The sequence below is a fragment of the Micropterus salmoides genome, unplaced genomic scaffold, assembly GCF_014851395.1.
Source record: "Micropterus salmoides isolate LMB-PRFRI ecotype aquatic unplaced genomic scaffold, ASM1485139v1 Ms_hic_scaffold_9, whole genome shotgun sequence".
Taxonomy (NCBI): domain Eukaryota; kingdom Metazoa; phylum Chordata; class Actinopteri; order Centrarchiformes; family Centrarchidae; genus Micropterus; species Micropterus salmoides.
The window spans coordinates 20,410,761-20,463,279 of record NW_024044681.1 but is presented as its reverse complement, the minus strand read 5'-3'; the positions used below and the strand labels follow the sequence as shown (position 1 = coordinate 20,463,279).

At 39.5% G+C, this 52,519-nt stretch overlaps 6 protein-coding genes and 2 non-coding genes across 11 annotated transcripts; 1 reads left to right on the top strand and 7 right to left on the bottom strand.

Moving 5' to 3' along the window:
• Window positions 1-4,717: 4,717 nt before the first annotated feature.
• On the top strand, window positions 4,718-14,725 carry abhd11 (abhydrolase domain containing 11). Its single transcript, XM_038708624.1, has 6 exons — window positions 4,718-5,007; window positions 6,695-6,830; window positions 7,223-7,396; window positions 7,628-7,798; window positions 8,554-8,735; window positions 12,617-14,725. The coding sequence occupies exons 1-6, from the start codon at window positions 4,724-4,726 to the stop codon at window positions 12,750-12,752; spliced, it is 1,083 nt and encodes a 360-aa protein (XP_038564552.1). The 5' UTR covers window positions 4,718-4,723; the 3' UTR covers window positions 12,753-14,725.
• Window positions 14,726-14,857: 132 nt separating this feature from the next.
• bicdl2l (bicaudal-D-related protein 2-like) lies at window positions 14,858-20,037 on the bottom strand. Its single transcript, XM_038708623.1, has 6 exons — window positions 19,290-20,037; window positions 18,578-18,697; window positions 18,328-18,486; window positions 17,845-17,921; window positions 17,584-17,704; window positions 14,858-15,709 (listed from the first exon to the last, which is right to left on the bottom strand). The coding sequence occupies exons 1-6, from the start codon at window positions 19,845-19,847 to the stop codon at window positions 15,359-15,361; spliced, it is 1,386 nt and encodes a 461-aa protein (XP_038564551.1). The 5' UTR covers window positions 19,848-20,037; the 3' UTR covers window positions 14,858-15,358.
• A 2,419-nt stretch (window positions 20,038-22,456) lies between these two features.
• sumf2 (sulfatase modifying factor 2) lies at window positions 22,457-28,627 on the bottom strand. 2 transcript variants are annotated; one of them, XM_038708620.1, is made up of 9 exons: window positions 28,440-28,627; window positions 28,209-28,356; window positions 28,004-28,118; window positions 27,559-27,603; window positions 27,176-27,326; window positions 25,340-25,395; window positions 23,307-23,391; window positions 22,915-23,056; window positions 22,457-22,819 (listed from the first exon to the last, which is right to left on the bottom strand). In XM_038708620.1, exons 1-9 carry the CDS (start codon window positions 28,507-28,509, stop codon window positions 22,717-22,719), a joined length of 915 nt encoding a protein of 304 aa, XP_038564548.1. In that variant the 5' UTR covers window positions 28,510-28,627; the 3' UTR covers window positions 22,457-22,716. The 2 variants fall into 2 exon arrangements, with proteins under 2 accessions (XP_038564548.1, XP_038564549.1); XM_038708621.1 differs by having other exon boundaries at window positions 22,703-22,819; window positions 28,209-28,353.
• A 2,483-nt stretch (window positions 28,628-31,110) lies between these two features.
• cct6a (chaperonin containing TCP1, subunit 6A (zeta 1)) lies at window positions 31,111-38,825 on the bottom strand. The gene is made up of 13 exons (XM_038708615.1): window positions 38,590-38,825; window positions 37,851-37,914; window positions 37,047-37,181; window positions 36,691-36,864; window positions 35,996-36,099; window positions 35,626-35,896; window positions 35,228-35,310; window positions 33,535-33,631; window positions 33,230-33,377; window positions 32,452-32,585; window positions 32,144-32,246; window positions 31,593-31,665; window positions 31,111-31,487 (listed from the first exon to the last, which is right to left on the bottom strand). Exons 1-13 carry the CDS (start codon window positions 38,724-38,726, stop codon window positions 31,415-31,417), a joined length of 1,596 nt encoding a protein of 531 aa, XP_038564543.1. The 5' UTR covers window positions 38,727-38,825; the 3' UTR covers window positions 31,111-31,414.
• Window positions 32,710-32,846, bottom strand: LOC119896232. The gene has a single exon (XR_005443192.1). It is a non-coding gene; the product is annotated as a small nucleolar RNA SNORA22 (small nucleolar RNA).
• LOC119896231 lies at window positions 35,400-35,536 on the bottom strand. The gene has a single exon (XR_005443191.1). It is a non-coding gene; the product is annotated as a small nucleolar RNA SNORA22 (small nucleolar RNA).
• A 1,479-nt stretch (window positions 38,826-40,304) lies between the features above and the next one.
• Window positions 40,305-49,715, bottom strand: LOC119895467 (protein NipSnap homolog 2-like). 3 transcript variants are annotated; one of them, XM_038708617.1, is made up of 10 exons: window positions 49,560-49,715; window positions 47,772-47,899; window positions 47,567-47,612; window positions 47,388-47,482; window positions 45,957-46,027; window positions 44,684-44,824; window positions 44,557-44,588; window positions 43,942-44,036; window positions 43,710-43,793; window positions 40,305-41,804 (listed from the first exon to the last, which is right to left on the bottom strand). In XM_038708617.1, exons 1-10 carry the CDS (start codon window positions 49,649-49,651, stop codon window positions 41,740-41,742), a joined length of 849 nt encoding a protein of 282 aa, XP_038564545.1. In that variant the 5' UTR covers window positions 49,652-49,715; the 3' UTR covers window positions 40,305-41,739. The 3 variants fall into 3 exon arrangements, with proteins under 3 accessions (XP_038564545.1, XP_038564546.1, XP_038564544.1); XM_038708618.1 differs by lacking the exon at window positions 40,305-41,804 and adding an exon at window positions 41,924-42,057 and having other exon boundaries at window positions 49,565-49,693; XM_038708616.1 differs by lacking the exon at window positions 40,305-41,804 and adding an exon at window positions 41,927-42,057.
• A 542-nt stretch (window positions 49,716-50,257) lies between these two features.
• On the bottom strand, window positions 50,258-52,269 carry mrps17 (mitochondrial ribosomal protein S17). Its single transcript, XM_038708619.1, has 3 exons — window positions 52,151-52,269; window positions 51,506-51,649; window positions 50,258-50,794 (listed from the first exon to the last, which is right to left on the bottom strand). The coding sequence occupies exons 2-3, from the start codon at window positions 51,626-51,628 to the stop codon at window positions 50,471-50,473; spliced, it is 447 nt and encodes a 148-aa protein (XP_038564547.1). The 5' UTR covers window positions 51,629-51,649; window positions 52,151-52,269; the 3' UTR covers window positions 50,258-50,470.
• Between the last annotated feature and the right edge of the window lie 250 nt (window positions 52,270-52,519).

Here is a 52,519-nt window from a genome sequence, read left to right as displayed (position 1 = left end):
AAAGCTACATTACAGACATTTTATTATTTATTACAAAGCTTAAAGGACTCAGAAGAGACTTGATTAGGCAGTACTCCCACACAAGGGACCTTAAATAAATACAAATTTAGTATATATATATATATATATATATATATATATATATATATATATATATATATATGTATAGGATAGCTATTCAGCACCTGAAGCCCAAAATCTACAAATACACAGCAGGTTAAATTATTTTATCTATTAGAGATTATTTTGCTTTCTTGATGAAAATACTTCTCCACCCTCTATTTTGTGTATGCATTTGTAATATATCTTTGCAGTAAATCTTGCACTTTGACATGAGGATACCGCTCCCACTCTGGTCATTTGGAAGGACCATGTTGGCTCATGCTGTTGTCTATCAGAGTCAATCTTTTCCCGCCTCCTAGCACCTGAGACAAAACAAGAACATGATCTGAGCTTCCACAGATAAAGGTTTTAGAAAGCAATATAAAAAAGACAGCACAACGATCTGAGTTTTGACCATGCCCTCCTCTGCAGAGGTCTCCTGTGATTGTTTTGGCGGTGGTATAGACAAATGACATCAGCACGTAGCTCCTTGATGTTGACACCAGGACTGTAGTATATGTACTGTATGTAGTGTGAACGGTCAGAGGGTGGTTGTTGTGCCATGACTTCTGTTTTCTGACTTCTGATACTGTCCCTTTTACGTCTGTTTCCTGTTTGTTATAAATATCAAAACATTTCTCTTCATCATACATTTCCAATATACCTCTAAATAAAGTATAATAATGTAACGGTGAAAGCAGAAGTTAATGTCTCTTGTATCGTAAATCAGCAGACATTTGATTAACAGGGCCGAAACCATGCGAGCACATTCGGCATGAAAATTAAAATTACGCTCCAAGTGGCACATGATAGTATAACAAACCTGACATGCACATTTTCTTGTGTGACAGCAGACAATATCTCTGTAGGCCAATAACACTTTGGTTTATGTGACTTATCTTAACAGAGGGTCTTCAGCTGAAACACAATTTATGATTATATAGTGTAGCTCAGTGGTTCATAAAGTATACTTTGTGTACTTTTGTATAAGTTAAGCTCTTTTGTTTTTGCTAAATAATGATGCACTGGGACATGATCCTACTACTCCTTTTCTTTTTGTAGTTTAAAACCCAGTATGTGTTATATGGTGGCATTATTTATTGGTAAGTCTGTGTAATCTTGTGCGTTGTAGGTATTTTATAATTTCTCCTATTTTTATGGTGCCTTTTTAATATCTGACAACAGACGAAAAGAAGCCTTCTCTTTTCATTTATAGTTTGTTTTGATTAAACAAACTCTCAAATAAACTATTAAAATAAAAATGCATCACACATGTGGGAAAATTTAAACAAGTCAGCTATAAAAGCATCGATGCTTTATTTAATCACTCTGTATAAGAATAATGGTTCAAGTTTTCTGCCGACAGCTCAATCCAAAAACGGATCAAATGCTTCATCTTTACAGATGTTTCTCTTATAGTTAAAAAAAAACTAGAAAAACAAATGTACATGTGCAGGCACTTTGAAAAGAGCAGGTTGAGAACAAAGACTGTGTTCTGTGTGGCATGAAGAAGAGCTGGCGTTAACTTCATTACACAGTAACTCACTCACAGTACTCAGGGATGCAAGGTGTACTTAATTTGTCCATTTTCTAGTTAAACGAAAGAACAAACTTTACTTTAAAACTCAAAGATCAAAAACAAGCCATCACACACTGAAATGACTTTGCTATATTTAATATGAACAACAGGTTTCACCTCTGGCTACTTCAGGTTCACAAAGTGAAATTGCAAAAACACTCACAGGTGTGTTAAATCTGCACTGTGTAGGTCACATGACCAGCAATCCCACTGTCTATTTTTTTCTTTTACATTTTTTGTGTTTTTTCATTTTAATTCATTTAAAATTCTTGTTTTAACTTTAAAGCTGTCTGTCTTGATGATGAGTTGGTTTTCAGTCTTTAATTCTTGTTTGTTTTGTCTCATTTGACCAGTGTTTAGTGAATCTCAGCTTATTGTTTTTGTATAACACTTGGCCTCCGTCCTCTCTTGCATGTATCTATTTATTTTAAAATGGATAAATTGTAGTTTTAAATGTACATTGATATATTGTATGTATTTTACTGTGATATTTCTAATTGTGTGTCTGCCATTGTGGTGCAATTTTCCAACTTGCTGCCATACAGTATCACTTGATATCATTTGAATTGTTTGGAATAAATGCAGTATTTCGAAAAGGTTCATAGCTTAAAAAGGTGACCGTTGAAGAATATTGTTGGGGAAAGTACATTAGCATCAGAAATATCATGCTGGCAGTTTTTATATGCTGTTTAAGGTGATACAATGCACACTCATCTGCCAGTTCTCTTTTCTTTTCTCAGTTGGATTTGAACCATGTCCTCCCCTGGGCTTCTGTCTGCCGTCACTATGGTGACAGCTCACAGCATGCTTTATCCCAGCAGACCCGTCTCCCATAGCAATGAATGTTTGGAGACACAGCAAAGGAGGCCAGATTCTCCAGGCCTTTAGACAGATAGTTTGACTGATATTCCAGTATATGACAGGAGCCACAGATATAAGGACACAAATAAACTGCACTGATCACAAACCAAAGCAGAGTGTTGGTGAGAAAGCAGGACAGGATAGAGAGAGGGATGAAACAGGACATCAAACAGACATATAGTTTACAGCACTGATGTGTACAGTGCGGGATGAAGAGCACCTATAAATACGTTTCCTTGTACCTTAATACCTTGCTTGACCCCTACAGGCGTGTCTGTCTTCTACAAATGTTCCTACAACACAATGAATGACATGATCGTTTACTGTAAGCTCTCATGGGGAGGTGCTGTGGGGAAATGATCTTGTTAGGGGTGAGAAGGTGCATCCTACATTGTGACAGTGTGGCGACACCTAATGGCTCAAAAATACAATGTGTATATTTTTACTTCAGGTTGATGCTTTTTCGCCCTCTTTTGTTGACAAAACTGCAAAGAGCATACACTTAAGACTATGTTTCAGTCACTACAATCATGTTCAACAGGACAGTGAGACAAAAAAATATATTTCAATCCACATGTAAAAAAGAAAGTAGAGAGAAAAGTAAACACAAGTAGTCGTTTTTGATCAACATAAATTACACAAAGAAGAGTATGGGCTTTTTAACCTTTATAGATACTTTGCATGGGAATTCAGCTCATTGTTCTTCCGGTTAATTGATATATAGGCCTATATATAAAACACCCCTCTCACCCCATGTAGGGTGGTACGTGTCATCCTTAAGCTCTGGTCTCCCACCAGAGGCCTTGGAGTTTGAGGGTTCTGCACAGTATCTTAGCTGTTCCTAGGACTGAACTCTTCTGGACAGAGACCTCTGATGTTGTACCTGGAATCTGCTGAAGCCACTTACCCAGTGTGGGGGTCATGGACCCCAGTACTCCGATTGTACTGGCACCACTGTTGCTTTTACTCTCGACATCTTTTCTAGCTCCTCTTTCAGCCCATGGTATTTTTCAAGCTTTTTGAGTTCCTTCTTCTTGATGTTGCTGTGGCTTGGGATTGCCACATCTATCACTGCAGCCTTCTTCTGCTGTTTATCAATCAATACAATGTCTGGTTGGTTAGCAATCACCAGTTTGTCAGTCTGGATCTTGAAGTCCCACAGGATCTTAGCTCGATCATTCTCAACTGCCTTAGGAGGTGTTTTCCATTTTGACCTTGGGACTTCCAGCCCATACTCATGGCAGATGTTCCTGTATACTATGCCAGCTACCTGGTTATGGCGTTCCATGTACGCTGTCCCTGCCTGCATTTTACACCCCGGCGTTGCACAGTCTGCACCTGGGGTCGTGTATAGTGTGGAAGTCCCCAGCCTCTGTTGATCTTGTGCAGAGTGCCTGTTCTTGTGCTTCCATGATAAGTGATTCTGTGCTGTTCTTTAGTCCAGCCTTTTCTAGCCACTGGCTAGTTGTGATATTAGCCACTTCTTCTATTTGTCGGTGGTACATGCCATGCAGCGGCTTGCCTCTCCATGAAGGTTCCTCATCTTCCTTGTCGTCACCCTCAGGTTTCTGCTGCCTGATTTATTCACTAAGCCCTTCATCTTTGGGGTCAGTCTTCCTGATGTACTCCTGGATCTTTGTTGCTTCATCCTGGACAGTGGTCTTGACACTCACTAGCCCTCAGCCTCATTCGCTCCGCTTAGTGTAGTGCTACAGTCTCAGGGTGCTGGATTTGGGGTGAAACCCTCCATGCATTGTGAGGAGATTTTTTGTCTTGGTATCAGTGGCCTCTATCTCCTCCTTTGGCAAGTTTATTATACCAGCAGGCAGGGCTATATGTTGATGGCTCGGATCTTGTTCTTCCAATTCTGCTGACTTTTCAGGACCTGCCTTACTCTTAAAATATGTTATTTACCAATATATTACTTATACTATTTAATTTCTTGAATACATCAGCTTCGACAGATATTTAATTAAATGGGTGGAAATGTGTTCCTGTAGCCTGAGGACAGCTATGTAGGGTCAAATCAAAATATTCATACTAAATGAAATAAATAAGTAGAAGTAGAAATAAATATGTGTTCAATATGTTCATGTTGTTCTTCACGATTAACATTTTTTACGGAACCTGCGAGGCCAAACTCGGGGAACTAACCGCCACTTCTAATGTGCGTCCTACGTCATGACGCACCATCAGCTGTTGACAGACTGTGGCTCCCTTCAATCGCGACCTCCGGAGCTGCTGCTGGTTTATGCACACTCGCTGAATCTACTACTGTCAATGTGGCAGTTTTTAAAAGCACATGCTGTTTGTACACCGCTCGGTAACGGAGCATATGCTGCCATGAGTGCTTTTTGTCGCCTGATCCAGAGAGGGCTGCTGAGCGGCCGGCCATCGTCCCGTTTTTTCCTCGGACAGCAGGACGTGTGCGGGGTGGCTCCCATCCAGACAGCCAGCTCATCCAGGTATCCCTGCTAGCTCCCCGGCTAACTGATGCCCTCTGTCTGCCTGGGCTGGAGTGTGGTGCGCTGGTGCCTGGTGGACATAACAGCCCATTGTTTTTCTTTTAAATCAGCCAGTTATCTCAGCCGTGTGAATTTGTCACCGTGTCGCGTCTTAGCATCTTTATTAACCGTTAACTTTTACACCGTTTACATTTTGAATGACATTCAAATGTCTGGTTAGCAAGAGGGTTAACCTGGCAGTTGAGCTACTATCACTGGTACAAAGAGGATTTTAGAGATGGACTCTCTGTCTTGCTTTATTTTATTCTGTTATATAACGTAACTTTAGCTAACGTTAAATAAAACGGCAGGATCGTGTATAACGTTAAATGACATAAGGTATGCTAACGTTATGCTATATGTATGCTTAGGTTACCGGTTTATTAGGTAACGTTAAGCCCATAGACTGTAAATAAAAAGCCTAGCTAGATAAAAATAATGCTATCTAATACAACACCGCTGTGATAAATATGAATGTTACACTACTCAGTTTTTTGTTTAAACTGGTGTAGAGAAGAATTATTTCGGCTGAATGGATATCATATCGTGTGTTATATTGAGAGGTGTCTAATATTTTGTCCACCACATTTTTATCGAGGGTAGACACATTATTATAAGTATGAAGGTTGGATTTACTAGACTGCATTAGATTAAGCTAGGTGTACCTAGTCAATAAGCAACTGGATTTATATGTATATATGTAACTGTGTGTGCTGAGGAAAAGCTAATGTAACCCAATATATTGTAAAACTAGTTCTCTATCTGTGAAGAGTACAGTGTTCAATTTATCTAGAGATAAGGGACTATTAGATTAGACACCTGTAATGCAGTACAATGCACCACAAACCAAAGGGTGCTTTAAAATCATCATAGACTTTAGTTCTGAAACCATGAATTGATTTATCAGTTGATTGATTGATCATTTAAGTCATATATCAAGCAAATATGCTAAATGTATGCATATTTTGCTGGTTAGTGCTTTTAAAATGTGAGCATTTTGTTTGTTTCTCTGTTTTATATAATTGGAAATTGGTGATCTCTGTGTTTTGGAGTCCTAACTAAGTAATTTGAAGATGCATTTTTTTGTCACATTGTATAAACTGAATAAATAACGGAATAACCAAAATCAAATGAAAAAAGCTTCACAAAGACCCTCTATATCAGTGGTCAGTTAAAATTGTGTCTTCTTCCTGTATACTGTTACATTATACTGTTACATTAACATCTGCTGTGTCAAAGAGCTCAAACATTGTTTTTCTTTTCTTTTAGGCTACAATTTACACACTCACATGACAATAAATGGCAAGTGAAATGTTGTTTGTATAGAAAAAATTACTTAAACTTATAAAAGCAAACATATCCGTATTGTTATCTAATGTTTTACCAGTAGGTGGAAGCAAAACAGTTCTACCGAATTAAGTCACATATCACTGAGGTTCTTCTCTTTGAATAATATCCCCTGATATCCAGTTTGTCTGGGACAGAGGTCAAATTGGAAAAGCAAGTTGAACAAACTGAATCATCATTTCCACTCCCTGAAAGTTTCAACAGATTGCAGAGTTTCATCACTTAGATTTATCACTGCTCCTGTCTCTGTCGTAACGGGGAGATTCTAACTAATCAGCATGGATGTTTTTGTACCCCCCAGCCCAGTCAACTTGACCTACGATGTTTTCGATGGGAAAGGAGAGAGCACTCCCCTTGTGTTCCTCCATGGCCTTTTTGGCAGCAAATCTAACTTCCACTCAATAGCGAAGTCCTTGGTGCAGCGCACAGGCCGAAAGGTAATGCAGCGATGAAGATATCACACCACTATTGTTACATCAAAAACAATTCTTCTTCATGTGTTTGAGTTTGTTCTCAGTAGTCTGACACTGACCCTCTTATAAAAGCAGGCATGGGAACGTACAATCAACCAGTGTGCTGCCAGTCATTTGATACAACCCCTTTAACAATCTGTACCTTTTGTAATAAACAGTTAGATTATCTGCTCTTTGGCTTGCTTAAAGAAACTTTTCACTTCGTGTGCACAATACAGCATTTGTTTGTGCTAACACTCCCCTGACTTGGATCCCCCCCCCAAAAAAAGGAAACGGCTGACAAATCTTTTTTTGGTTTCTGCTCCGTTGCCTCTTTCCCCCGTTCCAAGAGTCCTAACTGTCCTTTGTCCAGTTAGGTGCTGACTGTAGATGCCCGTAACCATGGCAACAGCCCTCACAATTCGGTGTTGACCTATGAAGCGATGACCGGGGATTTGAAACACCTCCTCGCCCAGCTGCACATTGAGAAGTGCGTCCTCATCGGCCACAGCATGGGAGGAAAAACGGCCATGATGACCGCCCTGACGCAGGTTAGCAGTGGAGAAATGTCACCATGAGTTTATCGTGAAGCTACAGTGTCCTCGCTGGATGCCATCTGACCTTTCTCACTGTACCTTCCTATTCTCTGAATAATCCTCCTATTGTGTTCATGCCGCACCTTACTGCCCTGTTTCCATTCTGTCATTGTTTTTTTCCCCAATATCTTTTTGTTTCTCACTTTTCCTTCCTGTTGACCTGAGTCTATCTGTCTCTGTTTGTAGTCTGGTTTAGTGGAGAGGTTGGTGGTAGTGGATATCAGTCCTGCCCAGACCACCACACGCACCAACTTCCGCTATTACATCCAAGCCATGCAGGAGGTGAAGATCTCCAGCGACATCCCACGTTCCACCGCCCGGCGAATGGCTGAGGATCAGCTGCGCCGTTTGGTCAAGGTCAAGAATCCTTTTTAATGTTACACTATTCAGTGTTTTAAAATAGGTTTATGTTTGCTGTTCTTAAATCATTTAAACTTGCGATGTTAGTTTGTCAGCAGTGCACTTTATCTTTCTTGTCAAGTAGATTCCTGTATCTGCTATTAAAACCTGCAATAACTGAAACAAGTTGTGACCACAGCGCATACATATTAGCACTTATTAAAGTTGATATGGCAAATGTGTTAGCAACCAGCTGCCTGTTTACTCACCCAGGGGATACAGAATAATATTTTCATTTATGAGGAGTCGTGTTTTTGGCCATGTGATTAATGTAAGTACGATGTTCACGCTCTTTTAGCTCTTTTTTTGGTCTCTACCAACTCCTGAGGGAAATAGTTTGCTCTTTAGATGGTAAATGCTGAATTATGTTCAATAGCTAGTAGTTAACTTTGTCTGTCTGGAGCATTTTTAGCTGAAAAGAGCTTCCTGCTGAGGTTGAAAATGGCGCCATGAGAGTGGTGAGCCTGAACACAAGACATTAAAGTTGCGGCTTAAAAACAAAAACAACAGTTGTGAAACACACTGCAAAGCCGAGGGATAATTCCACATGGCATCAAGCATCTCCCTTCACATACAAGTAGTCATATGATCTATTGTTAAAATAAACATATTGAGTATAAGTATAACTTCTTTAAAGTCAAACCTATAACCCTAAAAATTAAGTTTGTTTTTAAGTCCGGCGTCTAGTCATAATATGTCCATCCCTCCTACAGGAGCGCTCGGTGCGTCAGTTCCTACTGACTAACCTGGTGGAGCAGAACGGCCACTATGCCTGGAGGGTCAACTTAGATGCCATCTCAGCGCACCTTGAGGACATCATGAGCTTCCCCAGAATTGACAACATCTATGAAGGACCTACACTGTTTTTGGGTGGAGCCAGTTCTGCTTATATCAGGTATAAACACCACAAGCACAGACTACTTATTTCTATAGGGACAGAACACCTTCTCGTTAAATAATCACTGAAATGCTTATCATAGCAATAATAGCCTATGCTTCTTGCAATTTTTGCACTAATGCTAAATGGGATTTTCATTAAAAAAGGCTTTGTATTCGACTATTATCTCTTAGGGAGCTGTATTAGTTACACATGTAAAAACATGAAGCAACAAATTAAGCAAGCGTACTACAGCACTGATTTATGGACAGTTTTGGGCAAGTTACTCTGAAATTGTAATATATTACTAGTCCTACTACTCCTTTAAAAAAGTAATATTAGTACTTTACTGGGGGGGGGGTAATCTAGCTAGCGAGCGAGCGAGCGAGAGGAGGTGCTGCAAGAATATATGTACAGCTCCTCAATCAAATTTGATTTTAAATATGCCTAGTAAAAAAGTAGAAAATTAATATGTGGCGGTCAGCGTTGATATTTATCCAAATTATAGGCTAAATGTGGGAAACACTGCTTTCACTACGACCCCTTTCACCCCTAAACAAAACAGTCTCCCCCAACTTTTTAAATAATATTATATTCATAACAGCAGCAAGGAGTATGTATTTAACAAAGCATATAGCCTAGGCCTAACGTTTCTTAACTCAACCAACTCAACAAAAAAATAAAGCTAGTAAATCCCAACTTTTGAACAGCTGTTTTTCTGCACATGTAGACTATTTATAAGAGCAGTATTCAGGATTTTTACAAAACGTTACATTAACGCCAATCTCACCAGACGAGTCCAGGCATCAGTGGCAGCAGCTGCCATAGTTTCTTTCTGTAAGTTTCACATTGCTGCGCTGCTTCTGCAGATGCTTCCATAAATTAAATGTAGAATTGTTCGTGGTTGAAAGCTTTTTGCCGGTCACAGAAAGTTTACAATAGACGGCAATATTGTTTGCATCTTAGACTGTGAGACAATAATGGCAGTAGCTACTTACAGCTGTGGAAAGAGCGCCTCTCTCCTCGTTCTCCTTTCTTCCTTTAGTTTTTGGCTATCAGCTGACATGAACAACAAAGTCCAGTGCTGCTGAGCTGCCGCACAGTCGTGCATTCACGTCAAGGATGGTGCATTCAGTACAGTAATTAACTGTAATAATATTACCATTTTAGAAAAGTAATTAGTTACACTACTAGTTACTGGGAAAAGTAATATTATTACAGTAATGTCCAACATTGTTTATGGGTAATTGAAATTAAACTGCGAAAATATAATACAATAACAAAGAAAATGAAAAGTAACATACTGTGTAATTCAAAATGGAAAGCAGAAAATAAAAATACTGCTGAGAAAACACACTAGTAAATATTCAATTGCTACTTATTAACCATTATTATTTTAATAAACATTTCAAGATTGATTAACTGTGGTATTTTTTGTGTAATTTATCAACTGTAATATTCTTGGACTAATGCTGTAGTATCAATAAAATGTATCTGTTTCACTCATCATCAAATTAGACAAACTAATATATCACCAATTTGTATAATGATAAGATCCTGAACATCATCCACTGATATGTCTATGGATCAGTCAGATCTTCTACAGACACACAGACAAACAAACATCACGTTATACTGTGTGGAAATAGTACGGAGAGGGAATGACATGCAACAAAACTCCCCAGCTGGACTTGATCCAAGGGTGTTGCAATTGCCCCCCCCCCCCTTAAAGGTGGTCTAAGCGATTCTAATCCAATACACGTATTTTTGTCAAAAAATGTCTTCTCAGGGTCCGTCAGCTGTCTGTTCTGTGTGTGCACTGAAATAAAATCTGGTAACAACAGTATGCTAACCCACAACTTAGCTAATGTTAGTTACATTACTTGGTGTTTGTTCTATATCACAGTGGTTGTCATGTTGCTGGATTTCTCCAGAATCACTTACTCCACCTTTAAGAATCTGATTTGATATTCATTATTATTTAAATACAGGTGAAACTTGAAAACTTTGCATATTGTGTAAAAGTTCATTTATTTCAGTAATTCAACTTAAAAGGTGAAACTAATATATTATATACACTCATTACATGCAAAGTGAGATATTTCAAGCCTTTATTTGATATAATTTCGATGATTATGGTTTACAGCTTGTGAAAACACCAAATTCAAAATCTCAGAAAATTAGAATATTGTGAAAAGGTTCAGTATTGTAGGCTCAGAGTGTCACACTCTAATCAGCTAATTCATCCAAAACACCTGCAAAGGGTTCCTGAGCCTTTAATTGGTCTCTCAGTCTGGTTCAGTGGAATTCACAATCATGGGGAAGACTGCTCACCTGACAGTTGTGCAGAAAACCATCATTGACACCCTCCACAAAGAGGTTGGATGTTCTTAAAGTGCTGTATCAAGGCACATTAATAGAAAGTTAAGTGGAAGGGAAAAGTGTGGAAGAAAAAGGTGCACAAGCAGCAGGGATGACCGTAGCCTGGAGAGGATTGTCAGGAAAAGGCCATTCAAATGTGTGGGGGAGCTTCACAAGGAGTGGACTGAGGCTGGAGTTACTGCATCAAGAGCCACCGCACACAGACGGGTCCTGGACATGGGCTTCAATCATCGTATTCCTCTTGTCAAGCCGCTCCTGAACAACAAACAATGTCAGAAGCGTCTTACCTGGGCTAAAGGAAAAAAAAGAGCTGCTCTGTTTCTCAGTGGTCCAAAGTCCTCTTTTCTGATGAGAGCAAATTTTGCATCTCATTTGGAAACCAAGGTCCTAGAGTCTGGAGGAAGAATGGAGAGGCACACAATCCAAGATGCTTGAAGTCCAGTGTGAAGTTTCCACAGTCTGTATTGGTTTGGGGAGCCATGTCATCTGCTGGTGTTGGTCCACTGTGCTTTATTAAGTCCAGAGTCAGCACAGCCGTCTACCAGGACATTTTAGAGCACTTTATGCTTCCTTCAGCAGATGAGCTTTATGGAGATGCTGACTTCATTTTCCAGCAGGACTTGGCACCTGCCCACACTGCCAAAAGTACCAAAACCTGGTTCAATGACCATGGGATTACTGTGCTTGATTGGCCAGCAAATTCGCCTGACCTGAACCCCATAGAGAATCTATGGGGTTGAAGGACATGAGATAAAAGACATGAGACCGAACAATGCAGAAGAGCTTAATGCCACTATTGAAGCATCCTGGTCTTCCATAACACCTCAGCAGTGCCACAGGCTGATAGCATCCATGCCACGCCGCACTGAGGCAGTAATTCATGCAAAAGGGGCCCAAACCAAGTACTGAGTACATATGCATGATTATACTTTTCAGAGGGCTGACATTTCTGTATTTAAAACCTTTTTTTCTTTTTTTCTTTTTTTTTTTCTTTTTTAATTGATTTCATGTAATCAAATTTTCTGAGATTTTAAATTTGGGGTTTTCATAAGCTGTACCCAATAATCATCGAAATTATATCAAATAAAGGCTTGAAATATCTCACTTTGCATGTAATGAGTCTATATAATATATTAGTTTCACCTTTTATGTTGAATTACTGAAATTAATGAACTTTTGCAGGATATGCTAATTTTTCGAGTTTCACCTCATACATACATACATACACATATATATATATATATATATATATATATATATATATATATATATAATTACTGTAAACACATGAAATAAGTAGAAAATACAAATTTAAATAAATGTACCAGTTAAATCGATAAAACTATCTCAACACCCCTTATACCATGCTTGATCTCTCTTCATTTACATTTATTGTATACAGTGGCAACTTCTTCCTGTTTACTGTTCGTCTTCCTTCCATCTCTTTCGCCTTTGCACCACCCTGTTTAACCTGATATTCTCATTCCTCCTTCTCCGTGTCTTCACTCCTGATCCAGTTCCGAGGATTACCCAGAAATCCAGAGGCTGTTCCCTAATGCTGACATCCAGTACATCCCAGATGCGAGCCATTGGATCCACGCAGACAAACCTTTAGACTTCATCAGCTCCATCAGCTCCTTCCTTCAGTCCTAGCTGCCTCCTGCCCACGCCTCAGAACTTTTTTTATGCTCAGCACCTCTGTGCATCCCATCGATGAAAATGAAGGTTAGAATTCAGCAGCTTCAGCAAGAGCAAGTGGAGCCATATGATGCTAAAACACAATGGACCAAACTCACCCTTTCACAGCAGTTGGTTCTTATCCTTCAAACAAATGTAATGTAGTGTAGTGAAGGTGAACTCTTCTTTTGTTTAGTCTCTCTGCCATATAGCTAGTGTGTGTTTTCATTGATTTTTAGACTGGTCAGTAGAAAATAGCAATGAAAATATCTCCAGTTTAACATAACAGGGCTGTCTTGGAGGTGATGTACTAATCCAAAGAAACTCTCATTTGCACAGTGCTTTCTTTATGTTGAAACATTTATGCCAGTATAACAGAAAAAGTGGCTTTAGGCCAAGTGCAATCTAGAGCTGAAGTGGACCGGTAGGAAGATAGTTGGATGTGAAGGTTTTGACAGCACTGGAATGAAACAAATACTGTATATGTGAGAAGCTCTTCTTGGAGAGAAGTGAAGAATGTGCGAAGCAAAAAGTGTTTCTTTGCAGGAGGAGGTTTGATATGTGTCAGGAGGTTGGTGCTCTGCAAAGAGGCTGGACTGCAGACTTTATGCGCAGAGATGGTTTGTTGTAGAAACTTATTTTAATGTTGATAATAGTGAGATATATATATATATATATATGTATAGATATATAGATATTCAATTTTGGTCCTTTATTTCTCACGTCCTTTTCTCTGTGTGTCAGAGATAAATATTTACAGGACGGTTACAACTCAAGGTCATTGAGAATGCTGGCTATATTTTTATGCCAACATAATCCACTATGAAAACCAAGCTGAAACACGCAATTGCAGTATTGCCACAATCTGTTTCCTGAATATCTCAGGTTACAACTGGATATGCTAATTATTGTACACTTAATACTCTTCTTCTGTCTGTCTGGCAGTAAGCCGTGGTAATGTTGTTGTGTCTTTGTATTTGGTCAGTCCAATCACTGTTTTAATGAAACGTGTTAGAGATTTATTATCTGTATCTCACTTATCTTTACAAAGCTGTAAGGGGTATCTCTCAAATATATGCTGCAACAATGTATGTTGTGATCGAATTGTAATAGTGTCAATATCATTTCTGTTTCCATGGGTTTGAACAGTACAGTCCACAGTAGTGAAACTGCCATCTGGATGAATGAGCAGGGTGTTGTGAATTTGTATGTGCCTCTTTTGTCGAGAGCTCCTTTTCCATTTCTGTAAAACTTGATAAAAAAAAAACATTTAAAAAAAGCTTTTGTTCTACAATATTGACTAGCATACTTTAGATTGGCAGCTGGGTTGCCAGTTCTATCTGACTTTTCTAACAGTGAAGCCTAACCGATGCGGGTGTATCCCTTCATGGCACTAGATGTTTACTACAATCAATGTTTTATGTTCGTTTGATGTGAATACAGAAGTCTTAAAGGCTTCAAATTACCAGAATTAAGTTTAGCGAAACTGTCTTTGTTTTATTCTTTTTAATAAAGGTCCAGTTAGAGGAAAAGCACCCCCCCTTCAAGCACAGGAGTTGTCTTGTTACACAATATGAATAGATGTTGGGGGGGTGTTTCAGATTCTGTAGTCTTGCAGTAGGGCAAGAATGGGGAGCCCTGTGTCAACAATATAGAAATGTGAATTTATTCACTCACATAGAAAGGTTGAAGACTGTAATCATCTCTTCAGGATTGTATATTGTTTCACTATGAGCATGCCTTTTCTCTTGTCCTCAGATGTAAATTTGCTGTGCTACATACGTCTCAGTTTGTTGAACATGTTGCCACAATGGTGGCACTCATTCTAGATACTGCCGTATATACATTTTAAATGTGTGCAAAGATGCATATAGGAGTGGATTATATATTATTGAAATGTACAAACTAATTAATATTATACAATAAAATGGCAAAAATCTGCGACAAAGTTTATACTCTTTTTCTTTTCAATGTTGAAAGTGTAACATGCCCAAAGTGCAGACACTGGACGATCTAAAGTGACGTAGTGACACTGTCTCAAAATAAACTGCAGTCTGACTGGGCAAGAGATTTGAAGGCACTTTTGGAGGAGAATTTAATTTATTTACAACATGACAATAATATTCAGGAAATTAAGTGTAAGTTATTCAAGTGTTACAGTGTTAAAAAATGTATATGGCTTATTCATAATCAGTTGTTTCATATGTAAAGTGACACTAGTCGGAGATACAAAGCACGTTTTCCCAAGAATATATCAAAGATGTTTTTAGACAGATACAAAATACTCTGCTTGGAACATTTTTCTTCTACAACAAAGTTCAATTACCTCGTTACAAAGTCCAGAATCTATGATTATGTAAATCTTGCTAAATGCTGGACACAAAATGTCTCCTAATTCAAAGAAAAATCTGTTTCCTAAGCACTGTGTGTGCATTGGAGCTGTAAGTTACATCATTCTGCACAGTGAAGATCAAACAACCAAGTGACAAGAAAACACATTTGAGTGGGGGGGACTTTAAATAGTTAAACATGAGAGTTTGGCATCAGAATGAATGTACTCGAAGTGCAAATGCATCACTGTTTCAATCGAGTGATACGACTTGGAAGCCATCGTTGGCCCTGTCAAACTCTGAATCCTGTCCTGCAGCATCCTGGTCTCTCTTGCCCATCCTCAGCTTGTCCCTCCAGTTGCGTTGGGTGCCGGCAGAAGGAGGCGGGCTTGGAGTCGAGGCAGAACCAGCCGATTTGGGTATAAAGATTTGGTTTGAGTTGGTTGTGTGAGAGATGGATGTACAAAAAAGGGTGTTGGACTGCCGCTGGACGAGTGGTTTGTTTCTCCTCAGGAGGCCCATGCCTCGGGAGGGCTTCCTCTGGGCCTGCTCTGCCTGCTGCTGGATCTGCAGCTGTTGGTGGAGGATCAGCTGAATGTCCTCCTGAGGCAAGGAAAACAAACAGGCTGTCAGAGCACAATATCTGTAATTTCAAATCTGGGATTGGTGACAGGAAATGTGAGAAAGAGGGACAAGTTAAATGTGACCCATCCACCAATGTGACCCATCCACCTTTGTGTCCCTGAGCAAGACACTTAACCCCTAGTTGCTCCAGAGGCGTGCGACCTCTGACATGTATAGCAATTGTAAGTCGCTTTGGATAAAAGCGTCAGCTAAAATGAATAAATGTAAATGATAAACCATACTTTAAACCTGTGAAAGTGTGATCTATGTTACATTTGTCTGTCATGTGGCTGCTTTCAGAGCAATGTTCACTGAGCACCATTGGTGAAAAGGGACTATACAACAATTAGTAGGAGAGGAAGGGTGGTCAGAAAAGGGGGATGGTCATTTACACCTTTTATCAAACACAGAGGACAACAAACCTGTCAGTTTCAGGGTTTCATTTTTCACATCACCTGATGACCAACACGTCAATTATGAAAACATTGATACTTATGAATGATGGATAATAGTGCTTCAATGTAATATTGTAATGTAAAAATTAAAAAGTTAAATGTGTCATATTAAGTTGGCCTATATGATAATTAAAGTTTAGTCTTTTATTTAGTCTATGTTTATTCAAAAATGAGTGGCTGGAATATTCATAATGTCATTTTGCCTTAAAGATTTGGAAATAGCTAAATCCACAAATTTTTTGCGCTTTGCCTCTTTCTTTGCCCAAAGAACACACTTAACTTCTACACTCCTCCCCACCCTAATAATTTCTTTACAGTCCCCAAACTTAACCTGCCAGATCACTGAAATTGAAAACAAAGGGACCATCTATAGAGGAAAAAAGAAATTGCCCCCCACTGTGTGACCTACAAACTGTCTGAAGGCACAAGTAGAGGAGAGTCTACAAATTGAACCGTTATTAAATATCCATGGAACTGATGATAGTTGTAAACATAATAGAATCAAACTTTTTTTCTTTTTATTTTAACATCATACCCATAATTTACAGAAAAAGGTTTCACCAATATACTTTTTTTAATGATGATACTAACATTTTGGTATTTAAGCTTCAAATTGCCAAAACCTTATGCAAATTGCCAAAACCCAATGTGGATCTTTCAGATCAATTTGTGAAGTACCTATGATCTCGTTCCACATTTTATTGCGTGCGATGCAGGTCTTGGTCTTGACTCGGTCTCGCCCTCCCTCAGTCTTGGTCTCGACTGCTCTCAGCCCCTAAAAGTCTTGGTCTTGTCTCGATAAACTCTGGTCTTGGTTTGGGCAGTCTTGACTACAACACTACTATTTACCCCTAAAATCTGAATTGTCAATTACAAAAGAAAAAAATCTGTGCGGCTGGAATTTAGACCATCACTGCACACTGGGACTTGTCTTTACAGTAGTTGAGGTGTATTTCGAGTGTACAACTGAAGCAGACACTGCAGCTTAGTTTCAGTTTAACGCTGCAGGGAGCCAGGCGCTCACGAGACACACATGTGACTGAGACCAAAACACTGGCAGGAGACCGGCTGGCAGTTAACGCCTGCATACACCCCATGTGCTGAATGTAATGTGTGCAGATTTTAATTGTAGTTTGTTTTGCGTGTGTTTTACAACTGAACACTTTCAGGGCTCTGTAAGGACAGGTCTGTAGATAACATTAATTATGAGTGTGTTTACTTTTGTGTGTGGGTTTCCAGTCACGTGTTAAAATTTCCACACTGTCTGATATTCTCCATGTGATTCTTTTATATTTTATTCTTATTTGTTCAGCGATTACACCTTTCCCTTTCCACATTGTTGATGGGGTTGGGGTTTTTTTTGGTCTCTGTTAAACATTAAACTTGTCTCAGGTTTACCTTGCAGGCCTCGAGCTCCAGCGACAGCTCCAGTCGTTTCTGTACGGCCTCAAGCAGCTGGTTGTTCAGCATCATCATCTCGGTTTTACTCCGCAGCAGCTCGGACTCCATCGCTTTCTTCCTGCACAGCGGAACAGAGAGAATGACACGTTCCTCAAAATAGATTGACGTCTCTCAGCTTCCTATTTTTCCCCCCACTTCAATCTTGATTCATTTGTTATTTAGAGGAGGTGACTGTGTACATCATGTGTGTGTACTCACTTCTCTATGGCTTCATCTCTGTCTCGGAGTGCCTGCTGAAGAATAAAGCTGTCCTCTGCTCTTTTTTCAGATTTCACCTTTTGAATGAACAAGGGAGGCCAGTTATTATTTGTCACAACTCTTCCTTGCATTTAACCTCACTGACTTCACTCTCTCACACATACAGTGCATACCAGAAAGATCACTAATACTGCCACGTGTGAACTTGTCAGGCCACATAGCACCTTGGTAAAGGAATTAATGATCTTTTCAGGTATGCAATGAGGAAGGTGCTTCATCAGGAGGTCACGGGTGTGTCTTTTATAATTTGCAAGTGAAAGTGTCTTCAAGTGATCAAGATCAGTACTTGTGTCAAGTTAATAAAGTCATATTTTAGATTGAAATCGTAGATTAAAACTTTTAGCAAACATTCTTTTAACAGATTACAGGGATATGATTAAGGGTGAGGAGCTTTATTTGAGTGCATGTGGGTGTTGCCTTTACCTGTTTGGTCTGGCTGAATGCCAGTGTCCGGGCCGCATTCTGCAGCTGGGCCAGGGCAGCGTCCAGGCGGTTTTCCCCATGAGAGGGTTCAGGTGGGGAGGACTCTGGGTCTGTCAGCGGGTGCAGTAGCCGCAGAACGGACAGGACCTCCTCTGTGGTCTTGGATAGAAATGAACAGAGAGAAATCATGGTGATCCTACAGAGTCTCGCCAATGTATAGCACGTCTCGGTACTTGTGTGCAACCTTTACCCTCTCTCTGTCTTGGCTCCATCCCTGTCCTTCTCTGCTCTCCTGCAATTTGTCCACCTGGGCCTTAAGCCTGATACTTCGTCTCCGAGACAGCTCCACCTCTCTGCGCACTTCCTTGAGCTGCAAACAATAAATGTTACATCAGTATATTTTAACAACCACATTTTGCTGTGTCGATAGTTGTAAGCCCGCACACAGGAAGCACTATCTTGTGACATTTTCGCACAATGTCAATAGAAACTGGTAATCTAAATTCCTGGTTGAAACTGTCAACAAGAAATCCAGTTGTACCAGCTGAGATGTAATCAGCACTTACGAACACTGCAAATACAAATGAACTCATTCATTGAAACACACTCAGACACAAAGATAACTAAAGTAATGAAAGCTATTAACATAAAGTGTGAGGTACAAAACATTGTCCACCAATATTGTTTCCATTTTTACACCACTCATAGCCACAAATTAAGACTTGATTTCTTGGTGTTGCTTTGAACATTTCATTTTGTGTCTTTGTAAATGTTTGGTTTACTCCTGGGTAACAGCTGAGGCTGTGTCCTCCCTGTATAACAGGTTTTGTTGTTTGACAAGCCACTTTGTAGCAAAACAGATGGAAATTCATGCTCTGTTAAAAGATTTATATATTTTTTCACCGCACCAACAATCTCTCTCTCATTTTAAACATACAGACATATAAATATTGTTATCCTACCGTCTCTGAGACGTGTCCCAGTGTCCGGCGTCTGCAGAGCGGCCTGCCGCTCCTGACCAGGTCTGGTAAAGTCCTGTCTGTGTAGCTCCTCTGGAAGGAGCTCCCACCTTCATCGGCTGCCGACTCTGAGGAATCACCTGCCTCCGCTGAGTTCAGCTCACCAGGAATGTCTTTCTCCTCAGACGGTGAGGTGCTGCCGTCTTTGTCAGCCAGCTCCTCTTCACCCACATCTTTCAAATTTAATTCAGGGATGAGGGATGAGTTGTTAAAAGGCAGCAAATCAACACAGTTTCCTTCGTCTATGCCATCAGAGACCAAATCCTCCTGCTCTGCATTGTCGTCAAGTTCCCTTGGATCTTCTGGTTCTGTTGTGGTCATAGAGACCTTTGGTTTTAGTTCTGTTGACATAACCGTCGGTCGGTAAGATGGAGATTGACTCCTGAGCGAGCCCCACTGCCTGTCCTCCAGTCTGTTCAGAGAGGAGTAGAGTTGATCACTGCTGGTGATTCGAGGTCTCAGCATCTCGTTGAGGGCTGAGAAAGACTTAGAGTAGTCCATGACCAGCTTGGTAGAAGTCACAGGCAGAAGTACAATCAATTAAACCATCTGAAGACACTGTCAGGCAGGAGGACAGAAAAACAAGGAGGAGGGAGGGTGACAGAATGTCTCCAAACTGGTTTTTCCTGAACTGTCTGCGTCTTCAAAGGGACACGACATGACACGATTTCATGTCACTGGAGGCTGTGGCTTCATGTGGCCCGTCAGAGTTTTCTTCCTCCTTTTCAGTTGCCACACAACCACATGACGTGCAAACATGCCACAGCTGCTGTGGAACAAAGGGGGGAGGGCTTATATGCTTCTATACAATCAGTTTATTCAGGTTTTGACGCATGTTACCTGATTTAAACTGCTTTTCTATCAAGCAACACAAATACACAAAGCAGAGGGCTGGAGATGGTGACCAGAGAAAGCAGACAACATAACTGTCAATTTTAAAGGCAGTTAGATGGCAAATTTAATCTTCAGAGGTGGAAGAAGTATTCAGATCCTTTACTTCCCACTACAAGTAAAAGTCCTGCATTTTACTGAAGCATTACCAGCAACATTAACTTAAAGTGTCAAAAGTAAAAGTACTCATTCTGCAGAAAAATTTCTGTGTTTTACTGTTATACATTCTCATATGTTTGTAGCACCGCTGTCCTGTGAGAAGCACGCATCTCTAGTGTGAACTTTTCATGAGCTCAGAAAAACAGCCCTGTTTTCAGCTTTGTGATGATGCATGCATTTTTTTTTTCATTGTTTATTTAGCTGAATAAGAAGGAGACATTTCTCAGTATGTAAAGGAACAACTTAATCCATCAGTTTATCAGAAACATTCAAATTCAAAATCATCAAATTTGGATATAAAAGGCTTCAGCAGGAAAGAAGGGCGATTGTAATCTGAAAAGTAACTCAAGCTGTCAGACAAATGTAGAGGAGTAAAAAGTACAATATTTGTCTCTCAGCGGGGTGAAAGTATAAGGTTTACTCTCATAAAGCAAAAGCAAAAGTAAGCAAACATGCCTAGTTACATCCCACAACTGTCAGTCTTGATGCTGTAACTTAAGTCTTTTTTCCTTATTTGATCAAAAAAAAAAATCTTGTCCAGAGTCAGAACCACAGGCATTCAACTAGTCACCGATTTATTGTTGGAAACAAACTGCTCTGGGGAAAATACCTGTTGTAGTCATTCCTTGCAGATGAATTGAGAGGGTATTTTTGGTGACAAACATCCCACATATATGAGCAGAGATGAGTCAGTGAAATGTCCCATTTTATAACTGAATACTTGGCGATGTCTTTGTGTTACAAGAAGCAGCTTTAAGTTATTATTTTTAGGTATTTTATTATCATCAATAATTATCATTTACTGTCAATTAAACAACCCATTTCCTGTTCATTTCGGAGTGCCACATAATGTTTTTAAGTAGTCATGTCACGTTTTTCACTCGGCTCTGTACACACTGGCATGTAATGAAACACTCACTTTAATTATAGGCCTATTTTTTTTCTCTTGATGCAGCAGGATGTGGTTTAGGGTTGTGTGGATTTAGTCTCGTGTTCTCCTCACACATGGCCTCTGAACATGTGTCCCAAACTATTTGTGCGGCACACTTGGCATACTCCTTTGCAGGAAGTCACCGCTTAATAAGACCATTCAGGCAGAAGCCAGTCTTCAGATTAAAACTGTTCTTCATTCTCATCTCCAATAACTTGCATTTTATTATAAACAGGTCAAACCTCATTAGAGCACATGCTGTGCCAGTATTTATAGATCAGGTGCTGTTGGATTATTATTTTATCGATTATTTTTTTAACAGAAATATCATATTAATCTGTGAACTTTACAGGTGCTGGTAGGTGTATTTTGTTTGCTTGACAGATCCAGGCTATCTGTTCCCACCTGTTTCAAGTCTTTATGCTAAGCTACAGTAAACTCTACACCAGAAAGCGATTATGGTTCACTTCATAACACCTACTTTCTGCATTTCAGGGGAAACACTGCATTGGTTTCAAAAGTGTGCTGTGGAGGTGCTCAGTGAAACTGTGGGGATGTAAGTTACAACGTAAGAAAAAAGTAGCTTTGCATAATTTGCATTTTTCTAAAACTACATGTTAAGTTTCCAGCAGGCCTATTTAAAAATTCCAACACTGTCCACATACTGTATGTTACAAAAATAAAACTGCCAGCTCTGACTAACCAGTGAGCAGGGTCAAAGGGACGTGATAGCTTCTGGAGATCAGAAGCGAGGCTTGGTTTATATAGTAACTTGATTCAAACAAAACTGCAGTTCTGATAAAAACTTCTTTTCTGATCCAAAAGAACCACTCAGCCAGCCACTCGTGATGAGTAAGTAAACCAAAAGGCAAAGACAGGATTAGCAGGCTGTGACTAAACCAAAGGACCAATTTACTCACTGGTCACATAAAAACACTTACAAAAGACAGATCCCAGCGTGTAGAAGGAAGACTACTAATACTGAGAGAGTGTCCTTTTTCTTCAGTCAGTGAATTTAGACAATGAGACATTCCAACAAGTCTCTTCTGTCATGCTTGTGAAAAAATGATCAGTATGAGACTTGTTTCAGGGTGTGCACTTACGTTAAGGAAAAACAGTAACAAGGAACTTTTTTAAAAAATGATTTATTACTTGAATGTTAGGTATTAGTATGCTAGTATTTATTCTTAATCAAATTCTTTAAAAAATTAAATTTAAAGTTCTCCACGGGAGAAATACAGTTTGTTTCTACAGTGTCATCTTCCTGTCACCGTCATCATTCATTAATATTTATTGTTAGTCATTAATATTTAACTGGTCCCTTGCTTTTTTTCTTGTCCTTCAGATGAACATTATTGTCCTTCACTATTTTTGATTTCCTGTTTGTTGCTACAGCTCTGTTGTGTCTTTTTTCTTCCCTTGTTTCTGTTCATCGCTGGCAGCACACCTGAATCCCAGGTTATCAGAGGCAGAGTCAGGAGTGTTGCCCATCCTGCAGAACACAGAATAAGAACCATCGTCAGTCAGGACTGCAGGCACAGTTAATCTGTGGGCTCAGAGTCTGAACATTTAAAAAATACAACTCACCTGGTCGTGATTCGTGCCTTATGATTGGCTGAACCGTCCACTGTGTCGATCCAGGAGGCACCTCGCAGAACATACGTTGGGCGTGCTGCTGGAAAGGGTGTGGATGTCCATTCCCATGTATTTCCCATCATATCATATAGTCCTTCAGGAATAATCAACATCGTTCTTATAATATTTAGAAGCACACAGCAAGAATCAACATTTATAAAATATCACAGGGGTTTCCTAATAGAGACACGAGAATTTGAAACTGTCACAGCACTCTTTGGTTTGAATACATTTCTGAAACTTCAACTAAAGACGCCTCTGTTAGCATGTAGGACTTCTAAACTTATATCATCTCATTAATGTTGTTTTCTTTTCTTGTTTTACTTTAACTAAGAGACAGTTACCATAACTGTTCTGTGGAGGAAATGCTGTGACGGGAGAGATGCCATGGTATCCATCCTCTGCAGTGTCGCCATCTGGAAATGTTCCCTAAAACATACAGAAAACACACCAATCAGTTATTACAAAGCAAGTTTTTCACATTTCACTGACAATATACATACTGTATATAGACACTCACCGGCCACGTTATTAGGTACACCTGTTCAATTGCTTTTTAACACAAATAGCTGATCAGCCAATCACGTGGCAGCAACTCAATGCATTTAGGCATGTAGACCTCAAGACAACTTGCTGAAGTTCAAACCGAGTATCAGAATGGGGAAGAAAGGGGATTTAAGTGACTTTGAAAGTGGCACTGTTGTTGGTTTGAGACGGGCTGGTCTGAGTATTTCAGAAACTGCCGATCTACTGGAATTTTAATGCACAACCATCTCTAGGGTTTACAGAGAACGGACCGAAAAAGACAGCGGCAGTTGTGTGGACGAAAATGCCTGTGTTGATGTCAGAGGAGAATGGGCAGACTGGTTAAAGATGACAGAAAGGTAACTTTCAGTAACTCAAATAATACCATCTCTGAACGCACAACACGTCGAACCTTGAAACAGCAGCAGAAGACAACACCGGGTGCCACTCCTGTCAGCTAAGAATAGGAAACTGAGGCTACAGTTCACACAGGCTCACCAAAACTAGGCAATGGAAGATTGGAAAAACATTGCCTGGTCAGATGAGTTTCGATTTCAGCTGCGACATTCAGATGGTAGGGTCAGAATTTGGCATGAAAGCATGAATTCACCCTGCCTTGTATCAACGGTTCAGGCTGCTGATGGTGGTGTAATGGTGTAAGGGATATTTTCTTGGCACACTTTGGGCCCCTCAGTACCAAGTGAGCCTCATTTAAACGTGACTTTTATGATCTTTATGACATCTTCTGATGTCTACTTCAAGCAGGATAATGCACCATGTCACAAAGCTCAAATCTTCTCAAACTGGTGTCTTGAACATGACAATGAGTTCACTGAACTCCCATGGCCTCCACAGTCACCAGATCTCAATCCAAAAGAGAACCTTTGGGATGTGGTGGAACGGGAGATTCACATCAATGGATGTGCAGCCGACATATCTGCAGCAATTGCGTGATGCTACCATGTCAATATAGAGCAAAGTCTCTAAGGAATGTTTCCTTGTTGAAAGTACCACGAAGAATTAAGGCAGTTCTGAAGGCAAAAGGTGGTCCAACCTGGTACTAGCAAGGTGTAACTAATAAAGTGGCCAGTGAGTGAGTGAGTGAGTCTCTCAAAGTTTTCCCAGACTTATCACAGCTACCACATAATTTACCTTTAGATATGTAGGTCTTATAAAGTTTAAATATTTTTGCACACAATTTTGCATATTTAGTAGAGCACGACCGATATGGGATTCTTAAGGCCGATACCGATTTTGATATTTAAGGATTTTAAAATTCGATATTCCGATATGTCAACTAATAGTTTTTGTTTTGTTCTTTTCAGAAACAAAATATAAACAAAGATTATTATTATTAACATTCGTTATGTGTAGTTATGAGACCTCACCAAGATAACATGACATAATGCAGTTTAAAAATAAACTTATTTTATTGTTATAAGTAGTAATTTTAACAAAAATGAAGCCGATTATGTCATCTCATGCTTCTGTGTTTTATGGTGGATTTGTGGCATTTCCAAACACTTGCTGCCAACACCGGAGTTGCAGAGTGCCCTTTGGTGGACAAACTATGCAACAACAACACTCATCACATGACTGAAGAATAACTTTTTAAATTGTTATTTATCAGATGTTATAAACACCAATATCGACATATCTGCAGTTGGCTCATATCGGGCTCTAATATTTAGCCAAAGAAAGTAAAATCATTATCTGCAGAAATTAGTGGAAAACTATAATTTCATGTCAGTAAAATAAACATAAGTGAATCCCCAGTCACAGCATCATATAAGGACTATATATACACTGTGTTCATGCTACTGCAGTAGGCATATTTTTGTTGCAGGCTCACCTGCCACAGGTTGGTTCTGTTGGTCTGGAACTTGTTTCCCCACGGATAAGTCCGACCTGGGTACACAAGACAAGATGAAAAGTAACCCTGCTCCCTTTCTTCTTTGACTCAAATCTAAAATAAAATCATTGTCCTAACAGTCTACGGTTCTAACTCTGTTTAATTAATGTCAGTCAAGTCACAGTATATACACTCAAAAAATAAAGGGAACACTAAAATAACACATTCTAGATCTGAATGAATGAAATAATCTCAGTAAACACTCTGTTCTTTACATAGTTGAATGTGCTGACAACAAAATCACACAAAAATTATCAATGGAAATCAAATTTATCAACCCATGAAGGTCTGGATTTGGAGTCACACTCAAAATCAAAGTGGAAAACCACACTACAGGCCGATCCAACTTTGATGTAATGTCCTTAAAACAAGTCAAAATGAGGCTCAGTAGTGTGTGTGGCCTCCATGTGCCTGTTTGACCTCCCTACAACGCCTGGGCATGCTCCTGATGAGGTGGCGGATGGTCTCCTGAGGGATCTCCTCCCAGGCCTGGACTAAAGCATCCGCCAACTCCCGGACAGTCTGTGGTGCAACGTGGCGTTGGTGGATGGAGCGAGACATGATGTCCCAGATGTGCTCAATTGGATTCAGGTCTGGAGAACGGGCGGGCCAGTCCATAGCATCAATGCCTTCCTCTTGCAGGAACTGCTGACACACTCCAGCCACATGAGGTCTAGCATTGTCTTGCATTAGGAGGAACCCAGGGCCAACCGCACCAGCATATGGTCTCACAAGGGGTCTGAGGATCTCATCTCGTACCTAATGGCAGTCAGGCTACCTCTGGCGAGCACATGGAGGGCTGTGCGGCCCCCCAAAGAAATGCCACCCCACACCATTACTGACCCACCGCCAAACCGGTCATGCTGGAGGATGTTGCGGGCAGCAGAATGTTCTCCACGGCGTCTCCAGACTCTGTCACGTCTGTCACATGTGCTCAGTGTGAACCTGCTTTCATCTGTGAAGAGCACAGGGCGCCAGTGGCGAATTTGCCAATCTCGGTGTTCTCTGGCAAATGCCAAACGTCCTGCACGGTGTTGGGCTGTAAGCACAACCCCCACCTGTGAACATCGGGCCCTCGTACCACCCTCATGGAGTCTGTTTCTGACCATTTGAGCAGACACATGCACATTTGTGGCCTGCTGGAGGTCATTTTGCAGGGCTCTGGCAGTGCTCCTCCTGCTCGTCCTTGCACAAAGGCGGAGGTAGCGGTCCTGGTGCTGGGTTGTTGCCTCCTCCACGTCTCCTGATGTACTGGCCTGTCTCCTGGTAGCGCCTCCATGCTCGCTGACAGACTCAGCAAACCTTCTTGCCACAGCTCGCATTGATGTGCCATCCTGGATGAGCTGCACTATCTGAGCCACTTGTGTGGGTTGTAGACTCCGTCTCATGTTACCACTAGAGTGAAAGCACCGGCAGCATTCACAAGTGACCAAAACATCAGCCAGGAAGCATAGGAACTGAGAAGTGGCCTGTGGTCACCACCTGCAGAACCACTCCTTTATTGGGGGTGTCTTGCTAATTGCCTATTATTTCCACCTGTCGTCTATTCCATTTGCACAACAGCATGTGAAATTGATTGTCCATCAGTGTTGCTTCCTCAGTGGACAGTTTGATTTCACAGGAGTGTGACTGTCTTGGAGTTACATTGTGTTGTTTAAGTGTTCCCTTTATTTTTTTGAGCAGTATATGTGTATATATATATATATATATATATATATACACATATACATACACATACACACACACATATATGCTTTCAGTGTATAAACTGCATACCTTGCAGCCCCCCTCGAGCAGCCCACTCCCACTCTTCCTCAGTAAGCAGTCTCTTGCCCTTCCACAGGCAGAAGGCCTGAGCATCATTCCAGCTCACCTGAACCACCGGGAAGCTCAGACGCTCCCGAATGCCAGAACCAGGTCCTGCAGGCTGAACAGTAGAGAGCAAAAGAAGTGAAAGGCAAAAGAAAATTAAAACACAATGGAGAAGATGTCTATGAAGATTCTCAGTCATACATGTCAAAGTTATCCAAGGAAGTTTTTAGTTTTTAGTTCGTACTGAGAGATGAGAGATGAAAAGTCACTCAAGTATCTTCAACCAAGTCCAGTTGCCCTTGATTTGAATAATGGAAAAGATTCAACTGTAAAACTTGTGACCTCACCTGTCTCCAAAACACCCGCTCTATAGGCAGCCACCAAGGAGCAGACTGGACGGGAAAGATGAGAAAATGAGTCACAGGACAGCCTTGCAAATGCTAACTGCTTTGCATATGTGTAACACACACCCAAATCTTTAGCCTGTGAGCGCCAACTAATGACTTTGTTTTCATTATTGGCTGATCTATTTATTTAGTGAATAATGAATTAATTGTTTAGCAAATAAAATCTCAAAAGAAAATGGTGAAAGCACCCATGGTGATCATTATTATTACTATTATTGTATTTTTTACTGTGTGACCACCAGCTCAAAACGCAAAGAAATGACATTAGAATAATGTAAACACAGAACAGCAACACATTTTTACATTTGATAATTAGCTAACAGGGAATGTTTGGCTTTTTCCCTTGATAAATCATTTAATGATTAATTAAACAACATCTCAGTACCTCAATTCTCTGTGTGACTTTGCCCTTCAGCTCTTCTGACACAAAGTCTTGAAACACAAAACTCCAACCAAACGTCTCGGCTTCTGTTTTGTACTTCTGTGCTCTCACAAAGTCTCTGTGGTGAACAAAGACTAAGTCAGAGCTTTATTATATTATTTTTAACTAATTATCAAACACCCTAATATCGCGTTTTAAGCTTCATTACCTGAAATCGGCATTTGTTACAGGATATTTGTCCATTTTAAAAGGTTGCAGGTCAACCTCCCTGGTGGGGGACTCTCCATCTCTTCCATCAGCTGCACTGGTTCCCATTAACATCTTTCCTCCGGGTATATTTATCATTTCATCTGCTGCTGTGTGCCAGGAGGAAACATGTCATGTCGATTCATATTATTTATATTTTGAAGTCTTTGTTTGTTAAAAGGTGAGCTCTTACCCGCCACTGACAGTAAAAACAAAGCAGATATCCACGACACCATTTTGGACAAGTTCGTTTTAGCCGACATTAATTTGACATTCCGTCTATTTATGTCAAAACAAATACAAGTTTAAGAGTTAACGAGTAGCAGAAACTCGATTACATTTTTGTCGGTTCTCTATCGGACACATGTCACCGTCGCACCGGAAATGGGTTCAATGATAAACAGGTACCGTGTTTACTGAAAGGTTCCGCTTCATTTGAAACTTAAACTCATGCGTTAATTCATTTTTATGTATTTTTGTATTCTGTATGAAGGTGCACTATATGACAATTTTTCACTATATTAAAGCACATAAAATTGCTTGTTTTGTTGAATCACCACAATCTAAAATAAATCATATCCATGATTCATTTGAAAAACAAAAAAACCTCAAAGAATGAAGCTGCAGTCAAACTTACCTACTTGGTAGTTGAACTGTAACAAAAAAGGTTTGTTACAGGTTAAATATGCATACTATACATACATAGTTACCATCAGCATACAATAATATATAAGCTGGTTTTATGTTATGCTTTTATTTTAAATTAATGGAATTTTAATTTCAATATTCATTTCCACATCTCACCATTTACCTAATTTGTTTCTTTCTAGTAAAGACTGCAGCAAATTCTGTTTTTACACAGGTGCTTGCTCAAAAAAAAACAAATTAAAAAACAACAGTATCCCCAATTCAGGAATATTCTTGAAGCTATCTAGAATACAGCAGTGATTGCTTCATATACTTAATGTTATGTGCAGTGGTAGAGGAAATATTTTTATCCTCTACAAATCAAAATTTTGTCATCAAATTTAGATTTAAATTTTGTATCTGTAAAGTAACAATTGCTTGTTTTAACTAGTGTAAAAAGTACAGTACTTAATTTTGAACTGTAGTTACATAAAAGATGCAGAAAACCGAAACACAAGATGTTACATTCCAACCGGTTGTGCGTTACTGTTTTACAGTGAGGAAAATAAGTATTTGAACACCCTGCTATTTTGCAAGTTCTCCCACTCAGAAATCATGGAGGGGTCTGAAATTGTCATCGTAGGTGCATGTCCACTGTGAGAGACATAATCTAAAAAAAAACAAATCCAGAAATCACAATGTATGATTTTTTAACTATTTATTTGTATGATTAAGCTGCAAATAAGTATTTGAAGACCTGTCTATCAGCTAGAATTCTGACTCTCAAAGACCTGTCTGCCTTCAAAATGTCCACCTCCACCCCATTTATTATCCTAAATTAGATGCACCTGTTTGAGGTCGTTAGCTGCATAAAGACGCCTGTCCACCCCATACAATCAGTAAGAATCCAACTACTAACATGGCCAAGACCAAAGACACTAGAGACAAAATTGCACACCTCCACAAGGCTGGAAAGGGCTACGGGGAAATTGCCAAGCAGCTTGGTGAAAAAAGGTCCACTGTTGGAGCAATCATGAGAAAATGGAAGAAGCTAAACATGACTGTCAATCTCCCTCGGACTGGGGCTCCATGCAAGATCTCACCTCGTGGGGTCTCAATGATCCTAAGAAAGGTGAGAAATCAGCCCAGAACTACACGGGAGGAGCTGGTCAATGACCTGAAAAGAGCTGGGACCACCGTTTCCAAGGTTACTGTTGGTAATACACTAAAACGTCATGGTTTGAAATCACGCATGGCACGGAAGGTTCCCCTGCTTAAACCAGCACATGTCAAGGCCCGTCTTCAGTTTGCCAACGACCATTTGGATGATCCAGAGGAGTCATGGGAGAAAGTCATGTGGTCAGATGAGACCAAAATAGAACTTTGGTCATAATTCCACTAACCGTGTTTGGAAGAAGAAGAATGATGAGCACCATCCCAAGAACACCATCCCTACTGTGAAGCATGGGGGTGGTATCATCATGCTTTGGGGGTGTTTTTCTGCACATGGGACAGGGCGACTGCACTGTATTAAGGAGAGGATGACCGGGGCCATGTATTGCGAGATTTTGGGGAACAACCTCCTTCCCTCAGTTAGAGCATTGAAGATGGGTCGAGGCTGGGTCTTCCAACATGACAATGACCCGAAGCACACAGCCAGGATAACCAAGGAGTGGCTCTGTAAGAAGCATATCAAGGTTCTGGCGTGGCCTAGCCAGTCTCCAGACCTAAACCCAATAGAGAATCTTTGGAGGGAGCTCAAACTCCATGTTTCTCAGCGACAGCCCAGAAACCTGACTGATCTAGAGAAGATCTGTGTGGAGGAGTGGGCCAAAATCCCTCCTGCAGTGTGTGCAAACCTGGTGAAAAACTACAGGAAACGTTTGACCTCTGTAATTGCAAACAAAGGCTACTGTACCAAATATTAACATTGATTTTCTCAGGTGTTCAAATACTTATTTGCAGCTGTATCATACAAATAAAGTTAAATCATACATTGTGATTTCTGGATTATTTTTGTTTTAGATTATGTCTCTCACAGTGGACATGCACCTACGATGACAATTTCAGACCCTGCGTGATTTCTACGTGGGAGAACTTGCAAGATAGCAGGGTGTTCAAATACTTATTTTCCTCACTGTAATTGCTTGGTCCAGATGTGATTCATAATATTCATTCACACTTTTAAGTAGAAAAAAAATATTTGAGGTTGAACAAAGACAAAAAGCAACCAAATCTTTCAAGAGCCATGAAAACCTTTAATCGGTAGAAACAAAACTGAGTGGCAGAGGTCAGTGCTTTTAACAAAATCTCATAAATAAACCAATCAGAGGGAGGCATTGACAAATCCATGAAAAAGAAAACCATGACTAGCAAGACAACGGTTTCTAACAGACGCTGTGATGGATGCAGTGGTGTTTATAGCAGGCTGTCCATCAGACCGGGGTGCTTCAGAATTCCAGGAGCGGGAACACGTGGACTGCCAGGTAAATAACTATCCCTGTGAGTACAATAACAGCTGCAGCTTCTTCACTTGACATTTTAACCTTTGAGAGAAGACATTCCAGCTCGCATGATCTCATCCACCAACAAGATGTTGCTGGCGATCACCGTGCTGTAAAGGTACAACAGACCCAGATAGGAGATTGATGAGACAATGCATCAGGATAACTTCAAAAATTAAACTGGTCTAGTACAGTTCAGAAATGCGTAATCTCACCATGAATGGAGAAGCTGTTTCTTTACGCTGTAATTATCCCATACACCTGCTTCTCCTGCCACCATGGGTTCTCCTAAAAAAACAACAGGATTCAAGTAAAAAACAGGCTTGTGATAGCAGTGCATTATTACCCAACCGGGTATTTGAGTGGTAAAAAAACTATTACATCACAAATCAAACAGCAAAAACTGGAGTGGAAGCATTTGTATCACATATGGTTAATGAGGGGAACACTGAGGTAAATGCTTTACTACAAAAATCTTCACTGTGCAAATGTTCTGATAGTCCAGCCTTGTTCCAGTTTATTGCTACTTTACATTTTTCTATCAGCAAGCATGTACATAAGGCTCTGTGAGTCAAAAGGCCCAAGTTCTCTGTACTTAATTACGGTTTGACCTCAATTTAAAATGAACAGAAGTACTTAAATCCATTAAGTTACTAGTCTTATATTACTGATTGCTGCATTTTAAAAACAAAAACCAACACTGATGTATTGTATGTCTTGAAATCTAGCGTAGCATAATCTATTAACAGTGTGCTGCGGTTCTGACCTGTGCTTAGGTCCACTCCAACTAGCTGACCAGACTCTTTATACTCCGTCTGCAGCTTCAGCAGGGTCTCCTGAGGGTCATAGCCAGAGTTCTGGGCCAAAACCTACAAAAGGAAAATACATAAATAAAATCAACAAAAGGCGGGTACAGAATGAATGCAAAGGGATAACATGAGTTTTACAGTTTTTCCCTGTCTAATGATAAACTTGAATAAGAACACCAGATACATTATCAGTATTACAATACTGAAGCAAGAGTTTAAGGTAAAGAAACACTGAAAGCCTGGGGTGGGAGTATAAATCCCTCACCTTGGGGATGATTAGTAGAGCATCTGCAAAAGCCTGCACTCCCAGCTGGGCTCTGCCTTTCACATTGGGCTTGTGTTTTACCAGAGCATCTGCCACAGCCACCTCGAACGCACCTGCGCCGGACACGACACTGCCTGAAGACACAAAGATAAAAAATAGATGCTCTGAACAGTATAACTGAGAAATGTTTAACTGCATCAGCTCAATAAAGGCAAGAACAATGTGATTCACTGGTTAAAAAAACATTTTGGGGTTGGAGTTTGTTCTGATCAGCTGAATACATGTAGGAGAGACTAAAACTCTCCTAATGCAGAGGAAAAGACCAGAGTCACTGTAGCACAGACATGAGTGTACAGGGAGAGCCATGTTAGCATCCCTGGGTGTTCGCTGTGCAAACAAGACCAACGGCATTTTACAAAAGAAACAGATAAATTGACCACAATTTCAGTTCTTGGTTTTACAATAAAATCAGAATCAAGATGAGTAAAATAAAGAGAAATGACCGGAGCTAATGAGCCCTGAAGGATAGTTTGTGGAACGTCAAAGTCTGGTAATGAAATTGATGGGAGTGGATTCAATGACCTTTGACATGTTTTTATCCATATAACATTTGGATGACCAAGTCTGAAAGGCATTACAGAAGCTTTAGACTGGAAAACCTACCTACAAAAGAGCTATGAATGTAACTTTAAGAAAACTTGACATTTTCTAGAAACAGCAAGTGTAAATAGAAATAGAAAAAGACAACGGACAAAATGTTAGATTACTTTTGTCTTACCATCTTCAATGGCATTCTTGACTGCCCTCAAACCATCTCTTACGGCATCTTTGATCTGTGTGAGGGTGTGTTTGTTGGGTCCTTTCACCAGCAGTGTGACTGAGCGAGGGTTTCCACACTTCTCAATGAATGTGTACTTCTCCTCTCCCTGCAAATAGGACCGAGGGCAATAAACAACTTCGCCTCCACATCTTAAAATAGAATTAAATGCAAAAAGCTCCAGGAACTCTAAGATTGCACATTAGATTTTCACACTGGAATAAAAATGAAGGAATACACCCAGATACATCTAGACAAATACTCACTAGTGTGTGTTCATAAACCAACCCAGCAGCTCCCAAGCAATCAGGGTTGAGGTCATCAACGGAATTCATGGCAATGCCACCGCATGCGAGGGTGAGCCTGCCAAGGGGACAGCACAATGTATTATTCAGCTCTTTGATGTGATTTATGATGGAAAAACATCATGCAGCAGGGTCTCCCACAGTCTCCCAAACAAGAGCAGCTGTGGACAGCAAGTGTGTCCCTGTCCTGGTAGAAGAGAACAAAGCTGGCTCGCTCCCTCAGTCTAATGAAGGTACTGCATCTCTGCCTTCAGTGGATTTCTCAACGCTCGTTTTTAAATAATTTTTATTTTTGATTGATGGACTGAAACAAAACTTTTAATATACACTTTGATTTTCACAAATTAAGAGAAATGTGCTAATTTGACAAAGAAGGGTAGAGATAAATATGGTAACACCTCTCCAATAATAACAAATAGGACACTGAAGTGAATGCCTGATTGTATTGATGATAAAGCAATAATGTACCGTTTCCAAATTTGGCAACATTTAGGAAATGTGCTGGTATAAATGTTTATGCCGTAGATAAAATATCATGCTCCTTTATTACCGTAATATTCAAACTTTCCTGAACTACTACTCTTAAAGCCAAAATATAGCAAAATTACTCCACGCTATGTTTTATCAAACCTAAGCGTCACTAAACAGTGAGCTGCATACTACAAAATATAGGACAGTCGGGGTAATTATCTCAACGAGTGTACTCCATCTCTTTTGAAATTTTAGGTATCCGTACTAAAAATGTAGATCTCATCGGTCAAACTGAACTGAAACCTTTCCCCGACCCATGAAAAGGAAAACAATATTAACCGGCGAGTTTCCTCGATGTCAATCATAATGTTTGTTTCTTGCTTAGTGTTAAGTTACAATTTGGCGCTCACAAACCAGTCACACTTCAGTAGGTCAACAACTGATACTAGCATTAAGCAGCTACAGCTAGACAACACCTTAAGAGACAAATATGAAAACATCCTCAGGAAGTGTAACTGCTTCGGCTCAATGAGGTAGGAACACTGGTTAAAAACATTTAGGGGGAGTTTGTTCTGATCAGCTGAATACATGTAGGCGAGACTAAAACTCTCCTAATGCAGAGGAAAAGACCAGTGTCACTGTAGCACATACGTAAGAGAACAGGGAGAGCCATGTTAGCGTCCCTGGGTGTTCGCTGTGCAAATGAGACCAAATGTTGTTCCAACTCTGGCTGAGTGGATCCAAAGACATTTGACATGTGGGGTTTATTCACACGACATTCAGACCAGAGCCTGGTTCGTCTGCTGCGGCTGCTCTGCCTCTGAAGGCTGAAGGGCACTGCCTTTTGGATAAGCAAGCACTGTGATGCGTTCATGGTGCTCTTTGAAAACAACAGACCGTCCTGATAATGACGGTAATAAGAAATGGCTGATAGTGTCGTTAGTTACCATCAGCATACAATAATATATAAGCTGGTTTTATGTTATGCTTTTATTTTAAATTAATGGAATTTTAATTTCAATATTCATTTTCACATCTCACCATTTGCCTAATTTTTTTCCTTCTGCAGCTAATTCTGTTTTTACACAGGTGCTTGCTCAAAAAACACAGCAACTACAAAACTTTTACTGGACAGAAATGGTCACTTATATTTTATACCAGAGAAAAGTTGTTACTTTCTTACCTTTCCATATTCCTCCTCTTTGCCCTGCGCAGGGCTACAATACCTTCCTTGGCAAGAGCATCTAGGGAGAAAGGATCAATACCCTACACAACACAGAGAAAACATGAAACTTCAACTTAAAATCAGTTCAAGAAATAATTCACTGTGTATTTTTGTCAGTTTGTGACGTCTTATTTATTCTGATCCGTTGAATACATGTAGGGGAGAAATGGACTCTCCTAATGCAGAGGTACAGATCAGATTTACTGTAGCACAGATACAAGAGACCAGGGGGAGCTACGTTAGCATCCTTGGGTGTTCACTGTGCACTTGTGGAAAAGTAACTGTAAATGAGTAAGCATACAAGTGCCCTGCAGTTAGGCAGATACCAACACTACATGAATCCTCCTCAAGCATACCTTCTGGTTAATGACGACAAAACCCTTCTCCCCGTTCGGACAGACTTTGTTCTTCAGGGCGATAATCTTCTGCACTCGGTCCTCGATGAACTTTCTTTCTGCAGCCACAAGCTTCTCCCTCTCACCTGCACTCTTGTAGAAGAACCCAGAGTTGACCTCCGTCTTTTCGTACTCCAAAGAGACGTTGCAGGTCAGCACGTAGGCATCCTCCACCCTCTTTTTCATATCTGGGTGTCGGGCACCATGGTCCAACACCAAGCCTCTGATCAGCCTAAGACAAAAGAAAAGAAAAGCAGGAACCCTTAGATATCTGGGACCCCTATACAACCCTGCACCATCAGTAACTATCAGTAAAAGGACGAATACTCACTGTGTATCGCAGTCGGTCTTATGCTTCATCTCCATAATTTCCACCATGTACAGGTCGATGGGCTCATTGGGTTTAGCGATCGCCAACACCGCATCTACTACAGCCTGCAGACAAATGTATCACATCAACCACTGAAGACATTCTGACAGAAAATAATTAGCTCACTGCCATACCCCAATTTATAATGGGTAAAAAAAAAAATCCATGACCAGATGTATAGTGCTAAAAGTCATTAGTCCCTTGATAGAAATATCAATCAGTGTTGAAAATGATTTTAGATTGAGATCTACAGCGCCCACGACCTACTTTACAGGTGAATCGTAGAGAAACCTGTTTAATATCTTTAATGCATAGTTGTATTTTAAATGGAGCAAATAGAGAAACTCATAGGTTACTTCAAGTCTGGCTAAAGTCTGCAGGGCAATTCAAAATTGAAAAAAAAAATTTGATTTAGAAAATTTTGATTGTGGGTGAATTAAATAGATTGCGATATTGTTGCCTATCCCTACTGGTAACCATTAAAGCAAAAGACAATACTATGGTAACATATCAGGGACATTTGCCATTATTTGTCATTTTGCAGACAAAAGGGAGGAACAACAATAACCAAGACGTTGTTCATTATTTGGTGCCGTTTGTCAGCAGCTGACCCTCAGAGCTCTGCACATTCTGTGTTGCATTCCCTCGTGTCTCACCTCAGTGAGCAGGTCTGCCAGCTCTGTGTGGACCTTGGTCCTGAGGGAGGTGCGTGCCACATTGATGAGGGTCTCTCTGTCCATTTCCCGAGTCACTTTCAACTCCTCCAGAGCAGCCAAGGCTTTCTCTTTCGCCGCCTCAAACCCCTCGGCGATAATTCTTGGATGAAGACCCTACAGCAGGAAATCAAAGGGAGTTACATCCAGTTCCAGTATCTACAAATCAACAGGTATTCTAAACAGATTCACATGCCTAATTAGGTTAAAACAAACAAAATATCCACTACATTAATAAAATTACGTGAACAGTTGGTGTACATTCTGTGTGGATAACGAAACAAGCCTGTAAATCTCACCTCCGACACGTAGAGGTCTGCCTGCTTTAGCAGTTCACCGATGATGAGGACGTTGGACGTGGTTCCGTCTCCTGTGATGTCATCCTGCGCTGTCGCAACCTTCGCAATGAGCGACGCTGTCGGGTGCTGAATTTGCTGAGAAGGAACAAGTAGACAAAACAATTTGAGAAGTGCAACACAAAAAAAATGAATGTTATGCAAATTACTTAAAGACTGAGGATGTAACATTTATATTTCCTTCACCAATATATCTTGTAGGGCTGGGCAATAAATCAATAACGATCATTACGATATAATTTTCCTCAAACATTGCTATTGAATGACATAAAATTTATCGTGATAATATTTATGGCCATATCACCCAGCCCTAATGTTCTGTAATAAATGTGTGGTGTTGCGCTCTACTTGGTAGAAAAATTATAATTTTATACCTTATTTTGACAAATAAATATGTTCTACAAAAACTCCTCATTAAAGAAAAAAGCCAAATTCCTCAAATAATAAATGTTCTCCAAACACAAGCAGCAAAACAGAACTTAGCTTATACAGAGACTTATAGAAGATTGGCAAAATTGTGATTTCAGTGTTTTATTAAGCAAATAAAAACTGTCCAGGTATTCAACACCAGCATTCAATACTTCGAGACATATAAATCAGTATTAGATAGTTAAGCATAATTTAACAGTTTATTATTGTTTCATGGCACCACATAAGGGTGTGGTCACTCTTTAACAATGAAGAACTCAGTACAATAAGACAAATGGACAGAAAACAGTACCGTAGAACAGCTCAGCACTTCCTTACCATCTCGTGTAACAAGACGTTTCCATCTTTGGTCAGCTTTATGTCTCCTGCGCCAGACACCAGCCTGCAGACCCAAACAGGCAGGAGAGGGTTAATGAGAAGCTGGTCCAATACAACATACTGCCGGCTTGTAACGTTACAGTGTTGGTCAACAGTTTGTCAAAGAAAGTCAAGAGTTTTCAACCGTGCCGTGTCCAGTGTGCTCACTAACTGTCATAAATCCTAACGTTACGGTTTGCGGTCTGCTTAACTTCCTGAAATAATCATTCTGGCGCAGCTCAATAACTAACGTTAACACGGTTACCGGTGGCAAAGTCATTAACCCGCTCATTAGTTCCACTAGTTGAAGACAAAGCAGCACCGTTGTGATCCAGAGCCTTGACTGTAACTGTTTTACCGTTAGAGTAACGTTAATCTGCTACTCTGCTGATGCTAGCATGCTACCGTTAGCTTGGTGGTTGTCATACGATGACTGGGCAGGGCAACGTGCGCCGGGAGAAATCCGTTACCGTTAAACAAGCGGAGGCCTAATTTGTGATTTAATTAATGTTTTGTGCCGGAGGTTGGTCGTTAGTACACGTGGGATGCTTTCAAACTATCACATAAATGCACAAAGAAGTGCCGGAGGAATGACTATAGTTAAATGCTTCCTGCGCACCGGTGAATTACAGCTAATGTAAGCTACTTAGCAACGTTAGCTTAGCACGCGTGCTGCACAAAGGGCTCCAGCTGCACTCACATTTTCATGGTCCCCTTCGGTCCCAGGTTACTTTTCAGCACATCTTGAAGTCCCCGGGCGGCACTGATGTTCACCGCCAAGGCGGCCTGGGCCCTGGCCACCTCTGCTTTTGGGTTCAGAGCTTTCACGGCAGACATGGCGAAGCAGCACGACCAGCGAAGTAAACGTAAAAAAGTACCGCCGGTAGGGAGTCCGCAATGCTCGGGCTCGGCCGCTCTCGAAAGGAGAGTCGGTTTCCAGAAGGCTCCAACACGTGTTCTCGTGCTGCCTTTAGGTAACCACGCTGGGCTCGGACATTTTGTTTGAGGAAGCTGTTCACTTTAGCACACAAATTTGTCGTGAGTGATCCGGTTACAAGTGATTGCAAAATGGGGGGCTAGGGGAGACCCCGCTCCCCTAAAGACTAACAACAAGCTTATGGTTAAAAAAGTGAGACAACAATTTGTTTTCTGTTCTTTTTTTTAGTTCAGTGACAGTAACACCAAGCATCAAACATTGTTAAACATTCCTTGACAGAGGGCTTTTCATTCTTTGTCCTTTCTCCCCCAAAGCATAGGCTAACACACAAGTTAAAGTTCAGACTTTCAGATTTTGTATGACTGGAGTCCATCTTTGAAGAAAATGTCCGTTTCCATTTGTGGTTGGCAGTGTTTCTGACCACACAATAGGCTAGTTCATGTAACCAGAATCGCCTTTTATCGCTAGGTATGTGTACACATTCGAGGAATTTGGTTTTACATTACTCTGACTACATACACAAAAAACAAACAGGACTACAAGCTCAACAAAACAGACAAACTAGTGAAGCCTACAAAACACAGACAAACAGCCACACAAAAAAACATCTGTAGACAGCAAGGCAATAGTGTAGGGAAATAGTACAAAGGATGCTGGAATAAATTAATATTCTTGTGCAGCAATTATGACTATGCAATATTATTACGTAAGGGCTAAATATCAAATCAAACTTCTACTATGGCACAAAAGTTGATGTGTTTTATAAGTCGGAGAAAATATGTTTACATTTCTCCATTAAACTTGTTGGTTTCTTTTTAATGTTTAAGAGCAGAGTAGAATCATCATACATCATCATATTCCATGACAAAGCAGTGACAAACACTAACACAGGGACTATAATACGACCATGATATGACTAATAATGCTAATCCCACAGGTCCTGGAGAGGCAAAGTTAACATTCTCAATTTCTGCAGCGATTACCACCTCGTCGGAGCCGTTCATGTGCTTAAGAGGATATTAAGATCTCTAATTTACACTGAAGGCAGCGTAAGGCACACCCCAGACGACACGCCGATTGGTCAAGTGACGTCACCGTTGCTACTGCGAGCGTCTGATCCGGGAACTTGATGTACAAACGTGGTCCAGACATGGGTTTGTTATAAACTTCCAAATAGTTTTAATCAGGAAAAACTTGCCACAATAAAGAGTATCTGCACTCTCGAGATTTGTGCTTCTTGGTATGTTTACTCTGTGCTATTCCTTATGATTCAGCTTCATAATATATTGCCTACTCCTTATTGGGAACTCACAAAGATCTGAAGTCCTGCAAATAAAACATGATTTTTTTCTGCCCAGGATGGATCAATGAGAAATGCAGAACCAGCATCACTAAGGGTGGCTGAAATACTTAGTCACAATCTACTGAATGCACTTTCTCATTTCAACCAAAACATGATAAAGGCGTCCGAGACTGTACCATTTCCATCATAAGTTTAATTCAATATGTACAACTAATTTTATTAAAGCACTGCAATTCACATTGAACACATTAAGATATTGCTCCTCTTCTGTCCACTTTTATTCTGTTTATCAACATATGCCACCCTACGTCAGTTACAGGCTTGGTCATTAAGCCCACTATGCACATCTACAATCTGACCATTTAAAAAAACACATTAATCTCTTTAGAGCACACAATCACCCGGTTGGCATTAATAGCTTGGTACAGGTACAGACCAAACACAGCAGTTTGTAGTTACTGATTAGTTGTGGTGAAATCAAAAATAACTTGATACACATTTGAATCATCTCGTTCCTCCTCCTCACAGCTGGAAGAGCCGTAAGTGTCACAACGCTGAAGTTAGAAAATTATCTGGAGATGTGGTCAGTTTAACAGCAAGCTCAAAATGACTCATTCAGGGGGATTCAGCACAACTTCACCCCAAGAACTGAACACTATGTTCATGTATCCAATAGGAATAAAAAAAAAAAAAGACTATATCAAAGTCTAGCTTCCTGTTCTGACCCCTATGTCACTACTGTGTTTGTGAACTCCAATATTTGTCTTTATATGCATCGTTATGAATCCTTTCCTCCAGCAAACTGATTTTGAAACAGATCACTGGTACACACCATTATCATCAGGTGACTGCATCAAAGCCATGTAAACATGAAGTCACACTTTCTATAAGAGTGGACACCTGGTGAACATCTGGAGTCTGACTGTGGCCCTGCAACACAGGTCACGATCTCTGACAGTCTGCTTCATTGTTTATTTAATAAAAAACACTGATTAGTGAACAGACGGTTCCTCTTTGTAAAACTGACCATCATCTATTTAACATTTAAAGAAGCTTATCCAATTCAGACTGGTAATGAACTGTGAGCTCTGGACGCTGTGCTTTTGTTATTAAATACTGATGCAAGTTACATTTGTTTGATTTGTTATCAATGCAACTGGGCTTACGAGCCATGTTTTCTTTTGCATCACATTTTTATAAAAAGACATTTCCAGCCTGTGACCAGCACTAGAACTGCTAAATGTTTGACTCACACCTCTTCCTGGGATCTCAACACTTAAAATCTGACCCTTTAAATGATAGACAGTGAAAAGGAGGAGCATGTCACATCATCGTTTGTTGAAAACCAGCGCATTAATGGATCATTAACACAGTAACTGCTGTAACAGGTAACAGTTTTGGTGATAATCATTTTAACCTCACCATCTGAAATAAGACATTCTAGGCCCACACAGAAAGGGGAGTGAAGAAAGAAAGAAGAAAGGAAACAAAAACTCAAACATGTTGTGCAGATTTCCCTGGCAGTGCACACTGACGTTTGGTTACACACTCTACAGATCAGTGTGGTAGTTTCAGCGGCTGTTAAGAGGTCCCCCCCCCGCTGGTCATTGTTACTTCAAGGGCGAAGTCTTCATGGGAATCATTATTCTAGATTCCATGTGCTGAATAAGAGGGACTGTGGGACAGGGAAGGAAACAACAGTCTTAGCAACAGATTTCTGTCAATTTAATACAATTTTGCTTTATTGGCATGAATGTCATGCAAATCATCAAATAAATAAAATAAAATGAATAAATCAGTAAAAGTGTGTGTTTAAATAAAATAAATAAATGAAAAATAAATTGTGTGTTCTGAAATAATTGCATGTGTGCGCATGGACACACACACACAAAAACTTACTGCGAAAATCAGGTTACGCAGAAAATAACCTGGACAAATCAACAACCTATGTGAGTTTTCACTCTTATAATCATATTTAATTTGATTAATATTTCAGTTTTTTGCATTGGAATCATATATTTAGTTAACTATTATTGTTGATTAAAGCTAGAGCTCTGATTTGTAATACAGTATTTGTAATTTATTTATTTATGTATTTCCTTTCATGTAGAAAAAGATCTTCATTGCATCAGACCTCCATCTCCAATAATAGATTCTTGGAAAGGCTTTGTTGGGTCATTGTGTTATAATGTGCACATCAGACATTCTGTGAGCAAACGCCACCACCATGACTGCAGATGTTTTTATGTATACCTAGAAACATCTGTCATGAATACATTCAGCCATTCAGTAATCAGACTTCTCCCCTATCCCCGACCTTACCACGGCTTACTTATAGTAAGTGAAATAAAAGATACAATATGTTGCTTTCTGATTTTGTGTGCATTTAACTGATAGTGTGATCGGACAGGTTCTATAGTGAGAGCACAGTTTTCCCAAAAAATGTGAATCTGTCTAAACGATGTTGAATAAAAAGGATGCATGAAATGTATGTAATGATCTTTCCTTTCAGCCTTCCACAATATGTTCCCCGTCTGAAATTTTTTATGTAAAAAGCCAATTAGAAACCTGGTGACACAGCAGCTGGGGTAATCAGGTTTATCTTATCACCTACCCTGATTACAGACATTTCCAATAGAGAGCCTCAGCCCCTCCCTTCCGCCCATAGGACCTTATTTAAGACAATATGTACGGTAGTCAATGGCGAGGGACAACAATTTTTCCCCCCCGTCTGAATTGTGCCGTAAATTACACATATGATTAATTCAATCTAATCAATTAAAAAGATAATTTTGGAAGTCCAAAAAGTTGCAGTTTGTCATAAAAATAAAGTAACATTTAGTTTTGTGTGACATCGCTCAATTAACCTCCTCTCTTCTCTTAGACAATATACATTGTCAACATGGCCGTCACCTCTTTCTTCCAGAAAGAGGTGAAAAAACTATTTAAAGTGAAATTATAGTGGAGAAAAAAAAAAAAGTCTGGCCACGTTGGTCATACGTTTACATGCTGGTAGAAAACACTCCGTTTTAACAGCAACGTATTCCGGAACTTTAGCTTCAGTCATTGAGAAAAAAAGGTTATGACGTCACATACGAGACTTTAGGGTTTCATACAGTATGTGTAATTAATTGAAATGAGATAAAAAAATCTGTCATCTCTCGCCATTGACTACGTTAATATGTTTCCCAAAATGTGGTCCCATGGTGGTTCACAGGAAGTGGAGGGACTCTATATACACATGATGTTTAATAAATCAGATACTATAGAAACGTAAAAAGTAGTGTTGGGTAATATGGCATACGAAGTTAATGATATGATATTAATCAGCATATATTTCTGATTGTGATATATATCACCACATGACAAATAAACAAAATTATGTTTATGTTTTATATAACTGTGTCTAACAAATAAACTTTAATGACATATTAAGTTCATTTTTAAAAAAATCACATTTTGCTTGAAATTAAACAACAGGATTTTGTAACTTAAATAATCATATCATAATGCTATTCCACTAAAAGTTGATGTTCAGAAAGGTAAGATGGAACAGAGAAGACAGCAAACTAAGACCTACCTGTGTAATAGACAACCTCATCCCAGCCATCACGCTGCCAGGCTGCATTTCTGGTGTCTTCTCTGGACTGGAGGTCTTTGTAAGCTGAAAGAAAAGAAAAAAAAAGATTATATATATATATATAAAATGTATGTGTGTGTGTGTGTGTGTGTGTGTGTGTGTGTGAGATTCTACAATTTAACTTTTGTATGCAGATATCATGCTGCTGCACAGTTCATTAAACACTGCTCACCCCATAAGTGGTGAACCGTGTACAGACTTCCAATCTGTGAGAAAAAGCCTCCCACCGCCTCCTGGTTCTGTTGCCGAATCTCAATAGCTCGTGCCCTGCAGAGCACCAGAGTTATGTTACATGATAAAAAAACAAAAACAAAGACATAAACAGCTTGTTATTGAAGGGTTGTACAGATTAAACAAACATGTAATTTTAATATTGAAATGAAAATTCATTGATAAACCAGTAATTTCGTTCTGATCAGACCATTCAATTTTGATGTTACAACAATTGTTTTAACCCTCCCAGCATGTTTGGTCTTAACATGCACCCTAGTAAATTACAAAGCTCATTTCCCAGTCATTATCAATTTAATCAGATAGGTCCATATATTAAATACAGCGTAAATAGGTCAATTACAAGAGAAATTTAGAAATTATGTGTAAAATATCTTGTCATGATTTGAACTCATGCCTAGATTGTGTAGCCAAAGAGTACTGTTGACTTATACCCATCTGCTACAATCTGTAAAACCAATAAAATAGTAGTGAGGAAACTTTATATGGTACATAATAATGGTAGCTCTACAATTACCAAAGAACTGAGAGAAAAATTAAGAAAGACATGCCTTACCAGTAATTTCCCCACTCAATCATCGTCCCTGGCTGAAATGAGAATGTAAAGAGGAGAGGGTGGTAAGTACGTTTTTAAGTATATCGGGAGGCAGCTGGTGAACTGACTATGCAGGAGACAGACTTACCCTGAGCTGGTACGACCGCAGCTCATAGATGTTGGGTCCTGGACGAGGGACAGGTTCGTTCCAGAAACTGAACTCCAGAAGCAGCTGATTCCTACGTGACAGCAGCATCTTCCCCCTCTCATGCCTGTAGTCCATAAACTCCTACAGCAACGACAAACGATAGCGACACATTACTCAGCAAATCTGCCGCAGTCCGCCAACTCCTAAATATATCTGTAAAAATAAAAACTCTGGTCAGGTAGCATGATGGATCAAGGCAATAAAGTCAGATTGGTTGCAGCATCAACAGAGATCAGACCACTTTATACACCTGATACACCAAATCACCCGTTCTCATGACGAAGTGCAACTACAACTGTGGCAACATAGACGGCTGCTTGACAAATATTGCACCTCCTGCGATTTGAAAATTGCAGTGAGCCATATTACGATTCTGATAAGATTTCAATCAACTGTTCAGCCCTAATAAGATCTTGAGTAATCTGAGATACTAAGATAAGATTGATGTGGGAATGTGCAGTTATAACATTCAGGCTATTTTAAAGACCAACATACCTTACTAATCTGCCTGTGTTTGTGATCAATAACAGCTTCATTTTAAATAGCGTACACTTAAATGAGTAACATCCATGTGGGCATGACACCTGAAACAGTTTTACATTTATCTGAAATTCACAAATTTTATACTTCTTTTCATTCTGAACAACGTTATGTTCCTAAAGTCAATTCAATAAAAAAAAAAAAAAAATAGCTTTATTGGCATGAATGTGTAACAACAATATTGCCAAAGCATCATACAAACTACATAAGAACAATCAACCCCATACATTTCATTAAACAAGTGATTATAGCGTCAAGTAATCAAAGCGTATGTGTGTTTGTGTTAAAAAAAAATATATATAAAAATATTAAAAATTAAAATAAATAAATAAACGGTAAGTCTATAAAAAAAAGTCTATAAAAGTAAATTTCTGGTGAAACTTTAGTCAACCTGACTAAACAAACAAAAACTCCACAACTTCTTAAGGATAGGGCTGGATTGAGTCCATTACCTGCACGGACCTTATGTATAGTATACAATAGCCATTCTGTAAATAAGCTTTAAAACGATACCTGCACAAAAATAACCATCACACCAAACAGCTAGAAAATCACAGATAAAGATGGTGAAACACAAAGGTGGAGAAATGGTCTGTGGATCTAATGAAGGGGTGCACTGCCAGAAACGGAGGCCTACGGGCCAGTAAACTGAACTAATCCGAGCACCCGTTACCTTATTCTGCCTGAGTTTGTTCATGACTTCGGTGAGAGCCGGGTATCCTCCCCGATATCTCCACAGGTGAACTAGAATAGAAGGAGCAGAAGAGCCAAAAATAATGCAGCTCTCGAATAGATCTCGGTGTGTCTGTATTTCTTTGGGAAAGCTTTTCTTTTACATTAAAATCTGTTTAATTATTTATCTCTCTAGACCTGCTGTAATCTGAGCTGACTTGATGAGATCCAGTGAAATAACCAGAAATCTTTAGTCTAGAATTCATCTTACTTTTACAGTTACATCTGGTAAAATGTGAGATTCTGACTGAAAAATGCTGCAGTGAAAAAAAAAAAAAAAAAAAACTCTGGCTGCTTTAATATTTTAACATTTAGTCATTTTGTCAAATGAAATGAGACAATCCAAAAGTTCTTCTCATCATGTAGAAAAGAGTTTACCCTGCGACCACACTTGAGATCGTATCAGCCAAACCTGATCAGGTAATAATATACTGAATCCTGTCAAGATGAAAAAACTGAATGAAAGACTCAATCATGAAAACTGTTAATTTTACAGGACTAACCATGAAGTGACAGCGCTCTCTCTCTCTCTCTCTCTCTCTCTCTCTCAGAGGACTGGATATTGTTTCTCAGTGCACACGTTGTGAATATGTTTTATATATCCTGCCTTTTAGACTAGCTTTAATGAGGGTATTACTGAGCAAGAACTTTAGAGGCAGAGAAATGAGGAATGATAAATGTCACCACAAGTACAAAATGGACAGCAGCCAGGAAAAGTGCGATACAGTCACGGCTATAATCACCAAAAAAAATTTTTTAAACTTGTGAAAGCGCCAGTTTGTGTCAGGGGAGAGGAGAGAAAGAGCAATATGTTTGTAAAATGTCTGAGTAAAATCCTTTACGCCGCATTCAGCAGCAGCAAACTGAAAGGACAGGTCCATGAGATAGTGAGATGGTCTTAAATAGGCCACCTTTAATCGGGAGTTAAAATCATTGTAGGGCTGCAACTAACAATAATTCCCATGATCAATTAATCTGCATCTAATCAATTAATGTTTTGTGTTTAACAGATGAAACATGTTATTCAGTTTCCCTGAGCCCAAAGGTACACCTCTAAACTGCTTGTTTGGTCCAACAATCACTTCAAAGCCCAGAAATATTAAATTTACAATGATACAGAATAGAAAAAAGCATTAAAACCTCACATCTGTGAAGTTAGATGACTGTCAATTCATTATCTGTTGATTGATGCATCCTTAGAGCCCTACTATCCTATCTGTGTTTTTAATCAATCTTTTCTCTCTTGAAAATTAAGTATTGGTTTTATTCAGACTACCTGAATGAATGGGCTATCAACCAATCAGTCAAATGCCGTTCACAAGCAGGTTTATCACATACACATTTGTATGGTAACCTTGACGCGTGCTCTTACCTGCCTGATCCTGCTCTCCGTACCATGTGTTCCAGGTGCCCACAAGCTCACAAGGGTATTCAGGGTCAGCATGAATGGAAGACAAGACGTTCTCACTAAAGATACACACAAAGATTTACAAAACCTGTGCCTTTGAAGGGCATCTGAATGACGTCAATGAAGAAAAAGGGACTTCTTACCAAAGTTCATTATAAGCATCGAGGCACTCAGGCTTCACATTGTGAACTGCAAGGAAACAACAAAACATGAGTGGATACTAACACAAGATTGTACCAGAAGAAAAATGTTTTTAAATCCATCTTGAAATGATGAAACACATTCAGTCGGGGTAGTCTCTCATTTGAACCACCATAACACTTGTAGCAAGTCTCAAAAAATACATACACTGTATTTTGTACAGGTTGTTGTCTTCCTTCTTGGCAAGCAGATGAGAGTGAGCATCTTTTCGGGGGTCAACCTTTCTTACAAACAGAGACTTGAACCAGCTGTCTTCACGGTAACCCGAGAGGCTCCTGTGATGAAGCGAAACACAAACGTTGGATACAACCGGCACTTCATTTGCTACACAATGAAGAAATAAGATACCAACAACAGTGCAGCATAAAACTATGCTGAACTATGCATAAACTGCCTGTACTCTAGTGCAATTCTGTAAGTCTCCTAAGCAGTAAATGATTTGGCTTCTCAATACACTTGTGGCCCACTCACTGACTTTAGTCAGAATCAGGTTTATTGTCAAGTAGGATCTCCCATATTTGGAATTCACCTTGGTATATTGGTGCATAGCAATAAACTATAAAAATATAAAGTAAGATGAAAGATAGAAAGTACAGCAAGTGAAGAAGCACAAATATATAAACAGTGTTGGCATTACAAAAGTAAAGCGATTATAGTAATGAAACGCAGTAATATAACAGCATTACAAACAAAAATAGTTAATATTATACCAGTTACAATCTCAGTAACGTGCATTTTAATCCAAAATTAAGTGGTGATTTGTTTTTTTAATAATTCACCAACACAGAGAATTTTCACAATTCTTTAGGCTAATTAGCAGCTTTAAGGGAACCTTAACTAAAGGTTTATGCTATATCTTTAAGATAAAATCACTACATTGACATATATTGCTGAGGACTTTTAAAGCTTTCTTATTTCCTTATTGATATCAGCTTCAAAAATCCATCAGTCAGGCTATAATTCATATAACTGGTAAGCCTTTAAAGTAATGCATTCAGTTTATTTATGAAGAAATGTGCAATATAAATACCCTTGCACCTCTTAATAAGACTGAGGTCAGTGTAAACTACCTGTATACTAGTCAATGATAGCTGCAGGAAACTAAGAACATTCTTCAAAATCTTACATACAGCCTAACTCATTAATAGTAAAGAAACTCCAGCTCAGAGATCAGCAATAGAGAAGCCTGTAAGTTGTAACGTTACACATAATGCACATAACCAGAGGATTAGTCTAAATTACATGGACTCCTAAGCAGCCTTCCCACATCATTAGTATTTCGTTTTCTGAGATATATATATATATATACACACACTGGTGGTTACTGTTGTTTATCAGGGAGTAGTCTTACGACAGTTTGCCAGCTGAGGCAAACACAACTATTTACGCTGCAAAGTGCATTCAAGGCTGTCCCTTCTCACATAAACTTTATCACAGCATTTTAGTTTAAATCATTTTTAAATCACAGCTTGGTTTAGAACACACATCTCCGGCAGGAAGAAACTATGTCGTCCACTAATCAAAACAACTACTGCTGAGCAGCAATTCATTGCATTTTGACCTTGAAGTTGAATTCTGTTTGGGACTGACAGAAACTCAGTTGTGATTTTAACGTTATATTATTTCTGCACATGGCATCTATAACTGTCTGCACACAATTATGAAGTCCGCAATAATTATTGCTAACATAAGTTGCTTCCACACTTTGTAATTTGGGACGGTTATAATTAGCATTAGCAGAAAGTTAGCAAGTTTAAAGCTATAGGGCTAACGCTAGCTACGTTGCACAGAGCTCTAAACGTAGTCAACGTGCTTACGTTAGCGTTAGCTTAGCCACCTAGCACACCGGCCTTTGTCATTGTTTTAAAGTCTGCAGAAGCTTAACTAATTTTAAGAAGCATTTCAACATCTGAATGCAATTTGTGAAACTCCAACCTTACGACAACCGTGACTTGTCGGTTTGCCTGAAGCCCATTTCTCGTCTGTTTAAGGCCTTTGCCAACTCTTTGAAGGACTCGGGTCGCCATCTTTCCCCTGAAAGTGGGTGTCAGTTGGAGGTTGTGAAACGGCCGCAGTCCGAACTGTACCCGGTGGAGTTGACGTTAATTAACGATAACGTAACCCCGTGTTTACTTTATGTACAGGGATCAGTTAACGTCGTGTCGTTAATTTGATATCTAGGGGACCTGATGATAATTTACATGGGGTAACCTATTAAGCATAGGAATAACTCTGGTTTTCTGCTCTTGATTAACCTAACAATTACAGAGTTGACATCAGGGTTTAAGACTTTGAGCAATACACCTGACGAAAAAAATAGCTGTTAGCTTCTATTTTCCTTCAACCTCTAAATATAACTTATTTTGTTCTATATATAACTTATACAGGCTTTAAAATATTGACCATCACATTTCTTTTCAGTGCATTTTTCTTTTGACACAATGCCAGTAAATTTGAGTGTACTTATTGAATATGTATTTATAATAGCAATGCCAGGTAAATGTACCAATGACTGATGCTTGTCTCTGCTTTTGCATAATCCACTATATATGCTACAATATTTTAATGTCTTTCAAACATAAACCTTTGGTAAACAGATGGGCCCCATGCATACATGTTTGTGAATAATAAAATGCCCTCTCATTGTCATTTTATTGTAAATTCCTCAAAGAAATGTGTCTTGAACTCAAAACTACCTGAGAAGGTAGTAAAGAAAATGTAATTAGGCTCTCAACATTGATTGACATATACTGATTACTTGTTTATACATTTATATTTACATGAACACCTGAAACAGAAACATAATCTAAGCAAAACATTACTGCATAAAAGACTGCAGTTTTCTATCATGAAGTGGGAGTTTGTGCTTGCGGGGAATCAGCTCCACTGGAGGCAGCAGAGATGTTGAGCTCCTGCAGTTTTTCAGATAAGGTTGTGTCCTCTTCCAGGCTGAGTGGAAGGTCAGTCAGAGGATCCACAAACTCAGTTCCTGCAACTCTCTTCCCTGTCAGTGGGTCGACCACCTGACCGACTTTATACACTATCTCAGACAGTTCATGCTTCACATGTTTGGACCTGGCCTCAGGCAGAGCCTTTAGAAGGACGATATCTCCCACAGTGCACTGCCGCAGAGCATCATGGGCAAAGTAGGTCTTCCTCTTGTTGTAGTACTATGAGGACAAAAAAGGCAACATTAAACTCATTTAAATACAGTTACTGTACCACAATCAATCATCTATCTGAAAAGTTGATCATGTACTACATGTCAGTGAAGATTGTTAATGCTTCCAAATTATTATGCAAGTTGGGCAAATTAATCTTCTCGGCTACTTGCAATATTTCAGCACGATCAGGATTTTAATAAGTGAATGGTGTGACTAATTATTAATCATCAAATAATTCCAAATATAAATCACAAGTTACTACAGCCAAACAGCTAACTTAGTCAGACTGCAAGTCAAATAACCCAATGTATAACATTTACAAATATGAGTACAGAAAGTACCGAGAAGCTGTAAACAACTAGTATTACTAAGAAGGTGCAGCATGTGTCCAAGTGTTAAGAGAAGATATGTGGGTCAAAAAACTGTGTGATCAGACAATATTATGTACTGATGATACACAGAGACATGGCAGAGGCATATTTTGTATAATGAAAAAACAATTCTGTTGGGGGAAAAACTGATATCATAATGCCACAGGTATTATAAAAACAGTACCCAGCTGTAACCTCAGTAAAATAACAGGTAGACATGATTAAGGAGAAATTTAATTGACATTATTCTTGGTATCCCCTTGTTTGAAAAGTAGGCAGTGTAACATCCACACCACCTGTCCTTCCTGTACCCATCGGCAGTGAATAAACACGTTTAAAGGTTCACCTTCAGCAGGTAAGGGTCCAGCACCAGCCTTGTAACTCTCACTTTGGCAGTTTTGTACATCTTGGTGCCTATTACTCTGCCGATGATCCATTTCGCATGGACGGATGCATGCTTGACCGACATCCTGGAAAGCTCTATTCAACCCTGTAGTACAGACAAAAAAATACTATTGTTCCCAGCCATAATCTGACAAATGATGATGAGCTGAAGGTTTTTTTTTGTAAACCCAATGTCATATAATAACTAGCCTCTGTCACAATTGAATTTGTTGTAATTTCGTTGAATGGTGAAAGGACACAGCATAGCCCCAGTTCGTGCTACCCTTCTTATATAGTCTATGGTGCTACCCAAAGAAAATTCATAATATTTTCTACCTTTGAGCTGATTACTACATAATTATATTATATAATAATATTCACATCTTTCTATATATGACTTTTCCATTAATAATTACATTGCCGCTATCTCTGCAAATTAAGATTATAAAAGCAGGATGACGTGAAGACATCCAGGAGCTATGTACTTAGCCTTTATGCAGCTAACGTTAGTTTTAACTTCACAACCGCGTTCAAAAGCAGGAACAACAAGTTACACCGACTTTACTTCAGATTAACACTAAAGTTAGGATGTAAAGAACCAACTCACCGAAACTAGCTGAAAGGAATAATTTTAGAAGGTCAAAAATCCTCAGTGAGACGGACCCTCCATGCTGCTCGGCTCGGCTTGTTTTGATGACGTCAACGTCTTCTTCTTTAGTGTTTAATAGCGGTTGGCAACCCAGCTTAGAGGTGCATTACCGCCTCCAGGTGTTACTGGAGTGTGAAACAAGGTTATGCAGGAAAAAAACCCAGAATTTAATAATGTCTCAGTATATCTTGCCTGCTATTTTCCTGAAGACACCTGACAGTAATGTTTTGCCTTCTTTAGTGATTGAAGAAGGTGTCTCCTCTTGATAATGTCTTTTCTACAATCAAGTAATGTTCAACTGTTTCTGGTTGGCTACAGTGTGTGTAT

What these genes read in the sequence shown, in the direction of transcription:
- mrps17 (XM_038708619.1), bottom strand. Translation starts at nt 51,628, where the DNA reads ATGTCGGTCAAGCATGCATCCGTCCATGCGAAATGGATCATCGGCAGA. An exon ending in TGGACCCTTACCTGCTGAAG is followed by an intron (nt 50,795 to 51,505) that starts GTGAACCTTTAA and finishes TTGTCCTCATAG; the next exon opens with TACTACAACAAGAGGAAGAC.
- cct6a (XM_038708615.1), bottom strand. Translation starts at nt 38,726, where the DNA reads ATGTCTGCCGTGAAAGCTCTGAACCCAAAAGCAGAGGTGGCCAGGGCC. An exon ending in AAGACCGACTGCGATACACA is followed by an intron (nt 35,897 to 35,995) that starts GTGAGTATTCGT and finishes CTTTTGTCTTAG; the next exon opens with GCTGATCAGAGGCTTGGTGT. An exon ending in TGGTTTATGAACACACACTA is followed by an intron (nt 33,378 to 33,534) that starts GTGAGTATTTGT and finishes TCCTATTTGCAG; the next exon opens with GGAGAGGAGAAGTACACATT.
- bicdl2l (XM_038708623.1), bottom strand. Translation starts at nt 19,847, where the DNA reads ATGGACTACTCTAAGTCTTTCTCAGCCCTCAACGAGATGCTGAGACCT. An exon ending in GGAGCCAAGACAGAGAGAGG is followed by an intron (nt 18,487 to 18,577) that starts GTAAAGGTTGCA and finishes TTTCTATCCAAG; the next exon opens with ACCACAGAGGAGGTCCTGTC. An exon ending in AGAGATGAAGCCATAGAGAA is followed by an intron (nt 17,705 to 17,844) that starts GTGAGTACACAC and finishes TCCGCTGTGCAG; the next exon opens with GAAGAAAGCGATGGAGTCCG.
- LOC119895467 (XM_038708616.1), bottom strand. Translation starts at nt 49,651, where the DNA reads ATGGCGACCCGAGTCCTTCAAAGAGTTGGCAAAGGCCTTAAACAGACG. An exon ending in ACAAACTCAGGCAGAATAAG is followed by an intron (nt 44,825 to 45,956) that starts GTAACGGGTGCT and finishes TCGTTGCTGTAG; the next exon opens with GAGTTTATGGACTACAGGCA. An exon ending in TGCGGTCGTACCAGCTCAGG is followed by an intron (nt 44,589 to 44,683) that starts GTAAGTCTGTCT and finishes TTCTCATTTCAG; the next exon opens with CCAGGGACGATGATTGAGTG.
- sumf2 (XM_038708620.1), bottom strand. Translation starts at nt 28,509, where the DNA reads ATGTCGGCTAAAACGAACTTGTCCAAAATGGTGTCGTGGATATCTGCT. An exon ending in AAGTCACACAGAGAATTGAG is followed by an intron (nt 27,604 to 28,003) that starts GTACTGAGATGT and finishes TTTCCCGTCCAG; the next exon opens with TCTGCTCCTTGGTGGCTGCC. An exon ending in AAGGCACGAATCACGACCAG is followed by an intron (nt 22,820 to 22,914) that starts GTGAGTTGTATT and finishes TGTGTTCTGCAG; the next exon opens with GATGGGCAACACTCCTGACT.
- abhd11 (XM_038708624.1), top strand. Translation starts at nt 4,724, where the DNA reads ATGACGCACCATCAGCTGTTGACAGACTGTGGCTCCCTTCAATCGCGA. An exon ending in AGCTGCGCCGTTTGGTCAAG is followed by an intron (nt 7,799 to 8,553) that starts GTCAAGAATCCT and finishes TCCCTCCTACAG; the next exon opens with GAGCGCTCGGTGCGTCAGTT. An exon ending in GCCAGTTCTGCTTATATCAG is followed by an intron (nt 8,736 to 12,616) that starts GTATAAACACCA and finishes CTCCTGATCCAG; the next exon opens with TTCCGAGGATTACCCAGAAA.